The 53,611-nt window shown below is 38.0% G+C and overlaps 4 protein-coding genes and 2 pseudogenes across 10 annotated transcripts; 4 read left to right on the forward strand and 2 right to left on the reverse strand.

Annotated features, from left to right (window-relative positions):
* The first annotated feature begins 6,295 nt into the window (after positions 1-6,295).
* On the forward strand, positions 6,296-11,733 carry LOC137936017 (sulfate transporter 1.2-like). Of its 3 annotated transcripts, none has more exons than XM_068780506.1 (14): positions 6,296-6,568; positions 8,047-8,427; positions 8,512-8,560; positions 8,647-8,854; positions 8,977-9,151; positions 9,239-9,304; positions 9,388-9,501; positions 9,584-9,700; positions 9,790-9,916; positions 10,069-10,355; positions 10,437-10,627; positions 10,841-10,926; positions 11,053-11,129; positions 11,264-11,733. In XM_068780506.1, the coding sequence occupies exons 2-14, from the start codon at positions 8,095-8,097 to the stop codon at positions 11,414-11,416; spliced, it is 1,983 nt and encodes a 660-aa protein (XP_068636607.1). In that variant the 5' UTR covers positions 6,296-6,568; positions 8,047-8,094; the 3' UTR covers positions 11,417-11,733. The 3 variants fall into 3 exon arrangements, with proteins under 3 accessions (XP_068636607.1, XP_068636605.1, XP_068636608.1); XM_068780504.1 differs by lacking the exon at positions 6,296-6,568 and adding an exon at positions 6,614-6,763; XM_068780507.1 differs by lacking the exon at positions 6,296-6,568 and adding an exon at positions 7,344-7,525.
* Positions 11,734-13,188: 1,455 nt separating this feature from the next.
* On the forward strand, positions 13,189-18,245 carry LOC137937195 (uncharacterized; annotated as a pseudogene).
* A 903-nt stretch (positions 18,246-19,148) lies between these two features.
* Positions 19,149-19,745, forward strand: LOC137936018 (high affinity sulfate transporter 1-like). Its single transcript, XM_068780508.1, has 3 exons — positions 19,149-19,211; positions 19,338-19,414; positions 19,540-19,745. Exons 1-3 carry the CDS (start codon positions 19,205-19,207, stop codon positions 19,690-19,692), a joined length of 237 nt encoding a protein of 78 aa, XP_068636609.1. The 5' UTR covers positions 19,149-19,204; the 3' UTR covers positions 19,693-19,745.
* Positions 19,746-19,818: 73 nt separating this feature from the next.
* On the forward strand, positions 19,819-30,053 carry LOC137937196 (uncharacterized; annotated as a pseudogene).
* A 2,726-nt stretch (positions 30,054-32,779) lies between these two features.
* On the reverse strand, positions 32,780-33,220 carry LOC137937197 (chaperone protein dnaJ 20, chloroplastic-like). Its single transcript, XM_068782287.1, has one exon. It carries the CDS (start codon positions 33,218-33,220, stop codon positions 32,780-32,782), a length of 441 nt encoding a protein of 146 aa, XP_068638388.1.
* A 583-nt stretch (positions 33,221-33,803) lies between these two features.
* Positions 33,804-50,623, reverse strand: LOC137937859 (acetyl-CoA carboxylase 1-like). 5 transcript variants are annotated; one of them, XM_068783041.1, is made up of 32 exons: positions 50,483-50,623; positions 47,052-47,427; positions 46,765-46,971; positions 46,524-46,685; positions 46,353-46,445; positions 46,153-46,248; positions 45,335-45,508; positions 45,164-45,257; positions 44,610-44,797; positions 44,448-44,498; positions 44,262-44,301; positions 44,034-44,158; positions 43,834-43,950; positions 43,654-43,728; positions 43,499-43,555; positions 43,283-43,387; positions 43,100-43,186; positions 42,535-42,726; positions 42,198-42,386; positions 41,851-41,961; positions 41,633-41,725; positions 41,358-41,534; positions 41,154-41,231; positions 40,932-41,054; positions 40,533-40,802; positions 40,089-40,444; positions 39,723-39,960; positions 39,285-39,622; positions 38,992-39,214; positions 37,465-37,644; positions 35,222-37,366; positions 33,804-34,859 (listed from the first exon to the last, which is right to left on the reverse strand). In XM_068783041.1, exons 2-32 carry the CDS (start codon positions 47,397-47,399, stop codon positions 34,803-34,805), a joined length of 6,789 nt encoding a protein of 2,262 aa, XP_068639142.1. In that variant the 5' UTR covers positions 47,400-47,427; positions 50,483-50,623; the 3' UTR covers positions 33,804-34,802. The 5 variants fall into 5 exon arrangements, with proteins under 5 accessions (XP_068639142.1, XP_068639144.1, XP_068639141.1 ...); XM_068783043.1 differs by lacking the exon at positions 50,483-50,623 and adding an exon at positions 48,526-48,669 and having other exon boundaries at positions 38,992-39,205; XM_068783040.1 differs by lacking the exon at positions 50,483-50,623 and adding an exon at positions 48,526-48,669.
* Between the last annotated feature and the right edge of the window lie 2,988 nt (positions 50,624-53,611).

Here is a 53,611-nt window from a genome sequence, read left to right on the forward strand (position 1 = left end):
TAATACCGATAGCTTTTTTACAGATTGCCTACTTCTGGGTGTACTTAGATGAGATCAAAAGCTCAAAAGTAAAATAAATTAAAAAAAAAACAAACCTTTAAACAAATCTTTTACTTGGTTGGTCCAACTTTCGCCTATATCTTAGGTTAGATCTCGTAAGAACATAAGACATAAATGAACCAACTGTCCCAATAAGAAACTGGGGTAATGAAAATGGAAAATAAAATAAGAAAAGTAAACTAGAAACATGGTGAAGAGTACTTGGGTTTTTAGGGGAGACAAGAAATTATATGAAATATTCAATGGACTTATTACATTACGCATAAAAGCTTCACAATGAAAAAATTTCTTTGAATTGTAAGAAATATTCTCATAAAATTTAAGATAATTTAATTTGGTTTTTGAGCTCTAGGATGATAAAGTTCTATGCCCTTATATAAATATTTTTCTGGTAATTGTCAGATGAGCACTAAGAGAGAGAGACAATCAGAAATCCCCTACAAAATGAGAACACAAAAAGGAAAAAAGAAAGAAAAGGTTCATCTTTCGTCCGCCGCACTCGAAAATCACTTCCATCTTTCAAAAGTCATCATCCTAATGACAATTAAACGTAATTTAGAATTGAAACAGACTTGAGTGTTAAATTGTGGGGCTTAATCAATGCCCTACGCTGATTCGGTACGCGGGTCAACCTTTGTGATAAGGTCGTTGTGGGGATTGGAAGGGGGTAGATCCCCTCGCCAGATCTATGATATATTGATTGTTGTTTTATTAAGGGTAATTTGGGGATTTTACACTTGTAATCCGGTTGCCCTAATTTACTCTTTATATTTGGGGGCGTTGTTGTTAGGGTTTTTTTAATCATCTGAGCATCACCGGTTGTGGCCAAGAGAGGTTAGTAAAAAACCATCTGTAAATGTGTGCGATTTCTCTTGTAAACTATTTCATCTTTATAGCGGATTACTGCAGCGGCGGAAGACCGGACGTAGTCTCACCTTGAGGCGAACTATATAAATCTTGTTATATTTTCAATGCTTGTTTTTCCTTTCTTCCATGATTATTATTATTGATCTCGTTAGTTTGGAATTACGGAGTCTAATTCCTAACATTGAGAACCAAACATCTCAATTTTTATTTCTTGTCAATCATTACAGGATAAGAACAGTTGACAACACAGATTTTGATACCTATTTACACCAGGAGAACTCAATTCCATAGGAAACTTTCTTTTTACATCCTTATCTCAATGTCATTTTCAGAGAGAGTAAGAACAGTTGACAACACAGATTTTGATACCTATTTACACCAGGAGAACTCAATTCCTCAGGAAACTTTCTTTTTACATCCTTATCTCAATGTCATTTTCAGAGAGCACTGAACAAAGGGAACCCATGCTTGTGGGTGGAGGCAGTGACTGCAAGAAGATTTAAGTTTTTTTCTGCCAAAATATCTTCAACTTGGCTAGCATTTTGCAGGTTTTCATAAAAATTATGTAGCTTGGTTTGTTTTATATCTTTACATTATCTGGTGCGTTAACAGAGAAAGCTAGTCCCCTAGAAGTGTATTTGTCACATTTCTGACTCACAGAAAGACAGAGATCAATTATTTACCTGCATTTTGGTTTGGCTACCAACTATTTGGTTTATTGTTTCTATAACCAAAAAGATATAATTTATAGAGGTACACGAACCAGAATCTGGAAAAACTCATCATCTTCACCGAAATAGAGAGACCCATCCCGAACTAATGAAAGAAGAGGTGTGGTTCTTGAAAGTGGAGAACTGTTGAAGTTTCAGCGTACGAATGATCTACTGCAAAGCCCAAGAATAAGAAAAGGAGAAGCTAATGAACAAAGAAAAGAGAAGCAAAAAGGATACTGGCCTACACGATGACAGATAATCGGAGCAGGAAGTCTTGCTTGCTGTTGAAGAAAATGATAGCCAATTCCCCAGGATTCACATCCGACCAAGTAGCGGGCGCTTGGCACTCGTTCAGTCTAAACCAACTCCGTCGTCAGTTCCTTCCAGAACTGGTCCCAAAGAATCATTAAAAACTCACCGACCCTTCCATTATCTTGCAAGGTCAGAGCTGGGGCATTGATATTTCTTATGGACTTTTGCTGCTACTCTTAGTGGCCTGTAAAGTTGTATAGAACCCATGTGGTCCTATATATATTCTACATCACATGAACTTCCGTTCTTCCCATCTTTACCCACTGCTCTTTCACTGGTCTCAATTCTTCCAACTTTTCTGAAATCCAACAAGCTTCCTAGTCAAAGAAGCTTGGAAGCATTAAGGATACTTATGGTATCCTTTTGCATGTTCAAGTTCTTAACATCGCTCCACACAACTGGTTTTAAAGATTATTCTCTCTGAAACCTGTTGGGTATCTTTTAATTATCAATCTATATGCTTCGCAGAAAGCATATGGATCGATCTGACAGGATTAAGGCCTGCCATGGCTTTCAAGAAGTCGTTTGATGTTGAAGTGACAATCTAGTGGCTTGAACAACTCCGAGGAACAGGATTAAGGTGCCAGGAAGCTCAGTCACAGGAGTTTTTTACATCTCTGTACTGCGCGAACACTCAGGCCTCCAATCTGCTGATGATAGCTAGATTTGAGTGAGCTGATACACTTGTCTGCTCTCCTTAAGCAAAGAGTAAGCACATATGAGCATCGGCTTTAAAAAAGCTCACAGTTAAATATAGGAATGGTCTGAATTTCTAGTGCTTGTACCTGTTCATTATGCTTGATGGTCATCAATGAATCTAATTCTCCTGGTCGAGACACAAGCAGTCTGTCCAGGACTATGATTCCCAATTTTCATAGACTTAGATTGGTGGGTTTCTGCATAGATATGGTTAGTCAAGAAGCACAATGTACTGATCCATGTACTAGCATTGAGGTTGGTCTCTTCTAATCATATTAGGAGAATGAAAATGTGTCTCATTCACACTTCCTATGAGATCAGAGATTGAGCCCAATGCCAATATGTGAACTGATGATTTGAACCTAGGGTATGAGATTGTTGTAGGGTGATCTCCCTTCACCCTAAGGACCATTTTGATTCCATAGGAATATAAACCGATGGTATTTTCTCTTTGACCAGTTTTCTTGCATTTGTGTCACTATAGGAAATAACGGAGAAATTAGTTATGGTGTTTATATTTACATTATAAATATTTTTTTTATAAATAATAAAAATAAGGTTACAAGGTAAGTGATCAAGAACAATTTTAGTGATTCTTAGTTAATTTTTCCCTAGTTATAGAGCAATATGAAACTCATTTTCTATCTTTTTTAATATTTATTTAAGAGAAATAAAAAAGAATATATTGGAAAATTTTCCGTCCTAAAAAATGACATAAATATTAAAAAAATGGTCAGTAGGAAAATTTCCTATGACATTTTTTCTACACTTTCCTATTGGCAAAAACACACCTCTACTCTTCTGTTATCTTTTGAACAAAAGGGGGCCCTACCCCTTATCCACCTCCCAAATTATACCCGACTCCTCGTCCATTGGAAAGAAAAAAAAAATTACTGAGAAAGGAAAAAAGAAGACAAGAAGAAGAAATATATTAGAGAGAAGCAAATAATACGAGAAGATAGGGTTTGCAGTTGTTGCTATTAGAAATGCCTCCATAGAATAGCGAAGAAAGAGGAGGAAAAAAAAATGGTGATTATATAATATCTTATATATTTGTACAAAATTTATTGAATACCCATACATGTAACCTTGTAGTTATGTAATTAATTACAAAATACCATGTACCTATTTTTATTCTATTTAATAAATGATAAACATATAATCAAGTAAAAATTACCTAAATACTTAATCAGGTAATAAGTTATGTTCCATTTCTATTTCATTTAACAAATGCTGAAAAATTGGCAACCCCGGTTGAGGTTGGTTTTAGAAAACCCAACCCTACCCTTGCACTGCCTCGTGACAAATTGATTTTTCAATCTCATCTTTGCTCGTCGAGTTTAATTTTTCAATTTCATTTCTACAAATCCTTCTTTACATATAAAAAGAGGCACACTCATTTTAAAAAAATAAAGTGTCTAATGTATTAAAAAAGAATATTATTTGTTAATCTATTACCATTTTGAGCAAAAAATTTTAAAAATATAATATAGCATATATTTACAAAAGGATGAGTTTTTCTAAGACAAAGATGAAAAAACCCGTTCGTGTCCCAAAACCTAATGAGGATTCATAATTCACCCTGTCACGTTCAACGGGAGAATATAACCCATCCCCACATTTAGAGGGACAGAGTGGGATGGTTCCTTGCGAAGCTTGCCTTGGAATCCCTAGAAGAAAAAAAGAGAGAATTCGACCATTATTATTCCAAAAAATAATTAGTGAAAATAAAATAATGATCAAATTCTTCTTTTTACTAACTATTTTTTAAAATAATAATGATCAAATTCTTATTTTATTTTATTTTCTATGGGGTTTGTTTTGGAAAATATGTGACACACTAGCACACACTCTATGCCAATGTCATTTACCACGTAACACATTCCTTAATCAAGATGACGTGACATAAACCTAAGATTGGAATCGAACCGTTGGTCTCTTGTTTGACTCTTGGAAGATTATTCCACACCCCATGCTAACGTGTTACCTGGTTGGACCAATCTCAACATCAACTAGGTTTGATATTGACACATGGAGAGGAATGTTTTGGATCGTTGATTTGGTTGGTTTGTGTAGTCTTTGATAAGAGAAGTGGATGTGTGGTTTAGCCTGCGTTGACTTCACAAACAATTATAAAGATTCTCTCAAAGACTTTGAAGCTTGAACCACTCAACCATTATCTACTTCTCTCAAATTTCTCCTTCATCTCATCAATCTTATTCAATAAATTAAATAAATTATTCTTAATGGGAATTAATTTATCATTTTTTTTCTAAAACAAGGTTTTTTAGATTAAATTTTGATTCTATTTTTAAATTAAATTCTCCTTTAATTTTTATTTATTTATTTACAGGCGAGTTTAGAGGAGTTGGATTAGGTGAGGACTTTGAACTTGTGGTCAACCCGAGGGTTTACTTTTGTAAGTCAGAGACATTTGTTTTCACACTTGTCTGATCTAAGCTCGAAATAGGTTTTACAAAATTCTAATCTCTCAATCAGGTTTTTTTTCCAAGTGGTTCCATAGTCGAAAATTGAAATAGATTTTTTCTTTAATATATTTAAAATATTTTCAAGTTCGAACTATAAATATATATCTTCTTCAACAATCATTTATACCACTTGAATGGAGCCTTAGACATAGACATAGACCTAGCTAGAATTAGAGGCCTCTATGTGAGGGTATAAGAAACTTTAATCAACCCTAGTTTGAAATGGGTTCTAGAAGGCTTGACTTTTACTAAAGAAAAAAAATCACTATGAGAATCATTGGTTCCTCACTCAATCAACCCTAGTTTGAAATGGGTTTATGAAAACAAGTTCTAAAAAACTCACCATTCCTAAAGAAAAACCGCTACTCAGTCTCTATTCAACACTTTAGTAGTGTTTTTTCTTCGACTTTGACTCTTGTTGTGTTTTGACGTCATCCATCCGTTGAAATATGTCTTAAAATATAAATATTTTTAATTCTATTCGAACTATTGATTAATATATTTCATAAAAGATAATATTTTCTACTAAAATTAAATATTATACTCATTTGTATTACTATAAAAAATGTTTTATAATAATAATATAAAAATAAATATTTAATTATTTTTCCAATTGTAGCTGAAATGTGAATTAAAATATTTTTAAATAATATTAAAAAAATGAATTGGTATATTTCTTATCAAGTTCATTCTATCAAAATTAAATATTATTCTTATTTTGTCACTTACCAAAAATAATGTCAAAATATAGTAATTATATAATTGTTTTTATGTATAAAAGATTTAGAGTTCTTCAAAAAAGCCAACAACGACAGTCTGACCAGTTCCAACGTTAAAGCAGATTCGACTCTCACCGGCTCTCATTCCTTTTAGTCAATGTTATCTGCGAAGAAAGAAAGAGTTGTCATCTTCGTTACTTTATCAGTCAAGGTCGGCTTCCTGGGTTGCCACTGGCAGGGATCGGAATGTCGGGAATCGGTGTCAACCGTCACGAACAAACGAGCGAGGCGAGTTGAAAATCACGGACTCGTCGATTCTGCCTAGATTACCATGAATGCCGTGTACTTAAGGGCGATCGACCTTTCACGATAAAAACCACAATAAATAGTTTTATCATCTTTCCATTCTTTTCACGACTTAAATTCGACGCTTTGATCACTGAATAGGAAATCCCAGCAATCAATTTCCGTTATATCGTAAATCTAGCAGCTGTGAAAACATTCCCAGTACTAAGAGACGTTGATGGGGCGTCTGCGTTTTCAAATGAAATGCGAGTAGTCAAACAAAGAGGTCGAGGAATATAAAATCCAGTGGGAATAGAGTTCAACATTCATTGAACCTGGATGTCGTTCGGGGCTTTTCCTTGGTCTTATGGACGTCGAGAGCCATCGAACGTGGGCGGGCGAGCAATAAGAGGGAGGTAGAAAGGTGAAAACTTTGAAGGATTTTGTTCCTTTTCTCTTGTCCTTTTAAATGTTTTTTCGGGCGGTTACTAAGAGCTGTGTAGTTGTTTTTTTTCCTGAGGGATCTTTTCTTTTTTCTTTTTCTGTGAGAGCATCATCATCTCGGCACTATCGATGGTTTGCATGTAAAGGAGTGGTGGCTTCTGGCTAAGAGGAGAGAGTAAGCAGTTTTTTTTTTTTTTTTTCAATACCTGAATATAAAATACTTTCGGGAAATTATCGATTATTTTATGCTGCATTAATCGGGGAGAGTATTGGTTATCTGGGTGCTTTGTGTCGTTTGGAATACGTTACCTTGGCTTTTGGGTTTTAGAAAGAGCTGTGTTTGATGCCCCAGCACTGGAAAGTTTTTTGAGTTTTTATTCGAATTATGATCCTGTTGTCTCTTATTTTCATATAGAAATCTGCTTAGCTCTCTTTCTCTCCATTCTTTGTTGAAGATGAGAATGAGAGCTTTTGCTATTTCCTGTAAATGGTACATCGGGTTTTCTATGCTATCGCCACGATTCCCTTTTTGTAAATAAAACTGGGATACTTTTTGTTTTCTTCAGAAAATTTAATCTTGCTGCTTCGAACCTTTTCTGTAATGGGTTGTGTTCCCTTTGCAGCACCGGAAACTGGGACTTGAAAAGCTTTCCAATGAGAGTCTTTATTCCTTATTGCCTTTTGAAAAGTGAATAGAACAATTTGCCAGTCTTGCTTGTGGGGATAAAGAGCATGATCTCGCGGAGAATGGAAGTCGTTTATAAACTTTATATCATCTTTATTTTAATGGTGTATATAGCTTCAAGTGAAAATGACCCCCTTACATGATTTTCTTTTATGAGCTTTCCATGGAGCTGCCTTAAAGAGAAGAGAGGTGGCTTGGGCGTACTGGCTACTACAAGTCAACACCTTCATTCACCATTTGTTTAAAGCCCGAGTAAACATTGTCTATGCAACTAATTATGTCAATCGTTGCCGTATTCAATATCAAATGGTTCATTTGCTATTTTGAAGCATTGTCTGTCTCAGAGTCCCTGTTGGCCTGGCTGGTTGTATTTGGTACAAATAAGAACTAGATTCATACTTTGAGCACAGTGCCTTTACTATTAAAAGTTTGACCTGGTACTTCAGCTAAAAACTTATATAAAGAGCTTCTCTAGTTCATTTCTTGTCAGAGAAGTGAGTAGAAGGCTCCAGCTCGGAGCTGATAATGTCTTTCTCATCTCTACAGAAGCCTTTTGTTGTTTCCTTTTAATCAAATCAAGCTGTCTTAAAAAGGTTACCATCTACATTTTCCTGTTTCTTCTTGAGTCTAAGAAGAGAGCTCTCACTTATTTGTATTTTTGTCAGTGGAATGTATTGGAATTTGTCCTTTAGATAGGTTTATGATACTAATATGTCTTACTCTCAAGTTATCTTTTTTGTTTGTCTAATGTGATCTGTCTTGTTTGTTCTCAGCCCTGCAGGGCTTGTTGAGTCAGGTCATCCACTTAGTGTTCTTGTTAAATGGGGCACTCCGTTTCTGACGATCATCAAAGGACGGACATGGATATAGAGAGCCATCACTCACAGCGACTTGCAGATGAAATACTACCTGTTCACAAAGTGAGTCTTCCCCCTCAGCAAAACCTCATGAAGGAAATCGCAGCATCAGTCAAGGAAACTTTCTTCTCTGATGACCCTTTCCGGCCTTTCAAGGACCAGACAAAATCAAGAAAACTCGTCCTAGGGGCCCAGGCTCTTTTCCCCATTCTTGAATGGGGGAGACACTACAACTTGAAGAAGTTGAAAGGAGATCTCATTGCGGGTTTAACCATTGCCAGTCTCTGTATCCCTCAGGTAGATAACAATCAAAGACAATAAGTTGCATTCGTTTAGGCTCTTTGCATATTATCACTAATGTGGATTTTCGCCTGTGATTAGGATATTGGCTATTCAAAGCTTGCAAACTTGCCACCACAATATGGGTTATGTAAGTTTGTTGTGCCTAGTTGAACTATCTTGACTTGATAGTTTTTGTCAATTTTTCAACCATTCCTAATGTCTGACACATTGCAGACTCTAGTTTTGTGCCTCCCCTGATTTATGCATTTATGGGGAGTTCAAGAGACATTGCCATTGGACCTGTGGCTGTGGTGTCTCTTTTACTAGGGACACTGCTACAAGGTGAGATTGATCATGTTACCCATCCGGAGGAGTATCTAAGACTCGCCTTTACCGCTACCTTCTTTGCTGGCATAACTCAAGCTGCACTTGGTCTTTTCAGGTTATTGCTTACAGCCATCAACAGCTCCTCTTTTCTTGATTGTTTTATGCTCATGCTTGGGTGTTTCTGCTATATTTTTTGTGGTGCCATTTTACATATAAAATTTTTATTGTAATTTTCAGATTGGGCTTCTTGATTGATTTCCTATCCCATGCTGCCATTGTTGGGTTCATGGGTGGGGCTGCAATTACTATTGCTCTGCAACAGCTAAAAGGTTTTCTTGGAATAAAGGATTTCACCAAGAAGACGGATATTATATCTGTTATGCATTCTGTGTGGGGTACAGTACATGATGAGGTACAATATTTAGCAAGCACTATATTGGATTTTATCTGTTCATATCACTTGCATCCCTAGGTAGTTACCACCTTTTCACCTTGGCAGTGGAACTGGCAGACGATACTTATTGGGGCAGTTTTCTTAGCTTTCCTTCTATTCGCTAAATACATTGTAAGAGTTATTCTTCCCTTCACATGCCTTTATATTTTTATAAACCTATCTAGCCCTCGACTTACACTATCATAATCGATCAGGGGAAGAAGAAGAAGAAACTTTTCTGGGTGGCGGCCATTGCACCTCTAATCTCTGTTATATTATCCACCTTTTTTGTATATATTACTCGTGCTGACAAGCATGGAGTCCAAATTGTAAGCACAAATTTATCTTTATATTTATTTGCTTTCATCATAAAGGCTTTTTGGTATTGATAGCTCTGCTGATACCTCATAGGTGAGAAATTTAAAGAAGGGTATAAATCCATCATCTGTGAATCAAATTTATTTCTCGGGTGACTTTCTTGGCAAAGGTATCAGGATTGGTGTTGTGGCTGGGATGATAGCATTAACGGTATTCACGGAACTATAACTCATAAGATGTAGCAATATTTGTTTTTCTCTTAGCTAGCGCATAAGATTATGTTTTTGTTGGTTTGTCAGGAAGCTGCAGCTATTGGAAGAACATTTGCAGCTATGAAGGATTATCAGCTAGATGGAAACAAAGAAATGGTGGCCCTAGGGGTGATGAATATCGCTGGTTCAATGACTTCTTGCTATGTTGCGACAGGTAAAGAAAATGGAGCTCCTGAACTTAGGCACAGCTCATGACAGCAAAAAAAAAAAAAAGCACTTGGGCTCAGTTTCTAGGTAATGATTCAAGTTTATCCTTAATGGGTAGTTATTGTCAGTCTCTCAGATGATCAAGCATTTTTTGTGCAGGTTCCTTTTCCCGGTCTGCTGTTAATTACATGGCTGGTTGCCACACTGCAGTCTCTAACATTGTAATGTCAGGAGTTGTCTTCCTAACTCTAGAGCTCATCACACCACTCTTTAAATACACTCCAAATGCCATCCTTTCAGCTATCATTATCTCTGCAGTTATTGGCCTAATAGACTTTGAGGCTGCTCTTCTTATTTGGAAGATTGATAAATTTGACTTTGTTGCCTGCATGGGAGCCTTCTTTGGTGTAGTTTTTGTATCTGTCGAGATTGGCCTCTTGATTGCAGTAAGACACAAGACTGGGTATTCAAATTTTAAATTATCTTTGATTCAAAAGTTCTCTCCCTTCACTATTTGTCTCAAACAGGTCTCAATTTCATTTGCAAAAATTCTTCTACAAGTGACAAGGCCACGAACGGCTTTACTGGGCAACCTACCACAGACTTCAATTTATAGGAATATTGAACAATACCCCGACGCAAAGAAAATTCCTGGCATTCTGGTTGTACGAGTTGATTCAGCAATATATTTCTCAAACTGCAACTATGTTAGGGAAAGGTATTTGACAGTCTTTCAGTTCTAATTGCTGTTTTTTCTAAGAAAGTTTGAGGATGGACTTGAAAAACTTTAAAAACTAACTACAACACTAGACATCCCTATCACAAAAAGTTCTGCCCAGTTTAAGTTCTGTGAAAATGTATCAATGCAGGTTGATTTTTTTTTTTTTATTGAATTCATCTTGTTCTTGTGACTAACGGTTTCATACTGCAGGATCCTGAGATGGTTGAGAGATGAAGAGGAACAGCTGAAAGAAAAAGGCCAACCACCAATCCAATGCTTGATCATTGAAATGTCACGTAAGAAATTTAATCCTATGTCTTTAAATCCTTCGATCATAGTATATGAATAGGTATCTTCTCCCTTCCCATGATAAACACGATCATACTCATAGCCTGTTCTATCTACTGCTTTTGCTGCTACAGCTGTTACTGACATAGACACGGGTGGGATCCATGCACTGGAGGAACTGTTCAGGAGTCTCCAAAAGAGAGAAGTTCAGGTTGGAAGCTTCTATCTCACGCAAACCATTCTACTCTGTTTTTGTTAATAAACAATGAAAATTACCATTGATAAGCTTCTATAATAGCAAAGAACGCAGACTGGTCAGTACCTCATTATCTTCTCTGTTTGCAGCTTGTTCTTGCCAATCCTGGACAAGTAGTCATAGACAAGCTATACGCCTCCAAACTTGTAGAACTGATTGGTCAAGACTGGATCTTCCTTACTGTGGCAGATGCTGTGAAGACTTGCTCTCCTAAGGCAGCAGGAAGCTTACCTGTGGTCTAAGAGAGTGTAAAGAGCAGTTCGTATCTATTTGAATGAAGTGTTTCCAGATTAAGAATTCAGAGGACGGTTGCTACAGGTGTTGGAAATTTAAAGGGAAGACACGATATGTTTCTCCTTCATGGGATAATGAAGATAGCTATGAGTTGGGAAGCAATAACGAGTAGTGACTGTTGGGGGATAGTGGTTGGGATTGGGTTCTGGATTGTGATAGATTCTGTGAAGTGGTTTACAGAAAAAGGCGCACTAAGCAGTTTGTACACCTGAGCTACTGGATAATGTAAACAACAGTTGCAGACAAGATGCCCATTTTTGTCAAACTCGATCTTTGCAAGCGCAACCTCTTCCATTTCTCATAAAAAAAATTACGGTTTTGTTATTGGGTTTCTCAATTCATTAACTCATTCACCACTACAACTTGCACAAGATAGAAATCGGAGAAATTTCTGCGTCAATAGGCATAGAGAGGAAAATGTAATGAAAGTAAATGGGTCTTAAACCAAACCTGATGGGTTGAATCAGTTCACCAGTAGTGAATGCATTCGCATACATTTGCAGATAAATGAATAAAAAAAAACTTCGACCCAGATGAGATTAAACAGAAATCGATCAGGCCGAATCTGAACGATTAGGTTATAGCACGCTTTGTTATGCATATCGATCAAGTTTAAAACAACGAAAAGCTCCTACTTGTGAGTTGGGTCTGATGTGAGATATTGGCTTCGATGTGAAGGTGTAAACTTTGAAGTTTCTTGCCACTGAAAGATTAAAAACTGGGTATTCAGCTCTCAATGGAGCACGGAAGTAGGCTCCGAAACTGGCTTTGTGGGATTGACTCATTCTAATTTGTTATTGCTTTCTTGGTTTTTTGTAAGGGCAATCTAGCAAGGATAATATCCCAAGTCAAGTCCCTCTCACTCGTAACTAGTGGAAAACCCATGCGATGCATAGGCAAAAAAGAATGCACTCTGCAAAGAAAACTAAAAAAAAAACAAATTTAAAAGATTTTCTCCATGTAGTGTACACAAGGGTGATGAGTGACCTTCCCTTTTCAAGTAGTCTTCTCTTTTCTTCAGTCCATTTGAACAACTAGTGGTATGGCTTGTCACAGTGCTTTTTCCTTCTCATGGGTATTCGCTTCCTTGGCCTAACCATTCAGTGTATCTACCAAACGGTTGATTCCAGAGTCTTTTCTCTTTCACTTTCATTCAAACAATCTTTCTCCAATTGACTCATCATCTTCATAATTATGCTTGTTTTTTCTTTTTAATTATTTGTCTTCATTGGGCTGGTTGTTGAACATTTGACCAAGCGAACTTTAATGTTGAGTTTTTTTTTTCTCTTCATCATTTGGATGGCTAAAAGCTTTGTTATGCCGTTCAAAAGTTTTATTTTTCTTTGTTTGGTCGAATGGGTGCTATTAGGTCATTTAGACAACTTGTTCCTTTCTCTCAATAGGCCGCTTGGAAGATCTTTAATCCGTTAAACGAATATGTTACCATAAATTTCTTTTTGGGTTTTTTTGCTTTGTTAAGATACACTAATAAATATCATTAATAACTTACTGGGCATCTTTACACCAACAAGGGGCCAATTGGCTTTGATAATACTTGATAAACAATCGTCAATTCACTTAATATTTGATGAAATCATGAATTTCATGGCTACCTTCTACTCAAAAATTTCTCTCCCTTCCTCGAATATGTTGTTTTTTGAGGTTTTATCAGATTTTATTTGAACTGTGGAAGTGTGAAAGCCTTGAAACCAATACGTTAATGGAATCTAACAGAAATCATCTTCAGACTTCTCTCCACTACGACTGCCGAACAATTTCAAATGGTTCTTCTCCAACGCTTCCATCATCTCCTCACTTCCTCCCGCTCCATTGCCAAGCCTACTCTTCTTCCTCGCCTTCTCAGCCCAGCAAAAGCACTTCCGAAACCCAGAACTCTTAACGACTAAATCCCTCGAGGTAAATTGATATTCGTACTAGAATTTATTTTCATTTTCTTTCTTTGCGTGTCAACAGAAAATATTCTAATTCTCCCCGAAGACGAGAGAGTCTCCAGTTCTAAAGCTGCTAATGGCTCGAGCACAATTGCAGCGATTGTGACTTCCCTGGGTGGTCCACCTGGAGCAGTTGGTATCGTCCGACTTTAGGGTCCATCGGCGGTGGACATTGCTGCTATTATTTTCCGCCCAGCTAGGGGTACGAAGAAGCAGGCATCCAATTCTGCTCCTTGGAAGCCCAGGAGTCACTTTGTGGAGTACGGCGTGGTGTTTGACCATGAGGGGAATGTTGACGATGAGGTGCTCCCACCATTTTGATACAATGATTATTGATGCAAGAGTCACTTTGTGGAGTACGACGTGGTGTCTGACCATGAGGGGAATGTTGACGATGAGGTGCTCCCACCATTTTGATACAATGATTATTGATGCAACTTTAATATTCAACACAGAGTAAAGAAAGAAATTTCCAATGAAGTTTCGTGGCCTTGTGGTCTTTGAAAAACAGAACTGTATTTTCCTATACAATAGTTCCATGCCAGGTTCTTCTCTGCAGATGGATCTTTTCTGGTTTTTCGTTAACCTTTGTCTTCTCATATCTCGTTCTGTTAGATTTTGGTTGTACCCATCTATAGAATTTAGGAAAGATGAATAATATTATCGTGATTATTATTTATCAGGTATAAACTATTTATAGAATTACACAGAGAAATTGTAGGTGATTAGGAGTCTACAATTTGAGTATATCTCTAATTCAATCACTAGTTATTTTTATCTCTATCATTATTTTTATATCTATTACTATATTTATCTCTAGCTCTATCATGCCCCTGCAAGATGGAGCTCCGAAAGGAGAGTCCAATCTTGATCTTCAAAAAGAATGTTCTTGGAAGTGGTTTGGAGAGAGCAGCAGCACTCGAGACGGCTGGTGCAAAAGGAATCACATCGTCTGGTGGAAGAGCAGTTGCACTGGAGGCGGCTGGTGTGGACGGAATTTCATTGTTAGGTGGCAGAACAACGGTACTAGAGGCGATTGGTGCGGACGGAATTGCATTGTCCGATGGAAGAGCAGCGGCACTAGAGGCGGCACTAGAGGCGGCTTATGCAGACAAAATTTCATCGCCAGGTGGCAGAGCAGCGACACTGGAGGCGGCTGGTGCAAATAGAATTGCATTGTCCGGTGGAAGAACAGCGGCACTAGAAGCGGTTGGAACGGATGGAATTGCATCTTCCGATGGAAAGACAACGGCGGGGCGGACGGAATCACATCGTTCGGATAGGATGAAGAGGTTCTTGATTGAGTTTATCTTTTTTTTTCTGCACGTGTGGAAAATCCGAAAACCTCATACTTGAGATTCGCACGTGTGAAGGTCACACGTGTGAGTCTTCTTCTTCCCGAAATTTAATCAGACCTCGAATTAAATCGAAGGTCGCTGGAAAAAAAATGGGAAGAAGAATACCTGGCTCGCTACGGCGGTGTGCGCGAACGGCGAGTGGCGAAGGCGTGCGGCTATGACGTACGGTAGCAACGGGAGGAGAAAAAAATGGATGCGTGCGGCAACTGTGTGCTGCGGCTTGTGGCGACGGCGTGCGGCGACGATATTCGATGACGATGTTGGCGCACGACCGTCAAAACAGAGTGTTGGAACTCTGGCTCACCACGGCGTACGGCAACTGCTTGGCATCGAGCGGTGGCGAGTGATATCGGCGGCGGTAGCGGGACTAGAGCGACCAGAGAGGCTCACGGTAATGTCTACGACTACGGGACCAGATGGGTTGTAGAGATAGACAGAGAGGGACCAGAGGTCGCTAGAGGTTGAGCTCGGTGTGGGGAGGTCGAGACTCAGGTGGCAGTCGTCGGTGGTGGGGCAACAACGATTGCGAGGATGGTCGACGGCAGAGTTTTTTTTTTTTTTCAAAATACCTCTAGCGAGATTGCATGGAGAAATGGAAGAAAAAATACCAGGTATAGGCATCGACAGTGGGCTGCAGCTACGAAAGCTGCTTCCGATAAAGATTTCCAGCGACGACAAACTGGTTCTGATTAATCGATCGGAAATTCTAATACCATATAGAGCATTTAGGAAAGATGAATAATATTGTCGTGATTATTATTGATCAGGTGTAAACTATTTATAGAATTACACAAAGAGATTGTAGGTGAATAAGACTAAATTTTGAGTATATTTCTAATTCAATCACTAGATCTCTATCTCTATCACTATGTTGGCCCCGAGATCATACACTAAGGATGACGTAGTGGAGCTGCAATGTCATGGCAATGATGTGTGTCTTCATAGAATTCTGAGAGCTTGCTTAGAAGCAGGGGCTAGGCTTGTTGAACCGGATTTGTTATGTTCTTCTTCTTTGTGCTTGCTTCTTTGAGGTTTCTTTGGTAATCGGCTCTAAAATTGAAAATTTTGAACTTGAAATCCACAATAGTGGATTAGGCTCAACCATTTCCAGTCTATGTATACAATTTCTCGTGACTTGGTCCTAACAATACTAATCTGATCTCAATTGCCAAGTGAATTCACTTCGCGTGCTTGTCTAAATGGACGATTGGACCTTTCTCAAGCAGAAAACGTTGAAAGACTTATTTCAGCTAAGTCCATGGTGGCTGTTGATGCTGCATTAGAAGGGATCCAGACATGTATTGGTCCTCCACTCTCCTGTTAATTTCCAAGTTTACATCTTTGGATACCGGTAGAGCGCTTTTAGTAGTCTTCCATCACAACTCACGGGAAGGGCTACTAAATAACAAACAGTTTTTTTATTTATTTATAATGTTTGAGAGACCGAGCTAGTAGTATCTTAATAAATTTACTGGGTGGTGCTTATTATTGTGAAAGGTTCTAGTTTTGCTGCATTTGGTAAGCAGTCTAATGGTGAATGAAAAAACATGTTCTATGATAGGGAGGTTTTTCTAGCTTGCAGAGTAACAGAGCAATTGTTACAGATGTTCCAGGGACAGGGACTACAAGAGATGTGGTTGAAGCAAGTGTGTCTGCACAGGGAATTCCTGTAACTCTACTTGACACTGCTGGTATCAGAGAAACTGATGTTGTGGAAAAGATCAGTGAGATAGTTCTTTACTACATTGAATAGAGTATCAAACAGAGAGACGTTGTAAACATTTGTGTTCAAGATTTTGCTTCAAGTTATAGATACCATTAAAATCACCATTACAAAATGTTTTGTACTTGTCCCGACCCATCTCTGGTTCTGCCTTCCAACACCAAATCTTTAAGTTCTGTGAAGGTGTGCAGAGATCAGAAGTAGTTGCAGTGGGTGCTGATGCGATTGTCATGACCATAAGTGCTCCTGAGGGTTGGACTCTGAAGATTCAAAAGGTTAGGAGCAGTAGAACAAACCAGATATTGCTTTGAGTTTATGTTGTTGGATGTAATCAAATTTGTCATCTTAGCGGCAACATGGACTGCCTATGTCCCTGAAGGAGCTATATAGACAAATCTCTCCATTGGAGTCCTCAAATGAAACATTCCTAGTACCAACCTGCAAATGCTTTCCATTGCATGCTTCTTGAAGAAGTCGCAAGAAACTTGCCTGATAAAGATTTGGCCAGTCTTGGTTGTCTTAGAGAAGTTTAAGAGAAAATATCAACTTCCTGACTGAAATAAGTGATAACACTCGGCTGTAGATAGCTTAGATGATGAAGGTTAGAACAGATCCGAGGCATTTTACCATAGATCTTATGTGATAATCTTTTTTTCTTCGGCCTCTCATAGTTCTTGTTTATCTGTGTCAATATTTTATGCTTGCTCAAGTTTTGATTTTCTTAAATGGTTTGCTTACTGCTGCCTATAATCTTCAAACGAAGGCTTACCGGTCTCTGTATTCATGTACTTGTCAGAGACAATGTGAGCAACTTCTTCGCAGTGGAGCTCTGTCAAGAATAGAAGCTTCAATTGCAAAGGGATTGCCTCTAGATTTTTGGTCGATTGAATTGAGGAAAGCAACACTGGCCCTCGAACAAATAACTGGTGTCGAAATCTCAGAAGAAATTTTATCAAACATCTTCAACAGGTTTTGTATCGGTAAATGACCTTAGAATCTCACCTCTATAGCTTTGGTATAACAGTAATTTATGTATTCCTAATTTTTTATTTCTTACGACTTAAAAAAATTAGGGTATGTTTGGAAACCACAGAAAAGAAAAGAAAAGAAAAAAAAAGAAATAGGGAGAGAAAATATGTTTTCAATGTTTGGTAGCATAGATTTCAAAGAGGAGAAAATATGAGAGAAACTTACTAAATAGAACGAAAATAAAATAAAATTTTATACCTGTATATGTAATCGAGTAATATTACCTATTTACTATTTTATTGTTTATTAAATAGAATGAATTCGGATAATACCCATTTACCCATTTACTAATTATGTAATCGTATTATTATAATTTTCTTATATAACCTATTATAAACAGAACTGAATGCCTTAAAAAATAATTAGATAAAAAAGATACAAAATACCATATCGAAACAATATATAGAATAACTTTTTTTTCTATCTTTATATCCCTACATATAATGATAGCATTAACGGTATTCACGGAACTATAACTCATAAGATGTAGCAATATTTGTTTTTCTCTTAGCTAGCGCATAAGATTATGTTTTTGTTGGTTTGTCAGGAAGCTGCAGCTATTGGAAGAACATTTGCAGCTATGAAGGATTATCAGCTAGATGGAAACAAAGAAATGGTGGCCCTAGGGGTGATGAATATCGCTGGTTCAATGACTTCTTGCTATGTTGCGACAGGTAAAGAAAATGGAGCTCCTGAACTTAGGCACAGCTCATGACAGCAAAAAAAAAAAAAAGCACTTGGGCTCAGTTTCTAGGTAATGATTCAAGTTTATCCTTAATGGGTAGTTATTGTCAGTCTCTCAGATGATCAAGCATTTTTTGTGCAGGTTCCTTTTCCCGGTCTGCAGTTAATTACATGTCTGGTTGCCACACTGCAGTCTCTAACATTGTAATGTCAGGAGTTGTCTTCCTAACTCTAGAGCTCATCACACCACTCTTTAAATACACTCCAAATGCCATCCTTTCAGCTATCATTATCTCTGCAGTTATTGGCCTAATAGACTTTGAGGCTGCTCTTCTTATTTGGAAGATTGATAAATTTGACTTTGTTGCCTGCATGGGAGCCTTCTTTGGTGTAGTTTTTGTATCCGTCGAGATTGGCCTCTTGATTGCAGTAAGACACAAGACTGGGTATTCAAATTTTAAATTATCTTTGATTCAAAAGTTCTCTCCCTTCACTATTTGTCTCAAACAGGTCTCAATTTCATTTGCAAAAATTCTTCTACAAGTGACAAGGCCACGAACGGCTTTACTGGGCAACCTACCACAGACTTCAATTTATAGGAATATTGAACAATACCCCGACGCAAAGAAAATTCCTGGCATTCTGGTTGTACGAGTTGATTCAGCCATATATTTCTCAAACTGCAACTATGTTAGGGAAAGGTATTTGACAGTCTTTCAGTTCTAATTGCTGTTTTTTCTAAGAAAGTTTGAGGATGGACTTGAAAAACTTTAAAAACTAACTACAACACTAGACATCCCTATCACAAAAAGTTCTGCCCAGTTTATGTTCTGTGAAAATGTATCAATGCAGGTTGATTTTTTTTTTATTGAATTCATCTTGTTCTTGTGACTAACGGTTTCATACTGCAGGATCCTGAGATGGTTGGGAGATGAAGAGGAACAGCTGAAAGAAAAAGGCCAACCACCAATCCAATGCTTGATCATTGAAATGTCACGTAAGAAATTTAATCCTATGTCTTTAGATCCTTCGATCATAGTATATGAATAGGTATCTTCTCCCTTCCCATGATAAACACGATCATACTCATAACCTGTTCTATCTACTGCTTTTGCTGCTACAGCTGTTACTGACATAGACACGGGTGGGATCCATGCACTGGAGGAACTGTTCAGGAGTCTCCAAAAGAGAGAAGTTCAGGTTTGAAGCTTCTATCTCACGCAAACCATTCTACTCTGTTTTTGTTAATAAACAATGAAAAATTACCATTGATAATAGTAAAGAACGCAGACTGGTCAGTACCTCATTATCTTCTCTGTTTGCAGCTTGTTCTTGCCAATCCTGGACAAGTAGTCATAGACAAGCTATACGCCTCCAAACTTGTAGAACTGATTGGTCAAGACTGGATCTTCCTTACTGTGGCAGATGCTGTGAAGACTTGCTCTCCTAAGGCAGCAGGAAGCTTACCTGTGGTCTAAGAGAGTGGAAAGAGCAGTTCGTATCTATTTGAATGAAGTGTTTCCAGATTAAGAATTCAGAGGACGGTTGCTACAGGTGTTGGAAATTTAAAGGGAAGACACGATATGTTTCTCTTTCATGGGATAATGAAGATAGCTATGAGTTGGGAAGCAATAACGAGTAGTGACTGTTGGGGGATAGTGGTTGGGATTGGGTTCTGGATTGTGATAGATTCTGTGAAGTGGTTTACAGAAAAAGGCGCACTAAGCAGTTTGTACACCTGAGCTACTGGATAATGTAAACAACAGTTGCAGACAAGATGCCCATTTTTGTCAAACTCGATCTTTGCAAGCGCAACCTCTTCCATTTCTCATACAAAAAATTACGGTTTTGTTATTGGGTTTCTCAATTCATTAACTCATTCACCACTACAACTTGCACAAGATAGAAATCGGAGAAATTTCTGCGTCAATAGGCATAGAGAGGAAAATGTAATGAAAGTAAATGGGTCTTAAACCAAACCTGATGGGTTGAATCGGTTCACCAGAAGTGAATGCATTCGCATACATTAGCAGATAAATGAATAAAAAAAAACTTCGACCCAGATGAGATTAAACAGAAATCGATCAGGACGAAGCTGAACGATTAGGTTATAGCACGCTTTGTTATGCATATCGATCAAGTTTAAAACAACGAAAAGCTCCTACTTGTGAGTTGGGTCTGATGTGAGATCTTGGCTTCGATGTGAAGGTGTAAACTTTGAAGTTTCTTGCCACTGAAAGATTAAAAACTGGGTATTCAGCACTCAATGGAGCACGGAAGTAGGCTCCGAAACTGGCTTTGTGGGATTGACTCATTCTAATTTGTTATTGCTTTCTTGGTTTTTTGTAAGGGCAATCTAGAAATGATAATATCCAGTTCCTCTCACTCGTAACTAGTGGAAAACCCATGCGATGCATAGGAAAAAAAGAATGCACTCTACAAAGAAAACTAAAAAAAAACAAAAACTTTACAAGATTTTCTCCATGTAGTGTACACAAGGGTGATGAGTGACCTTCCCTGTGGAACTGCTCAAGTTTAGCACACTTTGGAGATGAGAGTTAAAGATATAAAAGTTCAACTTCATATATAACATAAATAACCTCTAAATGAAATTACATAATACATGTAAATTAAATACAAACGACCTTGTAGTACAATGATTTAAGGCTAATTACCACCATTCCTGCAAGATGTTACCAAAACCTAAAAAAATATTTTTTTTGGCAAAACTTTCTTTTGGATTAAAACTATTTTTTTAGCTTTGATTCAAACTATCTTGAGAATTCTAGTTAGATCTCTTTGCATACTTGCAATGGAAAAGTAATATACAACATGAAAAAGAACCTCTTCATTTTCTAGTAATTGAAGACATCGTTATAGACTTTATTTTCTGGTCACTTGTAACTAAGATTTCAATATAAACGAACACACATGTTTAACTCTTAGTTATCCATTGGTGTTGTAGACCAGTCCACGAGTGACTTCACTTCTACTTTGTCTAAAAGAGATTCAATACGACGGAATGAAAATAGAAATAGTAGAAGAGGAGGGGAAAAAAAAAGAGACATAAACTATCCTTATTATCTACCTGTATGGATTATGTGAGGTAGTCTATAATCTTTTTTTTTTTTTTTTTAAACTTGATTCATGGATCTCACTTCCAAGAGGTAGAGATGAAGATAGGTGTTGTATTGGAGCTTGATAAAGTTTAGATGTTTGTTGTCCATTCAAGTAGTCTTCATTGAACTTCTCTTTTCTTCAGTCCATTTAAACAACTAGTGGCATGGTTAGTCACAGTGTTTTTTCCTTCTCATGGGTATTCGCCAAATGGTTGATTCTGAAGTCTTTTCTCTTTCATTTTCATTCAAACAATCATTCTCCAATTGGCTCATCATCTTCATCATTATGCTTGTTTTTTTCTTTTTAATTATTTGTCTTCATTGGGCTGGTTGTTTGAACATTTGACCAAGCGAACTTTAATGTTGAGTTTTTTCTCTCTTCATCATTTGGATGGTTAGCTTCATATTATTCACACAAAAAGCTTTGTTATGCTGTTCAAAAGTTTTCTTTTTCTTGTTTGGTCGAATGGGTGCTATTAGGTCATTTAGACAACTTGTTCCTTTCTCTCAATAGGCCGTTTGGAAGATCTTTAGTCCGTTAAACGAATATGTTACCAAAAATTTCTTTTTGGGTTTTTTGTTTTGTTAAGATACACTAATATATATATCATTAATAACTTATTGGGCATCTTTACACCAACAATATACCTATCTGGTCAATTGTTATCATGCTTCCATGTCATGGTCTCAAGCTAGAGTTATATAGTAGGGGCCAATTGGCTTTGATAATACTTGATAAACAATCGTCAATTCACTTAATATATGATGAAATCATGAATTTCATGGCTACCTTCTACTCAATTTTTTTCTCCCTTCCTCTAATATGTTGTTTTTTGAGGTTTTGTCAGATTTTTTTTGAACTGTGGAAGTGTGACAGCCTTGAAACCAATACGTTAATGGAATCTAATAGAAATCATCTTCAAACTTCTCTCCACTCCAACTGCCGAACAATTTCAAATGGTTCTTCTCTAGCGCTTCCATCATCTCCTCACTTCCTCCCACTCCATTGCCAAGCCTACTCTTCTTCCTCGCCTGCAAAAGTACTTCCAAAACCCAGAACTCTAACGACTAAATCCCTCAAGGTAAATTGATATTCGTATTGGAATTTATTTTCGTCTTCTTTCTTTGCGTGTCAACAGAAAACATCCTAATTCTCCCTGAAGACGAGATAGTCTCGAGTTCTAAAGCTGCTAATGGCTCGAGCACAATTGCGGCGATTGTGACTTCCTTGGGTGGTCCACCTGGAGCATTTGGTATCGTCCGACTTTAGGGTCCATCAGTGGTAGACATTGCTGCTATTGTTTTTCGCCCAGCTAGGGGTAAGAAGAAGAAGGCATCCAATTCTGCTCCTTGGAAGCCCAAGAGTCACTTTGTGGAGTACGGCGTGGTGTCTGACCATGAGGGGAATGTTGACGATGGGGTGCTCCCACCATTTTGATACAATGATTATTGATGCAACTTTAATATTCAACACAAAGTAAAAGAAAGAAATTTCCGATGAAGCTCGGTGCCCTTGTGGTCTTTGAGAAACAGAACTGTATTTCCCTATACAATAGTTCCATGCCAGGTTCTTCTCTACGGATGGATCTTTTCTGGTTTTTCGTTAACCTTTGTCTTCTCATATCTCGTTTTGTTAGGTTTTGGTTGTACCCATCTATAGAATTTAGGAAAGATGAATAATATTGTCGTGATTATTATTTATCAGGTATAACTATTTATAGAATTACACAGAGAAATTGTAGGTGATTAGGACTCTATAATTTGAGTCTATCTCTAATTCATCACTAGTTATCTTTATCTCTATCATTATCTTTATATCTATTACTATATTTATCTCTATCTCTATCATGCCCTTGCAAGATGGACCTCCGAAAGGAGAGTCCAATCTTGATCTTCAAAAAGAATGTTCTTGGAAGTGGTTTGGAGAGAGCAGCGGTACTCGAGGCGGTTGGTGTAGAAGGAATCGCATCGTCTGGTGGAAGAGTAGTTGCACTGGAGGCGGCTGGTGTGGATGGAATTTCATCGTCAGGTGGCAGAACAACTGCACTGGAGGCGGTTGGTGAGGACGGAATTGCATCGTCCGATGGAAGAGCAACGACACTAGAGGCGGCTGGTGCTGACAAAGTTTCATCGTCAGGTGGCAGAGCAGCGGCACTGGAGGCAGCTGGTGCGGACGGAATTGCATTGTCCGGTGGAAGAGCAGCGGCACTAGAGGCGGTTGGAACGGACGGAATTGCATCGTCCAATGGAAAGACAACGGTTAGGGCGGACAGAATCACATCGTCTGGATAGGATGAAGAGGTTCTTGATTGAGTTTATCTTTTTTTTTTTTCGCACGTGTGGAAAATCCGAAAACCTCACACTTGAGATTCGCACGTGTGAAGGTCACACGTGCGAGTCTTCTTCTTCCTGAAATTTAATCAGACCTCGATTAAACCGAAGTCGCTGGAAAAAAAAATCGGAAGAAGAATACCTAGCTCGCTACGGCAGTATGCGGCGACGGCGAGCGGTGGCCAGTGGCGAAGGCGTGCGGCAGCGACGGGAGGAGAAAAAAACAGCAACGTGCAGCAACTGTGTGTTGCGGCTTGCGGCTGCTTGAAGCGACGATTTTCGACGACGACGCTGGCGCACGACCGTCAAAACAGAATGTTGGAACTCTGGCTTGCCACGGCGGCATGAGTCGACGGTGTACGACGGTTGCTTGGCGTCGAGCGGTGGCGGTAGCGGGACTAGAGCGACTAGAGAGGCTCACGGTAATGTCTACGGCAGCGGGACTAGAGGGGCTGTAGAGATAGACAGAGAGGGACCAGAGGTTGCTAGAGGCTGAGCTCGGTGTCGGGAGGTCGAGACTCAGGTGGCAGTCGTCGGTGGTGGGGCAGAAGCAATTGTGAGGATGGTCGACGACAGAGTTTTTTTTTTTTTTCAAAATACCTCCAACGAGATTGCACGGAGAAAGGGAAGAGAAAATACCAGGTATAGGCGTCGACAGTGGGCTGTAGCTACGAAAGCCGCTTCCGATAAAGATTTCCAGCGACGATAGACTGGTTCTGATTAATCGATTGTAGGTATTAAGACTAAAATTTGAGTATATCTCTAATTCAATCACTATATTTATCTCTATCTTTATCACCATGTTGGCCTCGATATCATACACTAGGGATGACGTAGTGGAGCTGCAATGTCATGGCAATGATGTGTGCCTTCAGAGAATTCTAAGAGCTTGCTTAGAAGTAGGGGCTAGGCTTGCTGAACCGGATTTGTTATGTTCTTCTTCTTTGTGCTTGCTTCTTTGAGGTTTCTTTGGTAATCGGCTCTATAATTGAAAATTTTGAACTTGAAATCCACAATAGTGGATTAGGCTCAACCATTTCCAGTCTATGTATACAATTTCTCGTGACTTGGTCCTAACAATACTAATCTGATCTCAATTGCCAGGTGAATTCACTTCGCGTGCTTGTCTAAATGGACGATTTGACCTTTCTCAAGCAGAAAACGTTGAAAGACTTATTTCAGCTAAGTCCATCGTGGTTGTTGATGCTGCATTAGCAGGGATGCAAGCATGTAATGGTCCTCCACTCTCCTGTTAATTTCCAAGTTTACATCTTTGGATACTGGTAGAGCGCTTTTAGTAGTCCTCCATCACAACTGATGGGAAGGGCCACTTCATAACAAGCAGTTATTTATTTATAATGTTTGAGAGACCGAGCTAGTAGTCTCTTAATAAGTTTACTTGGTGGTGCTTATTATTGTGAAAGGTTCTAATTTTGCTGCATTTGGTAAGCAGTCTGATGGTGAATGAAAAAACATGTTCTATGATAGGGAGGTTTTTCTAGCTTGCAGAACAACATAGCAATTGTTACAGATGTTACAGGGACAGGGACTACAAGAGATGTGGTTGAAGCAAGTGTGTCTGCACAGGGAATTCCTATAACTCTAATTGACACTGCTGGTATCAGAGAAATTGATGATGTTGTGGAAAAGATCAGTGAGATAGCTCTTACTACATTGAATAGAGTATCAAATAAAGAGACGTTGTAAACATTTGTGTTCAAGATTTTGCTTCAAGTTATAGATATCATTAAAATCACCATTACAAAAATGTTTTGTACTTGTCCTGACCCATCTCTGGTTCTGCCTTCCAACACCAAATCTTTAAGTTCTGTGAAGGTATGCAGATATCAGAAGCAGTTGCAGTGGGTGCTGATGCGATTGTCACGACCATAAGTGCTCCAGAGGGCTGGACTCTGAAGATTCAGAAGGTTAGGAGCAGTAGAACAAACCAGATATTTCTTTGAGTTTATGTTGTTGGATGTGATCAAATTTGTCATCTTAGCGGCAACATGGACTGCCTATATCCCTGAAGGAGCTATATAGACAAATCTTTCCATTGGAGTCCTCAAATGAAACATTCCTAGTACCAACCTGCAAATGTTTTCCATTGCATGCTTCTTGAAGAAGTCGCAAGAAACTTGGCTGATAAAGATTTGGCCAGTCTTGGTTGTCTTAGAGAAGTTTAAGAGAAAATATCAACTTCCTGACTGAAATAGGTGATAACACTCGGCTGTAGATAGCTTAAATGATGAAGGTTAGAACAGATCCGAGACATTTTACCATAGATCTTATGTGATAATTTTTTTTCTTAGGCCTCTCATAGTTATTGTTCATCTGTGTCAATATTTTATGCTTGCTCAAGTTTTGATTTTCTTAAATGGTTTGCTTACTGCCGCCTATAATCTTCAAACGAAGGCTCACTGGTCGCTGTATTCCTGTACTTGTCAGAGACAATGTAAGAAACTTCTTCGAAGTGGAGCTCTGTCAAGATTAGAAGCTTCAATTGTGTCTGGATTTTTGGTCGATTGAATTGAGGCAAGCAACACTGACCCTCGGACAGATAACTAGTGTCGAAATCTCAGAAGAAATTTTATCAAACATCTTCAGCAGGTTTTGTATCGGTAAATGACCTTAGAATCTCACGTCTATAGCTTTGGTATAACAGTAATTTATGTATTCCTATCTTACGGCTTAAAAAAATTAGGGTATGTTTGGAAACCACAGAAAAGAAAAAAAAAAGAAAAAAAAAGAAATAGGGAGAGAAAATATTTTTCCGATGTTTGGTAGCATAGATTTCGAAGAGGAGAAAATATGAGAGAAACTTACTAAATAGAACAAAAATAAAATAAAATTTTATACCCGTATATGTAATCGAGTAATATTACCTATTTATTAGTTTATTGTTTATTAAATAGAATGAATTCGGATAATACCCATTTACCCATTTACTAATTATGTAATCGTATTATTATAATTTTCTTATATAACCTATTATAAACCGAACTGGATGCCGTAAAAAATAATTAGATAAAAAAGATACAAAATACCATATCGAAACAATATATGGAATAACTTTTTTTTTCTATCTTTATACCCCTACATATAATGATGGAATGTGTAATTTTTTATTTTTTATATTAAATATAAAAATATGCTTTTAATGATATTATTTAGAATTTCTAATCATTGTTATGGAGTTTTTTAAAATTTTAAAATTTTTTACTTAAATAAATTCTAAATTCACCACCACAAACATCCTGGTAAGTAGGGGTGGCATCGAAATGAATCGATTCGTGAGCAGTTTTAGCTCGGCTCGGTTCGAGATCCAGATAAAGCTTGTTTGAGTTAACGAGCCAAGCTCGATCAAACCATTGTTTGGTTCCAAAACCAGCTCATTAACGGGCTCGAGAGTCAGGAGCGGGGAGGGGAAGGGAGCCCCCCTCCCCCCCCCCCCCCCCCCCCCCCCCTCGTGAAGACAATTTCGTACGTGCGACTTTCGTGCAAGTGAAAAAAAAAAAACTCTTTCTTAAACTCCGGTTGTCTCTTCCTCGTGACACTTGAAGAAATTGAAAAGTCACTTTAGTAGAAATACGTTTCTAGGGACTATTAGTGGTTTTTTCAAGAAATGTTCAAAAAACATTTTTAGGAGAAATATGTTTCTAGGGACTATTAGTGCCTCATGTTTTTTGGAAAAAAATTTCTAATTGGAAATTCTTATTAAAAAAATTCATATAATTTTCTTAGTAAGATTTTCCTGCCAAGATGGGCTAGAAAACCGTATAGAAAATTTTTGAATAAGTATTTGACAGTTGATACTATAATACTGTTAGCATGAGGCAATTTTCATAGCAGTTTTGTGTTTGACATTTTATTTGATTAAAAATTTATCGATAAGTATAGTAATATATTAGATTGATTATTAATTTTTATTTATTTCCCTAGAAGAGGCTAGAGGTCCATTTAACTTTCCTAAGAAAATTTTAAAATATTTTTTGTAATTTTCTAGTAAGTCACTAATAGTAATAGGATTTTATTTAAAGGTTTTTTTTTTGAAAATATGTATCCTAGGAAAAATATTTCTAGTTTTTCCTAGAATATAAATTTTCAACCAGGGACACTAAGGCCATAATTCAAAATTTACAAAATAAGTTAGACAACATTTGGAGTAAAAAAATATAGATATGGGTACGTTCTAATCTATTATTGAGATTCAATTCCAAACCTCCCCTATCATTCTTTTTTAAAAATATATGCATAATTTTATATATAATTTATTTGACATATATTTTATGTAGAGTATTAAATATAGGTTAAGCTTGAGCTCGAACTTGGTTAAAATTATTAGGCTCGAACTCGATTATAATTTTAGGCTCGAGGCTAGGGTCGGCTTGAGCTCGAATTCGAAATATTTAAATCAAGCTCGGCTCGAACATTGGAAGGTTCGAACTCAGCTAGATTCGATGCCACCGCCGAGCCCCTAACGTAGATCCTCTGGTTTCTGCCGAGGATGAGGAACGACGCGGAGGGAAAAGCTTCCAATGGCACCGGCGAGGAACTTTCGTTAGGGATAACAGCTGCGACGGAAGCGGCAATGACAGAAGCGGGGACGATGGAAACAAAGGCGAAGACAGACGAGGGGGAACAAATCAAGCGATGACCACAAAATTGGTGGTGACGAAAAGGCAGAAGGTGGTTGACGAGGCAATTATCGATGGCCACAGAGGTGGTCACAGCAGCGGACGGGAGGGGCTCGGCGGTGACGAGGGGAGGAAGAATTTTCTCCCCTCACTCTCGCTCCCTTTCCGCTCGATGCTCCAGCTCTTAGTCCTGCTCCCAAGTCCCGACTCCCCCAAATCCCCAAAATCCCGCGTCACTAGTTAAATTAACGAGCCGGCTCGCGAGCTTTTGAGCCAAACCTTGATTCGATCAAGCTCGTCTCGTTAATTTAAACGAACCGATCCCGAGTGGCACCTGCAAGGAACTTTCGTCGGGGATAATGGCTGCAACGGAGGTGACAGTGACAGAAGTGGCGGCGATGGAAACAATGGCGAAGACAGACGAGGGGGAACAAATCAAGCGGTGACCACACATTCAGTGGTGACGGAAAGGCAGAAGGTGGTCGACGAGGCAGTTGTCGATGGCGACAGAGGCGGTCACAGTAGCGGACAAGAGGGGCTCGACGGTGATGAGGGGAGGAAGAATTTTCCCCCCTCACTCTCGCTCCCGCTCCACGCGACCCACTCCCAAGTCCTGTCTCCCCCAAATCCCTCGAATCCCGTGCGCTCATTAAATTAACTAGCCGGCTCGCGATATTTCGAACAGAACCTTGATTCGGTTGAGCTCCGCTCGTTAATTTAAGCGAGCCAATCCCGGATCTCGAACTTGGCTCGTTAATTTAAACGAACCGATCCCGGATCTCAAACTCGGCTCAAGATACAAGTATACCAAATTGAACTGAACCGAGCTCCAGAACTCGCGAGCGGGCTCTGTTCGAAGCCACCCCTACTCGTAATCTCTTCCTTCCTCGTCTGATGGCACACGTCAGGTTGATACTGAAGAGCCATGCTTCGATTAGCCTTTTTTTATCTCATCGAAACTCGCATTCTCAGATTCCAGTGAAAGAACTTTATACAAGTTCATACCTCCTCTCATGGCCATCTTGCTTGCCTTGCATGAAACAGCGGCAAACAGTATGTAACTTGGAAACTTGAAAGAAGGGTTAAAGCTAAAAACAGCAGAAGTCTCCATAGCTTCCAATCAACCGATTGAATCGAAGAGCGAAGAAAGAAACGAAGGTATTATGCAATACCAAGGTGGGTTTGCAGGAGAAAGAAACTTTCATCTGCACGGGTTCTCTCCTACGTATTGCGTGCTGAAAGTATCAGCGGGGCAAAAAGAACAAAGAAGATCTCCGATTGTTTGTACTTGTATTGGAAGAGCCCGGAACGGCAGTCATTGGACGGCAGCAGAAAAAAAAAATTACTTTTTGGCTTTTGTAACAAAGAGACGGCTTTCAATACTCAAACCCAAACAGTAAAAGCCAAATATGATCCTGTATAAATGGTTTGATGTAGCTTTTGCCTGTTGGTGAAGCAGCAAAGTTTCAGAAAATGTGTTTCACTGTAGGTGGAAAATCAGGGGTGACCGAGAAGAGTAAAAAACAGAAGCAGAAAGAGAAAGAGAAAGAGAAAAAGGAGAGAGTCAAGAGGCAAGAGAAGGAGCGAAAGGAAAAGGGAGAGAAGCGGAGAAGAGGAGAGAAAGAGAAAGAGCTGAAGAGGCTGATGCAAGAGGAGAACAAGAGGAAGGAGGAGAGAACGAAGAGGAAACGTGAGGAGCAGAAAAGGAAGGAAAAAGAAAAGAAAGAGCAGAGGAAGAAGAACAGGAAATAACAGTTATCTTCTGATTTCATAGATTTTTTTACAGACTAATTCCTATCATTTCTTGGTCCAGTTCTCCATTTTGTTCTTCCTTTTTTTGCACTATAAGGAAAGAAAATATTCAATATAACTTGTTTGGTTATTCAGAAAAAAAATATTCCGTTCCAGTCACAATTGAAAAATGAGAATTTCCTTAATTATTCAGAGAAAGTTCTGATATCACCATATCTGATTGCATCTTCTGGTTAAAATGGAGAGAAATATGCATGGAAAGACAAAGAAATTTTGGGTCGTCGATCGTCTGGTTCCCCATTTGTATCTTAATTCAGATTACTAATTTAATTCTTGTGTGGAACAAGGTTTAATCTGTTTCTTGGTATGAAACTTCTGGGTTCTCTCTCATTCTCGTCTTTTTCTTTGTTCTATAGCAGTTAGATAGCAGCTGTAGAAGAATGTCTTGAATCCTAGGATTCAAATATAAAACTTAAATCTGCCGGCCCAACATTTTTTTTTTAAGCAAGAAACGTTTTCAATCTCATTCCAGGGCCAACTTGTCTCGAACAACCTACTTGAAAAATTGATTTTTACTAACTGAAATGAGGTACAGCTTGAGATGCATATCAATATGCAAGACTTACTATCGTGCTGTTTGATCACCCCTCATGAAGAGCAACATCTGTTGAATTACTATGTTGTGTTGCCACATGAAAATGAAAATTCGTTTTCTCTTTTACTAATTTTCTCATTTGAAAATTTTCCTATAAGACAAAGTCTTTTTTATCTTTTTTTTTTTTTTTTTTTTTTTTGCCACGAGAAGCAATAGAAAAAAATAGTTTTAGTGCTTGTGTTTACTGTAGAAACAAAATATTTTTATTAGTCATAAAAATAAGAGTAAAATAAGAGGTAAGTTCTCAAGAACCAGTTTAAGTGTTTCTTGATTTATTCTTCCTGTCAGAGTGGTTACGTCCACTCTTGTTAGAGTTTGTGTTCTGAGTTAGATACTTGGTTTTCCGCACCTTAAACGGCTAGTCTTTTCGGGTTGTATTGGCTAGGTATTTGACTCAGAACTTCGTAGTTAAGCGAGCCTGGGCGAGAGTAATTCTATAGAGAACGTGTGTTGGGGGGGCATGATTAGTAAATAAAGAAAACTTCTATAGAGATGAAATATAATTATAATTATGCAAGTTGGTGTATGTTCTTTTGTCTTTTTTTTCTTTTTCTTTTGAAGCATGTAGCCCTAAGGATATTGTAGACATTGTAAACACCTTCCCACAATTATAAATATAGACTCAAAGGTATGGGATAGAGCATTCAAGTTTCTTCCTCTTAGTTCATATTTGTTTGTATACCTCTATCTTTTCCTCTACTTTTTCTCCCTTGGTTTCGTCTCTCCTCTCTCCTAAGAGTTAGAGTCTCTTTCTTCTCTCTTTCCTTTGAGATCTTTTGTATTTATGTGTTGGCCCTAAAAATCAACACCATAATTTCCTATTGGAGCAATAGGAAACGGCATAAAGGCCAAATAATTTTGGTCAATGGGAAAAAAAAATTCTATGATATTTTTTTCCTACAGTTTCCGGTTGGTATGTTTATAGGGGTTAAAAACTAAACAAGACCCGAATTAAAGTTAGACCAAAAGTTAAAATGTTTAATTGAAACTAAAAATCTTTTCCCAGTAAAAAGATACTGATTTTTTTTCTGACTTTAGTATACATGGATTAATTCCACTAACAAAATTGAAAGAAAAAAAATCGCTGAAAGCGAAGATGATAAAATGATAGAACACATTATCAGAATCTTCTTTTGCTTCTACTTGAATATTACTTTAAACTTTTTTTTTCTATTTGTGGTGATAATATGGCCATCTTGTTCTTGTTTGTAGTTTAATCAGGTAGCTCTTTCTCCCTATTCCTGCCTTGAATCTATTCTGACTTTAATCTTTCACTTAACTTTGCTGTTGCATATTCCTCCAAATAGTTTTCTTCTGGACCAATTCACTATCTAGCTTTCAAAAGCATGTCTCCGTTATTTATTCACAGATGTCAAGCAGATTATATTGAACTTTATATCTCTGCCATTTAGTGAAGACAAGTGCCATTTTTTTTAAACGTTTGATGAAGACAGAGCTGAAGTTACAGATGCAATTATACAATCATCTACATGAGACTAGTCCAAATAACATAAGCTGTCATATGGAGTTTTTCAACAGTTTGTTGGGTTATATTATTATTCAAGATGGCCATGCGTTCAAGTTCTTATCTATCTATTCATAAGGACTGATCCAATACGAAAAGTTATTTAGTGCGAAACTGCTATCTCGACCGTTCGATCATGATCGGACAAATGTGATAACCGTTGATCGGATGGCTGAAATAGTGTTTTCCCATGTTTCGCACCAAATGTCTTTTTATATGAGATCAGCCCTCATCTATTCATATATATACTCTGTGGCGTTCAAGTTTAACAATTAGCAATACAAACTGTAAAAAACAAAAGCTTAAGATCTAACTAGTCCTGAATTGTTATGATTAACTAAAGTTAATAAACTTTTTCTTAAGTTATAAACACATGATCTTACTAATCCAAAATAAGTAAAACTGTTGGTAAAAACACTTCTGACCAACCAGCACACATTTACTGAAATCATCCATTAGTGAGAACACCACTGATCAAACACACACGGAGGGAGGAAGAGAGACCAGAGAGAGAGAGAGAGAGATGAAAACTTGAAGGAACCACTTTTACACGAGCATATTTTTATTCTTTCTCTGTAATCGTTCGTTAGACCTTCTTTTGAGCTCAGAGAGCTGAGCTTCCCATACTTGCTTCGAACAAAAAGACCTCTCTGACTGCTCTGTTGAGCTTCCTGAATGTAGTTGAGCGTCGTAGGTCATACGAGACAAAGGATCAGAGAGTGTCTCGTATGCTTGTTTCAGCTCAAGAAACTTCCTCGTAGACTCTTCCCTCTTAGAAGCAAGACAGACGTCAGGGTGCCATTGAAGAGCCATTGTCCTATAAGCCTTCTTTATCTCATCAAACCCCACATTCTCCGATTCAAGACGAAGAACTTTATACAGATTTCTTCCCTCCTTCCCTTCGCTCACCGTCCTGCCTCTACATGAAATAGCATTCATCTTCTTACTCCTTTTCCACAGACATGAACTGGGTGTAATTATCGCCATGTTTCCATCTAAATTCAGAGAACACATAGACGAAAAGTTTCAGACAAGGAAAAACGGAAACGAATGAACAGATGAAACTTGATTGAGGCCGCAAGGTCTTTATATTGTATTTGGTCGACTATGTTGAATTGGGTTCCTTGTTCTGGTCTGCCTGTCGCTTCCTTCTTTTGTCTGTTCGTTGCATGTTAAATAATTAAGGCATGCTAATAACCATTCTTATAAAATATTAGAAAAGATTCAACCAGGGTTCTCCTCAAATTGTCTCTTTCTATGTTTTATACTAGCTGGAATATTGTACTGGAGAGGATTGACTACAATATCTCTCCCATATAATCTGCCGGCTCACCGTTTTGTCTATATATAAAGGATTTTTTATTCACATTCACGGGTTTCGACGTCTTGACTCTCAAGCAGACGACCTGTCAGTCATTTTTCTAGGATTGGTGGTAGGAGATTGTGAATCTACACCTGTCAAAGAATCACTTCATTAATCTCAAATATGTATATTTTACCTGCAAAACCATTTTCTTATTTTCAATTTAATCAATCTTCTCATTGAGAGTTTTCTTAATGAACAATAGATTTGCGGATAAGATCCCAAATAAATTACAAATAGTTTAGTTACTGTAGCATGCTCCACTGTATGATCCTGCAGTTTAAGGCTTATTTAACTTACCATGCTCAAAAGACTTCTGAACCAGAAACAGATTTCATGGACGGTGCCTCGGATTGTTAGGTAATAAGCCTCAGGGATGATCACTACTTTTGTTCTTCAGTAAATGGGAATCTGATTTTTTTTATGCATTGTCTGTTCCCACCAAGCTGGAGCATGATCTTTGAGAAAGAAAGGAACTCTGTTGCCTATCCGGTTAAACTTCATGCTGCTAAGAATCGCAGTCACAGCTGGTTGTATTGTATTATAGAACAAAAAGCCAGTCCATGAGAATGACTAGCTAAGAGTTTCTCAACTCTTGAATATCCGCTGGCCCAAGACTTCCTTGCATGATTGAAAGCTGCCCATGAACATATCTTTGCAAGTTTCTGGTTAATGGTTAAATCAGTTCTCTTCTTCAAATAACTCAAAATTCCTGTCATCCACAAATTAGTACATGCCCAAGTAAATACATGCTAATTGCTTGTAAGGTACACCATTCTTTAAAATAAAAATAAAGAATACAGACTATGCCCTTTTCTGGGTATTGCTATGCTGAATTATGCATCAATAAGAACAATTTTTACAGAGATTATTGGAATCAAGCCACGCACGGTAGCAATCTAATGAATGGAAGTACTGTAGGTGGTCCCCTTGAAAAGAAACAGATCAAGAGGGAACTCCAAGTGAGCAAAACAATACCTGCACCTACCAGAAATTACAATCAACGCTGTATAATTATCTTGACCTTGAAAATGGATGAGAAGCACCAATCTTTTCTACCTAGGAGTGTTCAACATCCATTCATTCAGTCATAACATTATAGGAGGAAATAAATGTCGCTAGTGGCCGATCTTACTCTACAGCAGATGCAGCTGATACAGGGGGCAAAACATAGTAGAACTACACTTCCCTTAGCCAACTGTTAGATCAACTGACTACTCGTCTAATCTCCTCAATCAACTTTATTCGTGTAGATGGTTCAACCTGCATTGAATTCCAACAAACACCTTAATATTCTCTTCATGAAATCATTTTCTCTAATTAAATGAGCTATATTAATCAGAGTAGCAGACACAATCAACTTGAGTTGAATGGGCTTCCATATACTGAAGACAGGTAAATACACCAAAACATGAATTCCAGGATTTTTATTATGCACCAACCCTTGTCCCAAGTCTCCAGTTGGGAGAACTTGTTATCCAATTAATCTCAAAGTATTCAATATTTCATATTGAAAAACAGGATGGCTAGAAAGTAGAGTTTCTAGGGTATGTCACATTGTGCCATCAGTGTTGGAAGAGAGAGGGAAAAAAAGAGAGAAACAGAAAACAAAAAAGTTGGTTTACCTTGCACAGTAGAGCAGCGAGACCTTGAGGTAGAGCATTCAAATCTGAAGCAGAGTCCCCAAGCTTAGATAGTTTAAACAATACCTTTTGAACTCGCAACTCCTTTAGATGATTCTCATAGTTTTGAGGATCATCTTTCCATGAAAAGAAAACATTGTCATCTTCCCACTTATCTTTGGTACACTCAGAAGCTGAGAACCACTGTTGTATCAGAGCCATTGCTGCTTTATGAGACAACTGTTCCCCAGCAGCATCTCGCATGGTCCTCACAAGAGATCCCTCCTCCACTCTTCGCCACAACCTCTTATAGAAGAAGGACCGAGAGCTTCTCCAGTTCACTACTTCTTTGATCACCCCTTTTGCAGCCAGTCTAAGTGAAGTATCGTGGAGTTCAGCAAATCTGGTGGCTATCTGAGTGTAAATTGGCAAAAGCTTTTTTTCTCGGGCCCTAATGCTTTTTTGAAGAGTTTCTATTGTGCCACTGGCTCCATTGCTCTTTGCATCTTCAAGTTTAGCTTTGAGGGCAATTAGCTCCTGGTCTAGCCGACCCATACACTCAAGGAGCTCCTTAGTTCGGAACTTGATCTCAATCATCCCTTCTGGCTCAAGCACATTTCCTTTAGCTGTTCTTTCTGCATACATCTCAATTTGGTCTGGATTAATTCTGCTATCCACCACAACCCATGCCCCTCCACGAAGCTCCCCCATCATGGGAATGTACACAAAAACAGGTTGATTGTAGGTACGTAGATTCTCGACAATGGTGGACCCTGCCTGTAGAATCCCCTCAAAAAGGTCCCTTTGCCCGCCTGAGAAACCCCTCCAGTTAGCCAAGATAAAGAGTGGAAGCTCTTCTCTGTTGAAATCCAACAGTGCCTGAGAGGTCTTGGAGGCAGAATCCGGAAACCAAACTTGGCCTGCCTGAGGCACTACCCTCTCATGTGAATCAAGTTGACCAGGGTCAGCTGGGATAACTTGCATCATCGTCTGTGTTTCAACAGCAACAATTCCCACAGGAATTCCTCCAAGTTTTGCCCTTCCAGTTACCACAGTCCTTGCCCAACCTTCTAGTATCTCCACGAAGCTATCTTTGTCAAAGATACCTCCATACCACTTCCCACTGTTGTCTTGAACACCACAAATAGCTGCACGAGGATCACAAGAAGATTCAGGGCAGTACTCAACTGGCCGGTCAGGCGGATCCAAGGATGGCAAAATGGGAAGGGGCCCACCAACATGTGGAGGAACGTAGCTGAGCCAATTCAAAATAGCCGAGACACCTTCAATATCATCTGACACAGTTAGATGAACAACCCCATTGGTCGCCATGATTTTTGGACCCCCAAGTTGCATGTGAGAGCTATAAACCTCACGGCCCAAAAGCTTGTTTAGTGCAGAGAAACCAGTTAGAATAATTGGTTGATCTAGCCTCTGAATGCAACGCATACCAAGACGAGCAAGGTAAGCTCCAATTCCTACTGTCCGACCAGTGACATAAGTCAATGTAAAGGTCTCCTTGTAAGCTCGAGAATAAGCACCTGCAATAGCTCCACTTCCTGTCAGGTTCTCAACTCCCAGTCCATCCTCCTTCCCTATAATTGTGTCTATTACCCATCTGATCTCTCCACTTTCTAGCTTCAACTCATGGGCTATGACAGAAGATCTGATCCGCCCATAATCGTCTGGTGTCAAGTAAACATACTGGAAACCATGTTCAGGACACGACTCATCAGACCACCCAACTCGAAAGCAAGCCTTTACCTCTTCAGCTACACCAATTCTGGCACCAGAATTTGCAGCCAAATAAATTAAAGGCAGTTTCTTGTCACAAGCAAGATTTGTTAATTCAAGAAAGAATGCATCCTCTCTTGGACCAAATGACCCAGCCTTAAAGGTTACATCATTTGCTACTATTAGGATGGTCCTGCCATCTGGGAACTCTGGAGTAGACATCTCCATGCACCAAGCTACCATTCCCACATCATTGAGAGCTGAAGCGCGGTCCACTGGGACAAGAGGAGTGCCCCACAATCCTTGCTTGTCAGCAAATGCAAGCTCAGTGACCTTAAGAAGATCTTTGTTTTTTGACCTTTTAACTCCCGGGTTATGGGATTCCCAAGACCTCTGTAGTGCTGTTTGAAATGCCTGTAACCATAAAGCTTCAAAGTTAATGAGATTTGAAATGAAATAATATTTTTTATGGAACTAATTAGTGTCACTAATTTCTGTAGTGCTGTTCTCACCAGAGGAAAATCATAGCAGTAGGTCGTGTTGCTCTTCCTTGCCAAAAGACGCTTTTTATCAATTGCACTCAGAGGTTGATACCGTGCAGCCACCGGCACACAGTGCAGTGGACCAGGAGGGGAAATGATGGAATGGTATACTATTTCATGGGCCTCGGTGTCCTCCACTTCTCGATAGATCTACAAGAGAAATGCACAAATTAGTAACATGACAGGCAAACACCAATGATTCAATATTGGGGAGCAAGTGTGTGGGGGGGGTGGGGGGGGATGGGCACATCGATGCTCAGCTTGATATTGTCCGGAGTCACATATAGCATGAGGCCAATCACCACATGGACTCGCTTGCCCAGATCCAGTACTCTCCATCAACAACTTGTTGGAGATACCATTCAGACACAAATTGATCCGGAGTTTTATGGCTTTCTACTTCTTATTTTATTTTTTAGTTTCGATGTATTTACTTCTAGTTTTATTTTCTTGTCCTCCTCCTGTAAGGCATCTTAGTTTCCTTTCTTATTAGAATAACCTCAGTCTTGCTTGCACAAAAAAGAAAGAAATGTGAGTCCTATTATTAACAGCGATAAGTGACTTTGTGGACAAATCACCCGTAACTCGTCACTATCATCACCATAGCTCATCCCAACTCTTTCAGTTTCAGCTAAATGAATCCTCTTCCCCCAAACCTTTCTGCTGTCCTGGGCTAACTTCATCATTGAGCCACACATCAATAAAAGTAAGTGATTGACAGTTCTTACCTCTAGCTAAGAACTCTATCAATACAGTGATGATGAGAAAATTAAGCACAAAACGTTTTTTTAGAAAATGATTATGCAAAAAGCTAAGAGACCAGGAAGAAATCAAATCATTTAGCTCTGCCTGATTCCCAAAGTGTCTTGAGTCAAACCCAGTTCAAGCTCAAAGCTGCAACAACAATCTGAAGCTTTGCCAGCAACAACAGGTACCCTTGTTCTCTCATTTAATTTGAATGGTACGAAACAACCTCAGTCAAACCACATCATGACCCAACTAAATTTAAACCACGTTAAGACACTTATATCATAAGAAACAACTTGTAGCATTAAGTCCAACAGACAAGGGAGCTGGTTTTGCTGACAAAGTTACATCGCAATCTCAAGCTCAAGCCCAAGTTGTAAAGCAGACTTTCTTTCCAAGCTATGATCCAAGTAACCAACCATCTCAACTTGCTTGGAGCAACAGTAAAATGGTAAATCATTTATATCAAACTGAATTCCATGATAGTGAAAACTAAAGGTCAAGCATGCAAAAATCCTAGCGTAAACAATTCAACAATTAAAAATGTGAAACTTGAAAACACTAGCTTCAAACTACAGAGAGCTGCAGAAAACTTAAAGAATAAAAAAAAAAAAAATTTCTTTCTAAAAACTGTGACAATGATGTTAGATTAAGGCAAGGAAATTACATGGGACTCCTTGAGGAACATACAACAATAGTAAGAAACAATTTTATTCATCATGAAATGCATGAACCTCAATAGAGACTTACATGCACAGTGCTGGTATGACCCGTCACATTTGTTACAACCACTCTCCAGGGACCACTAGCACGTGCAACAGAGGCCAACCAAAGCTTCACTTCCCACTGACAAACAGCAAGCTTATGCATCCGAACACCAACTGATTCATGGATCTGATGTGCAAGCTCTTCCAAGATAAGCCCAACAATTGTTTCCTCTTGGCCAGGGTTGATGTCAATGCTCCTAAGAAACCTACAGTATAAGAAACAAGGAGACATGTATACCACATACTAAGTATATACATCCATATGCTTAAACGTACCTGGAGTTAGGTACAAAGTCATATATCTGTTGTTCACGCAATATGCAAAGGTACATATGAGCATGTTCTGGCTTGACTGTTGCATTGTGACTGTGAAGTTCTAACTCTTCAAGTACATTATTAATTGACCTCAATATGCTAATTGAAGTGTAGGACATATCATATTGAGATTCAGCTGTTTCTTGATATGCAGAAAGGCCATCAGTTGTACTAGGCTGCCTCAGAAGGGTTCGAAGAAACATCCGTTGCATATGAGGCTTATCCACAACAGTGTATAGATGCCATTGGCGATCTCTTGATGGTGTGTATTGTATGTTCTCATAACCTTTAAGTTTGTCCTGAGATTTTTCACAGAGAAAATTTGCTTAAAGGGTGGCCAAATTTTGAGAAAAAAAAAAAAAAAAACAGGAAAACCTCTTAGGTTGATAAGGAACCAACCAGTTCAAGAAAAATAGATAGAGGTGGCTCTAGGTGACGAAGTAGAGGTTCTTCTTCATAGTAAAGTTTCAGAGTTGACCAGTGGAAGGAATGTCTCATGGGAGCACGCCCTTCATCCCTCTGAATAATACAGCTAATGACCCCAACACCAGAGTTACGGAGACTGGAAACCACCTCTTTATCTTTAAGTATCTTGGCCAACTTGTTTACTCTTTCTTGGGCTTGGTCCTCATCACCACTAAACAATTAATTCCAAATCAGTGACATGCCACACATCAATCATAAATCTTCTTTAGAAAGAGCATTGAACAATATAGAGATAATCCTAATCCAGGTACTGAAGGGAAAGGGAAAGAGCCATTTTACCTATCTTGAAGTAAACTCATTTGATTGTTGATGCCTGCTAATGCAACATGGAGCATGTTGCCATGGCTCACCGGTTCAATTGAACCATTTGGCATAATGTCATGACCAGAACCAGAGCCCGAGTGATGAGCAGCTTCCTTGAGGGCAGCAGCGATTACATTTGACAGAAACTGAAGGGATTTGATGATAACCATAACTCCCCATCTCCTTTCGCAGTGCTTCTCAACCATTGGTTCATTTGAAAGGTGGTCCTCTGAACTATTCCTTTTCTCTATGTGTTCTTCAGAAAACTCCCACGACGCAATGAGGCCAGATCTATGCCATTGCATACGAACACTTCCCTTGACAAGGAACGGCTGAAAAACAAGCAACGATATAGATGCAGAAGCCTAAAAAATACTGTATACGTACAGATATCAAATTAAAATAACTGAAAGACAATACCTGGTACAACCTACGAACGTAGGTCTCTACAACACGCCTTTGTAGAGTGTGGTCACTATGATCGAACAAGCCAACCAGGGCATCTTCAACAGCCAATGGGGCACCAACAAGATCCTCCATCCTCTCATCTATGGCACTTTTCCTTCTTGGAGTGTAGACATTCTCACCTTCCTCAGTGAACATCTCAAGTTCTGAGAGACTTCTTGCAATGCTTGTCCGAAGTTCACTCAGTTTAGTTTGCTCAAGTAGTTGACTTGCTTTTAGTGCCAGCTGTAAAAACAAGATTATGAGGAAAACTTAGCACTTGTGGAATATAAGAACATGTCCAGTCGAGATCATCTACATTTGTGGAAAAACAAGACAAGAAGAGCATTTATAGCAATTTGCTGATTTTTTAACCTCTGAGTACACCGTGTGGTTCAGAGCAGAAAAGCAGATAAGTTGACTTCTATAAGCTGCCGGATTAGGGTAGACCAGAGCTTCCATCAGCCTAAGTATTAGCTTATTTTTACTCCGAATACCCTGAAAACCACAAAGATCAACCAAGTATCCAACACCACGAAGTTAGACTTCAGAAGAGATTGCAAACCCAAGCTAATGTTTATATAAATTCTTAGATACCTGATGAGATAGCACCATGTCCACAACCTTTAACAAATCTTTCTTATACTGAAGACGAAGGCCTTCAATTACATCAGCCTAGACATGTATACAATCATGAGTCTTAACCTTCCATCTAGTCTCAAACAATTAACTGAACATAACAGATGCACGAGAACAACAAAATTTTGGAAACCTAAATGCAATATTAAAGACAGTTTTGACCTGAATGTTGTCATTAAAAAGCTCTTCAACAGACAAATATTCCTCAAAAAGAGATTGAACAATAATACGAGCATGGCTCTCTCTTCCACCTTCATACGATTTGACAAGACTCAAAAGAGGTTCCACAAGCCTTTCTTGAGTAGATCTTTCTTTATCAGGACAAGACAAGAGATGTGCCTACATTAGCAAAGTTTCAAGTTTGTAGTTGATTTCTTATTTTAAAGGGAAGATAATATAAATGAGACAATGAGGTACAATCTCAGATTGCTATTGACCTCAAGAATTCCCCTCAACAACTTGGCAGGAAAATCAATATTTTTCTGTGTGCTGCTTACAACAGGTTCATACTCCTTAAATTTTGTATCCAGCTGCAATTCATCAGTTAAGAGTACATGAGCACAATCTGAAGTTCAAACCCTTAAAAAACAGAGTAACTGCAAAGAAGAAATGAACTTTAAAACCAGTATGCTCTTAACATAAAATTAACACAAACCACATTTCGAAGATCTTTTGGAAGCCTAGTAGCCAAAACAGCCATCGACTCTTGCCACTGAAGAAATGGGAGTTCAGGACTATCCAAGCAGTTTAACAAATCTTGTACCACCTGAAAAGGATGTGAAAGTTTGTGATAATGATAGTAATAATAAACAAAAATAACAACTACTATAATAATAGCAAATGTAACAGGTGATGATAATGATAGAAATGACAACTACTATGTAAGAAAAAAAAAGAAAGAAAAGAAAGAAAAATATACACAACAATAAAGATAACAAGTTAAAAAGTCAAAAGGTTGTGCAACATAAGTAAAAGTCCGTTTACTCATTCCCATATACTTACTTCATCAATATTATGATCATAGCCAGCAAGAATCATCCTGGCAGCATTTAAAGTTGCAGCACACCTCTGGTGAACCTTCCCAGAAACTGCAGTTGGAAGGCCCAGTACTGGGAAGTATCCGTGAAAGGGTTCAGCCTTCCTTACAGCTGATGGATCATCTAAATCAAGCTTTGCTATTAGATCACCAGCCTGCAACAAAAAATAAATCCAGCATAAAAACCAATGACAAGATACTAGAACATCAATGACTTATAACAATGATGGAACCATTTAGAAGTACTACATGAATATCTAAAATAGCCAAGTGTGATAAATGTCATACTAAAGCATCAACTACCTGTAAAGCCTGGCCTTCAGAAACCACAAAATGGATGACTCCTGGAGCAGGTAACAAAAGTGGCATGCACATTTTCATCACTTCAACTTCTGCATATGGAGCATCTGTTTCTACATGACTACCATCTGACACTAAGAAGCGTAGCAGCTTACACGGTGTTTCTGCCACTAGCTTTGAGGGGTCATGATCATTCTGAAATTACCAAGATAAGGATCTCATAAGATGCAAGTAGATCATAAGATCAAATAATGGATCATCTACCAACAAAAAGACACATAGGAAAGACCACCATAAAAAAGTAAAGATACTAATAACAAAAGCAAATGATACAGTAATAAAAAAAGAAAAAAAGATAAAAGTAGATTATGTCATACAGCCATTGGAGAAAATCTGATGAAAATAATAATAATAATGACAACAACAACAATAGAATAATAATAGTAATAATAATAATGACAACAACAACAATAGAATAATAATAGTAATAATAATAATAATAATTGAAAAGATCCTGAACCCAGACTTTTAGGTACAAAGTTATAATTACAAAACGAAGGTATCTCACCTGTAATAAGCAAGTCCTCCCATCAATAAGTAGGCGAGTGCCAGCTGCTTCTTCTTCAGCATATATCACATGACTGTTTCCATCCAACTGTGACAAAAGCAACCAAGACAAATTAAGAAAGATTTTTCAACATTTCCTTACATTACATAAAATATAATACTGAAACAATGGGAAAACACCGACCTGCATAAGAAGACCCCCATCACGTAAAGTATGGATCTCTGCTTCAACCTCTGAGTTGTTCATCCGTAGTCTATAGCTACCGGGGCCACCCCGAACCATATCAATCTAAGTTATAATTTTTCACAATGTAAGAAACTTTCAGAACAATTTAAATGGTACACACAAGAAGAGAAAAAAGACAAAAAACTGTGTGAAGTAAATGTAGGTGATCCATACCGTATATTTGCTCCCTTCAATGTTCAAAGAAACTTGAGAATTAACAAGTGAAATGTGCTGCAATATTATTGGTAGATTCATTAAAGTACAGAAATTGATGTAGAAAACAAAAGAAAATTTTGGACCAGGGCCGTGAGGTGTAAGAATGCACTTACCTTGGGTGGGATTTGCCCTTTCTCAAGATATCCAACATAGTCAGAAACCATAGCTGCACTACTAGTAGATGCTTTCTGTGTGAAAAACAGAGAGAGAGAGAGAGAGAGATTATCAGTCAATTTCTTAATCCCACATTTTTTTTCTCTTAGAGTACTGAAAGTATAACTACTATTACTTACATAAAGAGCCCCTCCAACAACTGAAAGGTACCATGGGGGTCTCTCAGCACGCACGCGCATAGCAATTCTGCTATCTAGCCAACCAGTGTGGATCTTATTTTCTCTGTACTCAGAAGCCTGAAACAATACTCTATCCATTAAAAAAATAGATACAAATATTTCTAAATTTTCTTAAAGTAAAGCAACGCATTAGGACCCACATGTAAAAGATCTATAGTGTAGTCAACATTTGTATGAATTTCTCCTCGAATTTGAATTTCCTTCAGCCCAAGAACCATATTAGCTATTGCTAGGGCCCTAGATTCCCCAAAAGCAAAAACATGTCCTGTACAGAAATAAATTGCATAAAAATCCAGTAGAACAATAATTAGTAGTTTATACACCCATTTTAGAAAATTAGAAACCAGGAATTTTTTGAAACTACTTACCAAATTGAGAGTCTGAAAACTCGTGAATTCCTCCACCTGACTGAAAATTAGACCAAACACAACAAGTGAGCTCCGAATAGTTTCTTAGTTAGATTCGGAAAATAATTATTATGAGCTCCTGTGCAAGTGCCTAAGAAGCTTATACTTGCTAATCCAATTCAAAAAGTGATCCAAAGGAACAACTACCTTAACAGAGAAGTATGCCCATACATTTGGCTTGCTTTTGAAATTAAGTTCCTGAAAAATATTAACAAGAATACAATCAGTATTCTTCATAAAATTAAAAAAAAATGATGTTTCCTGTTCACAAGTCCATTAGACATGTTTTTCTGTCCGGGTAAATCTAACCTGTACTTTCCCAGTAGTGGGCTTGAAACCATCATCTGGATCCTCACTAGTCACACGAACAGCAACACAGTGGCCCTTTGGCCTTACTGACTCAGCCTTATCAAAATCAAATGGGGTGGCAGTAATAGATGTTTTCTTCCAAGCATCATATCCTCCCCCCGAATCTTTTCCATAAAAGCGTCTAATTTCTACAACAGAAAAGCAACCTTGTCATCATGGGTTTTGTACTTTGTCCATTCTTATGTGAAAATCAATCTACAAAAACTAGATTTTGACATAAGAATTTGAAAAGGCAATGAAGAGGACAAGGAGAAAGAAGAGTTATTGTAAATAATGCTTTGAATCATATTATTTTTATTTTTTACTTTTTCTTGTTTTTTTCAGTAATGAAATTTTATTAGAGATCACAAAATTTGTAACATGGCTAAACACCTACCATGAAAACTCATGTTTTGTTTCTCAATGATCTACTAAGAAACAGTCTAAAAGCAAATTACGAGAATTCATTTATCTTTATGACATTCATGGTGTGTCTGAGAGAGAGAGAACCCAACCAGGGATCTGCCAGAGAGGAATGCCCATCCCTACTGCAACTTGAGCAGCAGGCAAATTTACTTCCACTATCCACTCTGTTACCGGATGCTCCACCTACACCAGAACCCAATGAAATTAGAATGACAAAAAGTTAATTTGAAAGTTGTGATCAAGGGACAAATCTGACAAACCTGCAATCTTGGGTTCAATTCTAAGAAGTAATACTCGCCCGTTTCCATGCCATACAAATATTCAACAGTAGCAGCTCCCACATAATTTACACACTTAGCTAACCTCCTTGCTGCCTCTTCCAGCTCCTTCACTGTTCCTTCTGGTGCAACTGTAATAGGACCCTCCTCAATAATCTATCAGACAACAATCCAAAAACATTTTAGAGGAGTTCTCTAGAATAGATGCAATGGAATCACATGGCGACAAGAGAAAAAAAATATGCACAAATAAATATGTATTATAAAAACATATATAGGAATAAATGGCTTTACAAATGGGAAAAGGGAGTATGGAGCTAAAACTATCTAAGATACATGCTCTCCATTTTTAATTTAACCTTGAAATTTGAATGAATGACTTAAAAGCTAAGTTCTTTCTTATGTGACATTCAATTTTTTTTTATCAGATGCATTCCTTATTGATATTCATTTGAACTTTTTTCTTATTGTTATCCAATTTTAATGGTAAAATAGAGATAATAACAAATATAAAGAAGTGATGGGATCTTGCAAATAGTGGGAGTTTTCTCAGGAAGAAAAAAGGTGCAGCAAAGGTTGGTTGGACTTGCATCCAGCCTCCTTTCTCTCCATGCATATACATACTCAAAGAGAATGTGGTAATTTCAGCAGTTATATTTAATGTCTTCCATAGGTTTTTGATGTATTAATTTTATTTGAAATGGGTCTTTAACATATTAATAGACCTGCTATTCTAGTCCCCTCTGAGAGGGTTAGCATTGTAAAGATTGTTATAAATTTGAACTCCACATGAATATTACTTTTTGGTGTCGCCTCTGCACGCTGCAGTCACGGCTGTGTAAAGCTGCCACATTTCCATACTGGTCACAAAGCAATTGAACTTCCAAATGCCGACTCTAACAAGAGAAACAAAATTTATTGTCAGTAAATATACATATTTAATATAGTGGACATGGTGGATTTTTAAATTTGGAGTTAAAATTTCAGTTTTTCATCTCACCTGAGAAGCAACCTTCATGATAAAAATTGGAGAACCAGGAACTTCACCTTGAACTTGCTTGAATAAAGCCTTTACCTCCTCATCATTATGAACCTATAAATTTAACAGAATAAGTACCAAAGACATTTGAAATTCATAGTATAAATTTGAGCTACATGAGCCAGAGAAAACCTTTCTAATCCCTTTCCCACCACCACCCCAAGATGCCTTGATCATTGCAGGGTAACCCACGACCTGACAACTGGCTAAAGCCTCCTCTGTAGTGTAAACACAAGCTTGCCGATATATATCCTCTGGGATAGCCTCTAGACAACTGTCTTGGGGAGTTTTTACCTGGAGTTATAATTTTTTCGTAAATAGTTTGATACGTCAAGATAAAAGTATGCTTATTGATAGTTATTTCAGAATTTACATGTGAGCCACTCCATGGTAAGGTTGGTACTCCTGCCGCCTGTGCAATCAGAGAAGAACCAATTTTATCTCCCAGTGCTGTCATTGAAGAAGCTGGGGGACCAAGAAATATTATTCCCTTAGCAGTTAATGCATCAGGAAGCTCAGGGTTCTCAGATGCATGACCCCATCCAGGCCAAACTGCTGAAACCTTTGTAACCTCTGCAATCTACAAAAACAAAAAAATTAAGAGTTAAAAATATTTTAAAAAATTAATAAAAATATAATGTAGTGATAAAAGGTTTTAACCTCCACTATCAGTTGCACATTGGCATAGTTATTATTGTTGGTACCACCAGGAACTTCCACAAATTGATCGGCAATTCTAATGTGTTCTGCATTGATTCTCAGGTCCTCTGGAGTTGCCATGGACACCAGTAAGATAGCCTTTTCATTTCCAAAGGTCTCATAGGCCCATGTTCTGATACTTCTCATGAACTTCACTGCTGCCATTCCATTATTTGCAATTAAGATACTGTGAATGGGTTTTTTTCCACCCAATGCTGTACAATAGTCATCAACTTTTGATAATGTTTCAGAATGCCTCATTTGGACCTTTCCATTTATGACCCCATTGCTACGCCATAACTCAGCCATGACTGGACCTCGGAGGGCTTCAAACAGTCTGCATGGTTATAATCAATTAAGAAATAATATGAACGGATGAAGTTAAAAAAATAGGGTCCTCACCATGTAACTTTTGACAGCAATGCATGATGCATAGAAGAACAAGACTATCAAAGAACTAGCACTTTGCCACACTTTCATTATTTACACAGTAAAGCCATTCCTTGTTAAGCTTCTGTCTCTTTGTCGATTCCCTTCATCTTTTTATCTCAGTTTTTCTTTTGCTTATCTGACCTACTTCTCTTGCATTTGTACCACCTCCAGTCACCGAGGAAGTAATTTTCTCAGTTCCAACTTAGGCAAAACTTTTAGAATATGCCAATTAGGTACCACAAGTTTGAAAGGTTAACAACTATCTATTTTAATTAATGGGATAAACAACTATTCAAAGAAAAAATGATGTGATAAACAAGGATAATGAATGACATATGCAGTGTAACTCATATCAAGATTTAAACTGGTTCATTGAGAAAAATTTAAGCTCTGTCCATATGTTAGTCAAAAGGCAGCAAAAATTAGATAGATCAACATGATAAAACAGGTGTAAGATTCAGACCCAAAAACAAAGCTTAATTGATCACATCCTCGGCTATTTCAACAGCCGGTATCTTCTTCCCCTTGTACTTAGAGAAGCTCAAGCACAGTCGTATAATACCAATAGACACTCTTAGCTTTGTCGGTTCAAACAGAGACCACCCGTCAGCCAAGCCACTGGTAAGTTATGAGAAGCAAAAACACAACCTGAGTTCGAACTACCATATTACGAGAGTATGATCACCAAAGTACCATCAAAACTACATATTTTCAAATTACTCAAAAAAAAAAAAAAAAAAAAAAAACTGTGTTTCAAACTCAGGAAGTTTAAATCAGTAGCATGGAAATTGAACCTTCCAACAGTCTTCAAACTCAAACACAAATTCGGGTACGTGAATCCGAAGCAGGAAAGAAGAAATCCAGACGTCACACTCTACTAGCAAAACGAAAGAGAAACAGAGGAAAGAAAAGAAAGTAAATGTTACTCAAAATAGTTTTACCAAAATAAAGAAAAGATACTGAAAAATGAACAAAATATGACAAGAGAATCGATTATACGGACCTAACTAAGAAGAAGCCGAATCGCAGAAACCCAGCAACGTACTCCTCTATTGCTGTCAAGCATCAAAATGCCGATACGCTCGTAGAAAAAGTAGAGACACGCATGATCAAATTGAGAACCAGAATCCCAAAGAAAAGATGCGTTATTATTAACTGCTGTTAATGGGAGCTCCACGTCATACCTGCACGCCGCTATGCCTCCTAGTAGTTCCCAACTACCACGAGACACTCTTAAATCAGAGAACTGGACCCTCCCTTCCCTTCCCTCTCCCCAACTCACTCAATTAAGGCACGGAGAGAGAATCAAAAGGAAACAAATCCCATGATTAAGAAAGCTCCATTTCTCGTTTCGATTTGTTTTTTCCTTGTTATTAAACTAGTTCAGATTTGTTACTACTAACGTGTAGGAGGTGTAGTCCTTTGACTGGCACAGAGTTGGGTGGCGTAGTCGACCAACCCTTCCTCATCAGATCAGCTGCGAGGAGGGTTGGGAGAAAGGAGACGGAGAGGGTCCAACGAATCAAAATCTTACTCCGACGTCTAACCCGATGAATTCGGTTCCACCTCTCCCTAATTTTCTTCCCTTTCTCCGTCATCTCCATGAACGGCGAGAGATGAGCTGCTTAACTAATCGATTCTGACAAAAAAAAAATTCTTTTCATTTCATATTCGGGACAGAATACATGCTCCAGACATCAGTGGGACCGCACCCTTGTTCATTTTCCTGTGATTTGGACATTATCTTCATCGAGTAAAATCATTTCCACCTTCTGTTCTCGGCTTTTTGGGTGAATGAGAATTAGACAAAGCATGGCCCAAAGGGGTCGGTTTAGTTGGTAGGAGGTAGTTGCGGCCATACCTTCCTTATTGCTCCTTTCCTCTCACCTTTCATTCTCAAATTTTAACAGAGGTTTTTTCAAAAAGAATGATAAGCTTCCAGACACCATCAGAATCAAGCCATTGAATTAACTGGAATGAAAGAGATTGCTTGCAGAATGACATTTCTAATCACTCTAGTTTAAAATTTTTACATAATTCATGCACCCAGAATTTTAGCATTTTATTAATCTTATTTTACCATCTCTAATTAATATATAGTTGTACCAATTCTTTATGTTTACAATCAAATTTTACTCATGCACGAAGACTTTTCCATTCGTCCGACTGGGTACGATCACTTGTTCATAATAAGCTCTTTTTCTCTGGTTCACATTTCAAATTCCTTCACTGTGGATGATAATTTTGACATTTGAACATATTGATTCCATTGGAACGCATTTTAATGCTGGTCAAACTGTGAGATGTCTGTTATCATGAATTCATACTTAACAAATGGTAGTATGAAGCTTATGCGGGGAAATAAACCAGTTGATTCCTTCTTCATCGCTCATGGTTTTTCTTTTCTTTTCTCTCCTTATTGCCGTATCGTCCAAAAGTAAGCGAAACTTGACGGTTTAAGCCAAATCCTTAAGTACGTGTATCGAACCCATCGTAATACACTATCTGATCATTACCCAAATTATCTCTGGAGCTTACCTTAACCCGTCACCTTGCTTTTGTCCAAACCGACTTCAATTTCAAACTTTAATTTATACAAAGAAAACGATTTGGTTACCAAACAAATGCAGCCATTTGGATTCGTCTTGGAGACGCATTTAAACAAACATATAACGCGCGTCAAGCTATGGAAAACTCCAAATCATTTCTTGCACATAAACAGAATTCAGACGGCTTAGATGGAAGAACCCACTTCAGCAATCCAAGTACACACATCAATTATTTCGATCTGAAAGAGGCCAATCATACAGTTGACAATGGATGTGTCTCTTTATTTTCTTCTCTCACGGAAGTCGCTTTGATTACTCTATCTAGACTTCTCTTTCTGGTCCGATTACTTAACTGGAGACTTAATCCTACCCACAAGGAAAAACTGTAAATTGCATCGAAACGATACTAACCTCGTAATAAAATATGATATCCAGGCTTAACCCGCTTCAGCGTGGCTGTCTCCGTGTTCTCGGTTTATTCGATTTAAAACTCATTGGAGACTTCCGCCTCTTCTGCAGCATGTTTTATAACGAAGCAACCGTCTTCTAATGGCGGTGATTGCAATCAACAAGGTTTTATGACTGTAGATCACCTCGAGAATGTCTTTCAAATGCTAGAGAGGATTAATGAGGCAGTAATGGATCGCAACGCCCCCATCTACCCATTCGCCATACCAGTTAATTCTCTCCTTATCTAATCCATCGGTCTTGGGAGGGAGAGAACAGGGACCCAGTGAATATCAAGAGCTTCTGTTACGAGTTGGTAGAGCATTTAACGATGGGTCCCAATTTATGATTCACATTATGTAATAAATTTTCATGAACTTAGGGTCCGTTTGAAAATATGAAAAATAAAAGAAAAGGAAATAAAATAAAATTTTGATCATTATTATTCTAATTTTTTTTTTATTATTGATTTTCACTTAGCTATTTTTGAAATAATAATTATCAAATTCTCATTTTTTTTTCTTTTCTAGGGTTCCAAATAGACCCTAGATGATTTACAGCCAAAATAGTTTATCAAAGTTAATACGGTTTCTGACTAGTTGGGTCAACTCGGTTTTTGAAATCGGAGGTTATATGTGACCAACTGAGTCAACTCGGTTTTTGAAGTGGGTGGCTAAATTTGGAGTATCAAAATCAGCCAAAATAGCTTGACAATGTAATTGTTACATGACTAGTCGAGTCAACTCAGGTTTTGAAGTAGGCGGTTCATTTTTGGGGTATTGAATAAACTTGCATCTGAGTCAATCCTAGTATTTGATGTGAATTGGCTTTGTTGAATTTATGGAAAAGTGAAATACTTCATTGATATCAATAACTTGTTGTAACCAGAGTACATAAACCTCTATTTATAATAGAGGAAGGTAGTAGAGTCCAATTACAATAAAACTACTCATGTCCCAATTACACCCAAACTCTAACACTTAAACATAAGTCCTAACAAAATAACCTAATATAGATAAAAGACAAACATAACTCAAACTAAAACTCTTCTTTGATGTGACCATAAGATAAAATACTTTTGTGAGTCCTTCTTGATCTTCCAACTTATGTGATAAAGATATCAGCTCATGGTAATCATTGTGGGTCCTACTTCTTATGGGTTTGGGTCCATATTGTGGGCCTTCCTTGGTCGTGTGGCCCATCTTATAATAATCTTAGATATGTAAGTCTTCTTTGGTCGTGTGGGCTTGAGCTTATCTTCCAACACTCCCCCTCAAGCTGGGGGTGAAAGAACGACATGAACTCCCAACTTGCAATAAATAATGTATAGAATATTTTTGTATAAAATGGCACATCTCCCAATACTGCCCCTCGTTGTTGCATCTTTCATTGAGGCCTTGCGGCATAATATAAGTGAGAGTAAAAATCACTCCTAGCCGGTAAGTCATTGCTCCATACTCCAATCCTAATGCTGGATGTAGGGTACACTCCGTCTTCTATCGGAAGTGTGTCTATCGGCATTGCTCTGAAGTATCCACCATTGTGTCCCTCCACAGGACAACGACTGTCAAGTGGTAGGAGACATAAAAGCCATTACAGGGGGGGGGGGGGGGGGGGGGGGGGGGGGGGGGTTGGGGGTGGATAACTTAGATATATTAACACGACCATCTTCCGACTCATATAACATGAACCAAATAATAAACTTTGTAAAAGAACCCACGAAATAATCTGATATAAATTTTTTTTCTTTGATGCACAAGCTTCATCTTTTGTGCTCCCCCTTTCTTGAAACATACGAAATAAAATACCTCTTTCTTGTACTTCTTCTTCTTCTCCCCCTCAAGCTGGGAGGTAATGGCAATAATCACAGCTTGAACCAAATATCATAGATGTAACAATAGGCCCAAGTAACAGAGATGTATAAATAAGCCCTCAAACCAAAGAGAAGTGAGATATTTTCCTGATATATCAACTCAAAAAGTGACACAAAATAATCGGCTTAAATTCAGATTTTCAATGTAATAGAATATCAGCATGACCTTTGATTCTTCCAATGCAAATATATCTTTAAATATAGATCAGATTAGCAAAAAAATTTCTCCTTCTAAAAGTAAACTTAAATACCTTTCATCCAATTATAACTTAACTTCATAAAATATAATTATCAGAAGATAAATAATCTGATATATTTCGGTCTCTGTCATCTGGCCGAACTAAGTTTTGTGTCTCCTGTTTTTCCAAAATTACAATTGATTCTTCCAAGATCAATATCTCCTTATAAAAACATCATACCTAGAATTAGTTGAATAGGTAAGAAAATAGACTTACGTATCTTTCTTTTGATATATAATTATCCATATAAATTCTCTTTATTTATAGCATAAAATACCTCAAAATTTGAAGCTTTCTGCTGTTGCTCAAACCTTTTTTTCAATCTGACCTTTGTTGCTTCAAATATCGATTTCTCTTTGTAGATAACTCAGATAAAAATTGGTTGAATACGTAAAAGAATAGACTTACAGATATTTATTTTGATATATATTTCTCCATATAAAGTCTAGTTCTTGATAGCAAAAAATACCTCGAAATCTGAAGATTGCTCGAACTTTTTTTGTAATCTGACCTTCGCTCATTCAAATATCGATATCTCTATATAGATAACTCTGATTGGAATAAATAGGTTTTCTTTGGAAAATAGACTCAAATATATTTCCATCATTATATAATTTGTACTATAAAAAACTACGTATAGAGGAAAAATATCCAAATCAAACTACGGGTATAGGGACTGAAAAAAATAACTATGAACCTAGACTTAGGGTTTAGAGTTTAGAGAAAATGATCATATTACCTCCATGAGTTGACCAAGTCAACTCACAGAACCTGCTCTGATACCATGTTGAATTTATGGAAAAGTGAAATACTTTATTGACATCAATAATTTGTTGTAATCAAAGTACATGAACCTCTATTTATAATAGATGAAGGTAGTAAAATCCAATTACAATAAAACTACCCATGTCCCAATTATACCCAAATGCACTTAAAGATAAGTCTTAACATAATTAAATAACTCAATATAGATAAAAGACA

This window comes from Aristolochia californica, unplaced genomic scaffold, assembly GCF_029961685.1.
Source record: "Aristolochia californica isolate CCGP_79_NKW_82.1479 unplaced genomic scaffold, dmAriCali1.0.hap1 SCAF_7, whole genome shotgun sequence".
NCBI classification, from domain to species: domain Eukaryota; kingdom Viridiplantae; phylum Streptophyta; class Magnoliopsida; order Piperales; family Aristolochiaceae; genus Aristolochia; species Aristolochia californica.

Coding starts and splice junctions, on each gene's coding strand:
- LOC137936017 (XM_068780506.1), top strand. CDS start 8,095: ATGGGGCACTCCGTTTCTGACGATCATCAAAGGACGGACATGGATATA. Junction 8,428..8,511: donor CCAGTCTCTGTATCCCTCAG/GTAGATAACAAT, acceptor GCCTGTGATTAG/GATATTGGCTATTCAAAGCT. Junction 10,628..10,840: donor TGCAACTATGTTAGGGAAAG/GTATTTGACAGT, acceptor TTCATACTGCAG/GATCCTGAGATGGTTGAGAG.
- LOC137936018 (XM_068780508.1), top strand. Junction 19,415..19,539: donor TCCAAAAGAGAGAAGTTCAG/GTTTGAAGCTTC, acceptor CTCTGTTTGCAG/CTTGTTCTTGCCAATCCTGG.
- LOC137937197 (XM_068782287.1), bottom strand. CDS start 33,220: ATGGCGATAATTACACCCAGTTCATGTCTGTGGAAAAGGAGTAAGAAG.
- LOC137937859 (XM_068783041.1), bottom strand. CDS start 47,399: ATGGCTGAGTTATGGCGTAGCAATGGGGTCATAAATGGAAAGGTCCAA. Junction 46,686..46,764: donor TACCATGGAGTGGCTCACAT/GTAAATTCTGAA, acceptor TTATAACTCCAG/GTAAAAACTCCCCAAGACAG. Junction 34,860..35,221: donor TCGCTGCTCTACTGTGCAAG/GTAAACCAACTT, acceptor AATTCAATGCAG/GTTGAACCATCTACACGAAT.